This window comes from Cupressus sempervirens, chromosome 9 (genome assembly GCF_028749045.1).
Source record: "Cupressus sempervirens isolate cs-2001-9-10 chromosome 9, ASM2874904v1, whole genome shotgun sequence".
Taxonomy (NCBI): Eukaryota; Viridiplantae; Streptophyta; class Pinopsida; order Cupressales; family Cupressaceae; genus Cupressus; species Cupressus sempervirens.
This window is the reverse complement of record NC_143126.1, coordinates 41,706,461-41,778,549: the sequence shown is the minus strand read 5'-3', so window position 1 is coordinate 41,778,549 and position 72,089 is coordinate 41,706,461. Positions and strand designations below refer to the sequence as shown.

Genomic DNA, 72,089 nt, shown 5'->3' with positions numbered 1-72,089 from the left:
AAGTGGAGATACTATCTTCATCCTAAGGAGTTTGTTTTGTATACAGATCATCAAGCTTTGCAATATTTGAATAGTCAAGGAAAATTAAACCAAAGGCATTTGAAGTGGGTTGAGTTTTTGCAGAGTTATACATTTTTTTTAAATACAAAAGTGGGAAGTCTAACAAAGTTGTAGATGCTCTTAGTAGAAGACGATTTGTTGACAAAAATGTAGATAGAGGTGGTTGGGTTCAAGGAACTCAGTACTTTGTATCTCGATGATCCTGATTTTGGTGAAGTGTGGAAGGCTTGTACAGAACCTATTACACTTGACAGGACAAAGTGGTTGGATTTCATGATCCAGGATAGTATGTTGTTCAAAGGAAGCCAATTGTGCATTCCCAAAAGTTCAATGAGAGAGAATCTCATCAAGGAGAAGCATAGTGGAGGATTAGCTGGACATTTTTGCAGAGATAAAACCATTGCTTTGGTTGCTGAGAATTATTACTGGCTATAGTGGCAACAAGATGTGAAGAGGTTTATACAGACTTGCAGAGTATGTCAGATGACGAAAGGAATGAAGCATAACACAGAGTTGTATCAGCCATTACATGTACCAAAGAAGTGGGAAGATGTTAGCATGAATTTTGTTCTTGGATTACTGAGGACACAGCAAGGGCATGATTCTATTTTTGTGGTGGTTGATAAGTTTTCAAAGATGGCACGTTTTATTCCTTGCAAGAAGACTAGTGATGTTGTTCATGTAGTAGAGTTGTTTTCTAGAGAAGTGGCAAGATTACATGGTCTACCAAAGAGTATAGTTTTAGATCAAGATGCCAAATTTTTTGGGTATTTCTGGTGTACATTGTTCAAGAAATTGAAGACAAAGTTGAAGTTCAGTTCACCACATCATCCATAGACTGATGGATAGACAGAAGTTGTGAATTTAGTTTGGGAAACTTGCTGAGATGTTTGGTTGGAGACAAGCCAAAAGGATGGGATGTGATTTTACCACAGGCAGAATTTACATATAATAATTCTATCAACAAGAGTACTAGAAAATCACCACCAATATAGATTGTATATGGGAGTAGTCCCAGAAATGTTTCTGAATTATGGCAGTTGGATAAAGGAGAGATAAGTAGTGTTGAAGCAGAAGAATTTGTTGAACATTGAAGAACATCCATGAGGAGGTGAGGAAGCACATCATGAAGATGAATACACAGTACAAAGCTAAGGAAGATGTGAAAAGAAGATATAAGGAATTTCAGATTGGAGATGAAGTCATGGTTCATTTGAGAAAGAAGCGCCTTCTAATGGGTACATATAATAAGCTAAAGATGAAGAAGTTTGGACCGTGCAAGATAGCAAAAAGGCATGATTTTGAAAATGCTTATGAAGTGGAGTTGTTTGTTGAATTGAATATTTTACTAGAATTTAACATTTCAAATTTGACATGGCGAAGAAGCTCCCCGTGTTTCTCTCAACACCTGCTTCACCTACACAGAATGTGGATGGGCCTAATATGCTAATGATGCCAATGCATGGGTCTTTGAAGCCTGGGAATCATTTGCCTACTCCTAGCCCTGGCTCTGCTGCCTCTACCTTGATATCTCCTTCTGCCCCAATTTCTAGGTTGCGCGGTGGTGCCCTAACCTCTCCTTTGGTTGTTCCTGCTAGGTCGGCGGCTGAGGCTCGTAGATCCACCTTATCTTATGTGGATGTTGTAGCTTATGAGGCTACCTTAGGTGGTCAGAATGTGAGGACAGGCTTCCCAAGTGGCATTGGTGGTCTGAGTGCAAGGTTGGGGCCCCAAGTTGTTGAGCCTGTTGTTGATGGCAACTCGTTGGTATTGGATTTAGAACCGAACATTGTTGAGGATATTTTTGAATAGTTGGGTAGTTTCTCCTCTATTGCTACCATTTTTCGCTTTAAGGGTTTCTAGCCCTCCCTTATGGACTTGCACGCATGGATTGGTCGTGTATGGGAACCCTTCATTTCAAGTACAGCTCAGATATACCCTGTTTCTAGGGGGTTTTCATTATGAAGTTTGATTCTACTAAAGATAGAAAGGTTATTCTATGTTGGGGTTTCTCTTGGGAAGAGAAATATCCCTTAATGGCTAAACCCTAGTTCAAAATTTTTGACCCGTTGACAGAATCCTTTAACAAGGTCCCTCTGTGGGTCAGGTTGTCGAATCTTCCCCTTCACCTTTGGGTGGACTCTATCCTGGAGGTGGTGGGGGAGGCCCTCGAGGATTTCTTGCTAGTAGATTATGCTTCGTCCAATGTGTCTCACACCACATATGCTTGGATCCTAGTTGAGGTCGACATCTCCAAGGGTCTCCCAGCAATGATTTGTTTGGCCTCTCTGATTGGATCTTGGATCAAGTGTCTTGATTATGAAGGAATCCCTTTCCGATGTAGGAAGTGCCATAAGACCAATCACCTTGCTGCTTTTTGCTCCTCTAAAAAACCTAGACTGAAGAAGACTCCTTCTTGGTGGAAGAATGTTTCAAATGATCATTATACTATTCTCAAAGCCCCCTCTATTGGGGATGGTGACTCTTCTCAAGACACTCTGGTGGTTGCCATGACTGTTGTCCCGGATGGCTCTCCTGTTGCCCCTTCGTTGGAGACCTCCTCTGTTCTACCCTTGTCTGTGGATGTTTCCTCTACAAATGATCCTTCGGTGGAGAAGGAGTTTTCCCCTGTTTTGGATGTTCCTCCTGATTCTGTTGGGAGCCAGGACCCTGTTCCCTCTCCTGCCCCCACCCTTATACTAGACTTTCCTCTTGTTTCAGTGGGGGCCAATTGGCTTTGGGTTCTTCTAGGGAGATTGTTGTTTTCTCAGATTCTCCTGGGCTCCATTGTTTTGTTTCTTCAGGGGATTGGATTGTTGAGGCAACTAAGGTGGAGGATGGTTGGACTGCTGTAAAAGAAAGAAAACTAGGCCATGTACTCCTCCTTTAGAAATGAATCTACAATCATGCAAGGGAGGTTCTAAATCAAAGGGCAAATCATGATGTATCTGGCCCTACCTCCTTGTTGGATCTTTTCTTTTGACTAGTGACTGGCTTTTTGTCTCCTTGGTTACCCTTAGTTTGGAGGGTGACCAGTTCTATGTTGGTTTGTTGTACCTTTTGTTTATGCACTCATTGAAAATCTTTAGACTTGTACAGGGTTTTAGGCACCCTTCAAAACCTATTTTACTTAATCAAAAACATTTCAAATTTGATAGAGTATTATGAAGGAGGTGATGGAGATGAAGTTGCAGAAGCGTAATGGAGTATTCTAGCAGCTAGTTCAGCTACAAAGGAGATTGGGCAGATACTGGACAGTGGTGTTGGCAAAAGTACAAGGAACAAAACTTATGAAGAATACCTGGGCAAATGGAAAGGGAGGCCAATAGATGATTCATCATGGATAACAAGGGAGGAGGTTAACTGTCTCGATTTTCCTCTAAACACATGAGACGTAACAGAGTCACTTCTCAAATTACCCTAGGTGTCTGATGCAGGAGCATCCTAGTTGTAAGAGCAATCTTGCATCACCCAAAAATATAATTTTTTCAGTCTTTCTACTTTAATAAGGACTAGAAGACAAGGGGTTTCTATTTCTGGGAACTTGCTATTTTTAGTAAATTTTTCATACGAGCTCAGAATGTTCTCATTTTCTACATGAAGGTTCATTTTAGAATTATAAGCCTACCATAAAAATATCATTACTCCAGCTTAAGTATCAAAGAAGTTATTGTGGATTTTTGGTGGAAATTTTAAAAGAAAAATCTTTAGGCTCATCGTTGGAGGCCTTTAGAGTGCTCGGATAAGGTCTGAAAACTCGATAGAAGGGCACTTGCACAGTTCCAAGCCTATAGATCAGAAGTTGGCATTTTCGAAAAGTGGTTATAATAGCCAATCGGAGTAACAATTTGAGATTTATGGCCCTCCGAAGTTGGGCTACCCAAAATTTATAAAATAATTTGTCAAAGATGTATTTAGCTGACTCTATATGTATTGTTAGGGTCTATTGGCCCTAGGTATTAAGATTGATCAGCTAGAACCTTCCAAGGCGACATAACATTGCCTATTTAAGAAAGGCTTGAACATTGTCTAGAACAACTCTAGGTGGTAGTTCACAGCTTAGTCTTGCATATTACTGTAATAAAGGCCCCCATATGGGTTAGCATAGTGTACTTGTGAATTTTGTAATTCCACATTTGCAGCGAAAATAAGAAGCCCATATTTTGATCTGTATTTTGATCTCACATTTGTTGTTGTTTCTTTGTTTTTGTTATGTGTTTATGGTATTAAGGGGAGCACCCTTCATCACCTCTACATTGGCTCTCTTTTTTCATGTGATCATTTTTCTTTGTTTATCCTTTCTTGGGGGCATCTCATCATGGAAATGTCTCATGTGTGTGTGTTTGTTTGTGTGTGTGTGCACACGCACGCGTGCCCACATGTGTGTACGTGCTTTGTTAAATCTATTGCTCTTGTTAAGGCATTTGGAATCGTTGTAATGTGGGAGCATACACTTTTCTCCTTGTTTCAAATTTTGCACAAACAAATAATGATTGAATGTAACATATCCTACTTAGATGGATAAGGAGACAATATTTTCCCTACTTTTGTCTTCTCATATCCATGTCCATGTGCATTATTCAGTAGATATCTTGATGAAGACATTTTTTTCTTAAGGACTTATCCTCACTTTAATAGATCTCATTGGAAACAATGTTTTCCTTAAGGATTGATGCTCGTTTAAAAAGATCTATTTGGAGATATTTATTTCCTTACAATCGATCACCTTTTCAAGATACCTTAATGGGGACAATAATTTTCTTAAGGATTGATCCCTTTGTTTTGATGAGTTGACTGGTGCAACATATATTTCTATATTATCAATGCTATCTTCTAATGTAGTGATTCTTCTTTGCATGATCAATTGTAAGGCACTACCTTACTAGGCTAGTGGTCATTCCTCTCTCTTTCTTTTTTCTCTGCTTGTAATGATGTTTCTTTTATCTTGGATTTATATTTGATGAAAACTTAAGTCACTTGGACGATTGATGTTTCCTTGTGTACATGGCATTGATAAGGTCATTCTTATGCATTGATCTACTTTACCATGAGAGAATGAATTTTTTCTCATACTCTCACTAAAGTAGGGGGTAAATGTATTGCCTTAAAAAGTTATCATAAATAATTGGATTTTCTATTAGGCCCTATTTTGTTGATTTCAAGATCATATTTCTAGTATGATTTATCATCAAAACTTTATTCCTCTTTTCCCACTTCATCTCTACCATTCCAATACCCAATTCAAATTTGGGACCAAATTTATAGGTGTAGAATGGCTCAACAATTTTGTACCTTTGGATTTTGGCCCAAAGCCCTTTAACAGAGTGTTAATGGGAAAAAAAATTATGGTTGGATTGGATTAATTTTGAATCCCAAAGTCATGGGTGAGATATAAAAATATCATTTTGATATCCATAAATATATTTTCATGGTCTATAATTGTGCAATCAACCCTTAAGAGCATTCAAGTAATCAAGATTAATTGAGCAATTAAATTCAAGATTTGAAGGCAAACATCCAAGATCTAGTTTATCCAATTCATATAAGTTCATTCCAAGGAAATCTTATTTATTGAATCAAGTTTCTCTCCCATGATTGCCAAGAAGAGGAATTTTTAAGCGAGAAAGAAAACTCTTCCTTCTATTTTCATTCATCTCTCCTTCATCGCAAGAGATTGTCAAGTATATATGCATTGAAGATCTAGGGGTGATGTTCATAGATCCATCCATTTGTTAGGGATTATTGATTCTAATTCTATAAATCAAGGTCAACTCCTCAATTTCAACCACATTCAAGCATCTTCATGGTTATGAATGATTTCCGCATCCATTCATTAGGAGTTAAGTTAGGTGAATCAAACATTTACCTTTCTACATACTTACCTTTTATGATATTTCTTTCCATTTTCAAAGGTGGTCCCTAAACAGGGCTTTGACTAAGGAAACCCCATTTTACCCAACCTTTTCCTCGTTTTTCATGTGTAGGAATAGGCTACTAAGCTTTCAAAACATTTTTTGGCAAATCAAAAAAAAAATCAAAACATCCCTGTCGATTTTGGGCAAAAAACTAGGGTATAAAGTGACTCAATCATTCTATACCTAGCTAAAAATAAGATAAGGATCATTGTCCCATTCAACCTTGAGTAACCACTTGATCATATTGTCGCATCTTCGTCCTTAATGTGCAATCTTGAAAAAGAGAGGTGAACTACCTTATTTTCATTGCTTTCCTTTTCACCTTGTACAATGTGATAACTACTTTCCTTCATGCTAATTTGGAGGATGATATTTACATGACAGCAAGAGCATTGTATTGTAAAAGGAGACTATAATTGTGTTTTCAAATTGAGTACATATGTTTATGGCCTCAAGCAGAGTTCTAGGGTTTAGTGAATTCAAGCATTAAGAATCATATCATTATATTTAATGTCAGTCGTTTCCTATGCATAGCATTATGATTATAGAACTTAGGTCTCAACTTGCTACTGAATTTGTTATGAAATAGTTTGGTGCAACTAGACATGTTCTTGGGATGGAATTTAGAAATGTTGGGATGAACAGAAAGCTACAACTAAGCCAAAGTACATATATGAACTCATTTTAACAACAGTTCAACATGCAAGATTGTAGACCTTTATGTGTTCCTTTTATAGTTGGAACAAAGTTGTTTGCTTTATGTTGTCTTGCAACCCCATAAAAGATGGAATACATGAGTCAAGTATCCTATTGCATGAGACTAGATTTCTCTTGATATTCATCATTCTGTTGATTTGGATTAGGCAGATGACATTAATAGCATAAGATGCACTAGTGCTTATATGTTTATGTTATTTGATGATGCAATTAATTGGATAAGTAACAAGCTGTTATTTTTGTGTTCACTATTGAAGCTATGCATACTTGTATAGAAGCGATTTGGAATTTTGCTTAAATAATTTGTAATCAGATATTGGAATAAAATAAGGAGAAATGATATTTTATTTCGATAGCTATAGTGTGATCTACCTAGCAAAGAATTCATCTTTACATGCAAGAAATAAAAACATTGATGTTCAAAATCAAAATTTTCTTAGATATACATTCGAGAATGGAGAGATGAAATTGGTTAACATGGAAACTTCGATAAAATGTTATAGATTTATTAACAAATTATGTGAGTAAAAATAATTTTAGATGGTGTTTAGAGTTTATGAGCCTCATGCTTCCTAGCAATTGAACTATGGTGTAGTTGCTCCATTTTCTCTTGCAATGTGCTTAACAAGTAAGATATTGTTTGGGAAATGTGCACCAACCTTGCATTTATATAAGGTTACTATTTTTAGGAATTTTTCATCTAAGCATAAATTTTTTTGCTCTTTCCCAAAAGTTTCAATTTGGTTATTTAAGAATGCTAGAATTTTTTCTTGTAAGACCATGTTTGATTTTGGAGATATTAAATGTTTTGTTCTTTGAAATTGGTGGAAAAATATTACAGATACAATTGTTTGATGATTTAGCAATTCCAAAATGAGTCAAGACATAGCTAAATGGAATATAAATTTAGAAAGTGATGGATAACATATCAATCTTTCCAATTTATCAAATGGTTCGTCAATCAAACACCAAGATTGAAAGTTATGGCCACAAAAAGTTTGGTCTCCTAACATAAAAACCATATTGAACACAAAAAACGAAATGTATAAGTATTACAAATATTTTTGATTAAGGAAAACAGGTTTTGAAGGGTGCCTAAAACCCTTTACACAAAAGATTTTCAATGGATCCCAAACAAAAGATACCACAGACAAAAGGAGAAATGAGTCACCAACCAACAAAAGGTGACCAACGCAACCCTGCAGATATCACAGTACATTTCTGCCACCAATTACAACTCAAAACAGTTAAGACTTCCTACTCCCAAAAGAGTGAGATCTAAGAAGACTATTTGAGGATTGTTGGGAATGTTTGTATTTTTTACCTTTAAACTTTGTTCAACCTTTGTTCAACCTTCCTCCACCCAAGAAGCCTCCTTCTCCCAAACCAAAGCTTCGCCATCTAACCCAACCAGAGAACTAGGAAAGATCACATCCGAAACTTTGTCCAACGGGACCCAAACCACAGAGGAAGGGGTACCACTACAGCCATATCCGACAATGGATCAAGATCTAGTTCAGCCGGTGCAAAGCAACTAGCACCATCAGCAACCACAGACAAGGGAGCATCCTTAAGAACATCATCTTTAAGGATGGAGAAATGCTGAACCAAAGCCCCAGACCACCAAGAAGGCCTATTCTTTGATTTCCTAACTTCCGCAAGACAATGCGCAACAATATTACCAGTCCCAGAGCAGACCCTACAACGGAAAGGAATTCCTTCAGAGTCTAAATCCAGGAACCATTAGGGACCTCAAGTTTGATCTTCTCAGGTGGTCCCTTCGACGTATCCATCACCACAAGGATGTGAGCACAAGTAGCATGCAAGATATCAAATGATTTGGAGTCCACCATTTAGAAGTCACCAATGGCATCTCCCAGAGCTTCAAGAATTGAATCCAACCACAGGTGAAGGGGAAGATTAGGGAGTCTAACCCAAAGAGGCATATGAGAAAAAGATTTTGTTGCAGGATCGAAGCCCTCGTGCCAAGATTTGGCCAATAGAGGGTAACAATCCTCCCAGCTGAAGCGACTACATAAAATAGCCCTCCTATCATCAGCAACATCAAATTTTACTAGGAAAAAACCCCTAGCCATAGGGAAAATCTGGACAAATTCAGAAATCAAAAGGTTCCAGTGCTTAGATATCCAAGCATGAAGAGCTTATAGTGAAGGCCAAAAATCCATGAAATCTGAAGATAGCAACCCTTCGAGAGAATCCTCAGCCGTAAGAGCAATTTCATCGGTGATAACATCGTCCAAAACCAAATGGATCGGAATGCTAACTGAGACAAGATTCGTAGCCAAGGACAAGATTGGACGATCCATAGCCGGAATCCCCAAACCATGGACTACGGCCTCAAAAGGTGTCACATCTGAAAAAGATTTGCCCCCAACAGGAACAGCCCTAAACCCCAAACGAACTAGGAAAGAAGCTAGTCAAGCAAACACATCCCCAAAAAGAAGAGGGTCCACCAAGGAAATGCCGAGAGAGGCCATGACCAGAGCGCAGAGCACTGAGCGGAATAGCAGAACCAAGCAAGAGCAAAAGTTCAAAAATTGTTGAATGGGAGTGCTTTAAAGTATTAGAAATATTGTTTTGTGTGTTGAGTCATAAAATAAATATCTTTGGTTGGAGATAATATGGCCACCACTTTATAAGTTGTTTTTAGGCCATGATTTTGTAATATTGCTTGATGGTTTCAAATAATGTATCTCACATATATTAGGTGAATTATATGGGGCATCTATGTAAGAGTCGTATAGTTATTCAATTTCTTCTAGATCTCTAGTTGGTGACACTCCTCAAAAAAGCTTTCTCTAGAAGTTTATTCTAATCTATTATTGATTTTTTATTAATATATTGATTCACTTTTGGATTATGGAATTTTTCTTATGTAAAGATTTTACCCACATAAATCATTTTGTTAGCGTATTCATGTTTTTCATGTTATTTCTATAAATTTTCTATAAATGTTTTAAGGATTTGAGAAGGTTTATATATAACCCCTTTCTCAAGGTTACTGTGTGAAATGGTTTAGCTAGTTAACTTCCTTACATGGAAGGCTTCCTAGACAGGTCAGGTAGAAGAGGAAGATCATGGATGAAAATCTTGCACATCATCCTTATTGTCTAAATAGAAGTAATGATTCCATAAGAAGTTTGAACCAAATTGAAATCTTAGCATTTCATTCTACTATTTTTCTAAAATAAACTCACCATTCTCCAAGCACCAAGTGGGTTCATGGGAGTGATGTAAGCTAGACGAATGAGAGAGGACAAATGCTAGCTAGGGTGTTTGAAGATTTGTTGGCCAATCAAGACCCTAAAGAGTAGTAGGAGAAAACATTTGTATTTGTCAAAGAATGGTCTAAATCAGCTAGCTATTGCTACACAACAATGGGCTCCTAAGGCTTGTCGTGTGCACTACTAGTTGGGGTGATTTTATCCTTTCAAGTCATTTTAGTCCATTTTTGCTCTATTTTAGAAGCTTCCAAAGGATCATAGACCTACAAAGGAATATTAATTGTGTAAACTATTAAGGTGAAGAAGACATCGAGAAGGGGATCAATCAATGTCTTAATAAATTTGTCAACTTTAAAACAAACTTATGTTTTGCTCGTTTAATCATAAGCCAACTAAAGTTGAAAATCATATTATGTAAAAACAAGATAACCACATAAGAATTGATACAATGAAATGTCCTGGGTGGAAACCCTCCTAGGAAATAAAATCACTCGAAAAGATTGTCTCACTAGCATAATTAAATTATCTTGCTTTACATCACTAACGATTTCAAATGTCTCATTGGCTATTTGATGCCTCACTAACAATTTATGTGCCTCACTAGCTTTTTACGACTTTACAACATTCATTTCTCAAATACAAAGTATCCGCTTTGTTTCAATTGTAAGCATATTCTAATCTCACACTATCTATGACTTAGAATCATTTATGCAACAAGAATCTAAAATTCTTACGATACAACGTTGCATATAATTGTGCTTTGCAATTTTATATTATTATATTGACTCAAAGATCATTTCCTTTAATAATGTTCAAAGTGTATCAAACTATATGTCACTATCAACTAAAATTGTTTTCCTTTTGTACACAAAACTCACAAATTCTACTTTTCATCACATCAAAACAATGGCTCTTTTTCATGATCTCTATGTGAGAAATGAGTAAGAATTAGCCACCATAACTGCTCAAACTCTTCCAAATGTAGCCTCTTTTCTAAATGTTTTCTTCTAAAATGTCCCTTAACGAGCGACAGTACAATCTTAAAACAAAAAGATCATAAATTTACCAACATCTCAACAATTCAACGCCTTTTTTGTTCTTCCATAGCTAAAATCTTCATCAAACAAGAGAACAAACCTTAAAAACATTGAAATAATAAATTTCTATTGACAAATCCTCATTCAATTTATCTCAAGTAAAATTGTCACTCCCTTAACACAAATAGGGGTTTGTTTAAAGGCACAGTCTACGATGCAACTTATATGCACCCATTTTCAATGGAAATATAAGTCCTTTAGACTATTTAATACTTGATACGAGAACATATAAGTTGCCTAGTATCCACTAGCTCGTTTAAATAGACAAACTACAAAGAAAACTCAACAAACCCTAAACATGACATCATGGTATAATCTCGAATTTGTATGACCAAAAGACCCATATAAACATTAGAAATATAGCAATCTAAACACTATCCAAGGTTACCCTGAGCAACTTATGCTGGGGTTTGAAGAATATACTTAAGTATTAATATTAAGGATAAGTGAAACATTGTGAATTGAGAAAAAAACCTATTTCAATAAAGGTTCAGACTTCCATAAACCAAATCCATAGCAAGAAGTAATACTATGGTTTTAAAGAAAATCACAATACAAGACCAAAAAGAAAGACTCTTCTGGTAGACAAAAAGTTATGTAAAACAAGCAAACACATTCTTCACTATTGTTTAGGTTTGTAATCAAAACAAAACAGAGATTAAGAGTTTTAAAAACACTGGAACAATGTACTACTAAAGGTTTATAATGGTTGTGCAAAACACCTCAAACCCTAATTGCTCAAGGGCGGGCGTGATATTTAAAGCTTCAAAAATAATGATAATGGAATTCAATGATCAATTTTCCCCTTTTCTTTGCCAAAAATCTTAAATGACAAAAGTCATTTAATGTTTGCAATATGTCACAAACTCCAAGCCAACACAAGATGTTGATGCCATGGAACTTTTGTAAGTTCCAAACTTCATGTCTTTCTCTACATTTGCAAATATAATTGGGGTATATTTCTTGTCATTTCAAATGGGATTTATTTCCCTTATATATCCTCTTATTTTTAGAATATTAATGTTTAAGAGAGAATATGTCTTCACTTGTTACCGTAATCATTGCATTAGGCATCAAGGAAACCTTTTTCATATAGCATATGAAATAAGCATGTTATTACCTTCACAAAATACCAATGAACTGATCAAATAGTCAATGATTTCTTACATACCAAAGAATGTAATATAGTCCATCTGAATGACAATATATCTATCTGAATTATGTCGTATGTTCAGATCATGTGCTTACAACATACCTTAGATGCTCGTGTATTGATGAATATCAACCATAATGCTATAATCATGAAAAACCAATACCAACCTGAGATTGTCATGTTACTCTGTCATCTAGTTCAAACTGATTATGCAAACTACTCAAGTTATGCGGCATATTGTCATCAAGAAAGCGTGCAATGTATCATATATCATGTGAATTAGTGCATCTGTCATCGAGTAACTCGTGTGTCTGATTAGTATGCATCAATGGACCAAGTTAGTGTTATGCCATCAAGGACAATGAACTTAGGAGCAACAAACTCCTCCTTTTGTCCTCGATGGCAAAACACTAACACCTCTCCCCCTTTTTGCATCAAGGGTAAAGGAGAAAACGAAGTAGTGAAAATGCCCAAAAAGCAATAAATCATCTCAAGTAGAACGATAAACTGCCAGATATGTGCATAAGGACAATATGAAGATTTCAATATAAGGTATGGAATGTGGAACCCACTGTAAGAAGCACGACTGGTATCAAGTATGAAGATGAGCATCAAAAACATCTGAAAATATACGTGTGAAGGGCAAAGTTTTGAAAATACACAAAGACACCACTTCATATACACCATCCTTACTAATCAACTTGTGATTAAGTAAATAAAAAATTTAAAACAAGTTGATCATTGCCAAAAAAACATTGCTTATATCTAATTTTTGTGGTTTATCCCGGAGGACCCAATTTGGTGAGTACGTACTCAGAACAACTATGCCAGTAGTAATTTCTTTCATTTTCAAGCATTTTCTGGGTATTTAGGGCTTCCAAGGATGAGCAGCTGTGCTTCGTATGTTGGTGACCAAGCTCAAGACAGGGATTGCTTGGTTTGTGAGTGCTGCCATAGGAGGAAAATGGAATACTGGGCGTCTAATCCTCGTGTTTTTCTAGGCAAATAAATGATAACATCCTCAATGATTTCTTCATAAGAGGAAGTCCTCGGTGGTGGCTATCCAGCCACGAAATTGGTTTTTTCCTACATGACTTTTTCCAACTTTTAAAAAAAAAAATAAGCGTTCTCCTTTGTAAGACAAACCAATTTGGTGGCTGCATAGCCGCTTCCAAATTCCTCTCGCCGTCGGCAAGAAGAATCATATTTCCCCACCAAACGATATCAATATTTCTTTACAATTCTCGACTTGCTGCAATCCCTGCCCGATCTTCAAGTTCCTGTGGGTAGAATTGTTAAACAAGGGATTATTTCTGATAATTCCCTTTTACTAGCGGTCCAACAGTCTAGTCTATGGAAAGGTGATGGGTCTGTGGGGGGTACTATTTCCCAAGGCGTTCCTTCTAAATGATCCTGTTCATTCTGTTGTTTATGATAACATAAAGCTCTATCTTGAAACAAGTGATTTCTGGTTTGTAAGGAACGATTTACACAGGCACGGGAATTTTGGGGGTAGACTCTAGTAAAAAAATTCATGCTAAAGTCTCTGCCCTGTTCATGTTATTTCAACATGAACTTCGTCTTTTGCCGCATGCTCCAATCCCAGATTTGAACACAGCCATTGTGCAGGAAGATGTAGAGAAAATGGAGAACGTGTTAGAGGGTATCCAAATTTAAAATGAAGAATCAGGGGCCAAGTTGCAGCGGCATCAAGAGGATAGCGTGGAAGAATAGTTCATGCTCCCTGTCTACTCCACTTTTGGTTTGCCTAATTCTTCAATGAATAATACTTTTTGGGTTAAAATTTTGATTTAGGTACATAGTTTTCAATGGTCCCCAATGCAGGAGAATTGCAGCTCCGGGCAACCCGTCTTTTATAAAAATTGTCACACCATTACCAGGATCCTGATATCAACAATCTGCATATGCAAGCAGAGGCAGGGAATGTGGGTTGTTGTTTGATCAAATGCTTAAAGGGAAAACATTATCTTTTTGGTACTTAATTTTGAAGGCTTGCTTGAACAGACTATGGAATTGTGCATCAGAAAGATAGGATTACAGAATCTATAGGAATCACTGTCAACATTGGAAGGAATCAATGTGAGACCAACTGATACTATCAAATAGACTACCCATAGATGAATACTATAAAAAATTGACCAGGAGTGTTTGAAAAGACTGCAAATCAACATATACTGATGGCACAATACAACATGTGAATATATATCACTGTTGTTGCATCACAAGAGCTCAGAATAAAAGTAAACTATCATTTCCATAATCAACATTATCAGCCAATACAATACCAGGTGTTGTTCATTTAAATCAAAGAGATTGTGAAGAACATGGGACTGATACACAACTGATTTCATTGATCAAAAGAACATCTTAGAATCTGTCAATCACTATTACCTTGGAAACCAGGGGTACAAAATAAATAACATCAAGAGAGTCACACACAAGTTCTCCCCCTTAAACCAATGCTTGTCTATAAATGATGTCACATATAGTACCTTTTACTGGAAGACAACACATCCTCCTAGACAGAATTAAATCATATGATTTCGTTGTTTCAGAAAACTTGTAATCTGAAATGTCAACTGCATAACTCACTGTAAACGGGTATCACTTGTCATATCCTCACAGCAACTTGTGAACCATGAACACATTCCTGTCCTTTCAACAAAAAATTAATAGTCAAATATATAAACCACCTCCAATACATCTCAGAAATCATGTCAACCTAAAGAACAAATATATCCTACAGAATCACTATTATGTAAAGAACACCATGCTGACAGTCATGAAAAAACTGAATCACTAACATAGATTGTGCCAAACAAAACAAAAAATACAGGTTCATTGGTACAAGTCCTTCACTTCCACAAGTTCACTGTCATGAGAACTGTCAGAAAAAATTGAATCATCAACAAAGTGTCATATGTCACACAAAATCAACTGTCACAAAAGAGACAACAAAGTTGTCACAAATTCTCCATGAAGTAAACTAACTCCCATGACACATGTCAAAAATAAAAGTAAACCACAACTGATGTCAAAATGAACTAATCCATTCAAATGATGATTTATATGAGAATCAAACACAGTCAAGTGTCCAGGATGATCACGAGGAAAGCATTAAAAAATGCATAACTACTGAAGATTTCAACTGCTAAGAAAAATAACACTGAAGGTGACACAAATAAGCTAAAAATAGATATGAATACCAGTCACTATAATCTGTGAAATGAAACCATTTACTGTCTTTCCTGTTTTGTTAGTAGCAATAGGAGGCAAAAGGAGAGAAATTTCTATTGATGGTTATTTGAGAAAATAGATAGAGGGGCAACGAATGTTGATTATAACAAATAATGCCAGTGGTGCTGCCAGTAATTAAGGAGCACAAAATGTAGTCCATGATAATAGACGCTAGTATTTTAAACTTGTAGAGGCCTTCAAAACTACCAGAAACTTGCAATCTGACGAGTTGATTCGGAAAGACATTTTGGAGTATTTCCTCTTTGACGTACATACGTTGCCCAGCTAACATGTCTGCACAACTTGAACAATGTTGTGATGTTGATGAACTAATCCATAAACGTCCTTGTATCACTGCATAAGCTTATTGAACTCAACTCCATGTTTCTTTTTGTCCATGAAAGTATGTGTATGTCCAAATAAGGGGTTTATTGGGATATACCAAAGTAATGCAGGTGAATGAAAAAAAATTGACAAGGTTGATGCAGAAACCTTGATTTGATTAGTGAGTATTATTGTTAAAGAAGACAGCTTACTTGTTGTAGTGCCTGGGATTGATGAATATAACTCCGTGCTATGCTGTCTTGGCAGAATGTAGATAAAGGTTTTGTTAATGTTATAATTCTGTCGGATAAATTATTTTATGTATATGAGATATATAAATAATATATGACAAATATTATATATGGAATAATTAACTTATGTTAAGAGTGAGTGTATATATATATATATATAACCATTATAATATATTGGGGGTATATTACTTATAAGTTTATAACTATACTTAATGTAAGTTAATATATTAAAGAGACGTGTCTCTTCAAGAGACATGCCTCTTTATGTCACATATATATGCATTCATGTAGTAACTAGAAAATACACATAAAATATCCACAAGTGCTAATACAAGTTACAGCAATGAAAAATCGATCTACTTTAACAGGTTTCCATAGTTGTAATTGCTTGAGGACAACCAATCTCATGTAGGGCAGACAGTAATACTCTCACTTTACAATTGGATAAATACTAAATGGTAATTTTGGGTAGCATCGATCCTAGAATAATTAGAATATACTATGCATGCAGCACTGAAGTTTTAGGATACCTATTATTTCTTTAAGGATTAGTGATAATAAATCTGATATTAAAGGGGATTGAACAAAGTTAAATCCAAAAAGATGTTCCAAAAATAACAACTTGGGGATATTATTAGAATATTGTAATATTTCTTTAATGGTGATCATAGTTAGTCTTTAGTTAAGCAATTTCCATTTTCATCTTTAATTCACAATTGTTTCTTTTGGAAACATCATCTTTGTAAATCTATATAAGGAGCTTTCATCTCATCTATTTGATACATTATTAGAACATTGATTTATCATAACATGGTATTAGAGCAGGTCGATGGGATTTCATAGAATTCGGTACTTATTTTTTTAAAAAATAGAGCCTCTTCTGATCTGGAATTTGATTTTTAAAATAGAAATCGTTTGGGTATTTTATGAAAATTTTGTGGTTTCAAAGATTTTTGCTGAAATCATGAGCTTGGTCAAGGGTTTTGGCTGTGTAACTTCACAATTTGAGTAGAGGTTTCTGATTTTTTAGGGTTGCATGTTTGTTGCATGTGCTCTTGCATGTGTTGTTTACCATGCAAAATCTTGTGTTTTGTCACATGAAGGTTTCCTTGATGGGTTTTCATAATTTTTGCCTTCAAAAATTTTCTAATAGGATTTCATTCCCTTATAAAAATTCAAATGGGTTTTCGCAATTTTTCCTAAAAAAATTATCTATTGGTTTTTTATGACTTTTTCCTCACAAAGATGGTGCTCCTATCTACAGGTGCCCCTAGGGTTTTTGCATAGGCTAACAACTCTTTGCCTGTGCCTGCAACACAACATGTTGCAGCACATGGTGGACCTTGGCGCGATAGCGCAGACTTTCCTATGCTAGGGTGCTTGAGCAACGTGCCCCCCCCTCAACTTTTGCTAACTATTCAATTCAGGATTACGACAGTCGAGGATTTCACGAGAGTTCCCTGCATGGACAGTGTTCAAGCCAGGCTTCACCGTGCCCATATGGAGACAATGAGAAGAGTTTGGTAAATTGGTTGAACAAAAAGGATTTTAAAGGCTTTGAGCAGGGGAAGCTGCCCCGGCCCTTGGATGTATTACAAGGTCCCAAGGATTGCCAGGAGGTATGAAGGCTCCTTTTGTTCCAAAGATGGGCAAAAATGATAGATTTGAAAATGCTGGCCAAGTCCTCAGAAAGATGGGTGTTGAGGGTCCTGAATCCAGCATCAAGATGGAGTTGACAAAAATGGACCAGGTATTGGATACAAAAATATTTGAACCACTTTCAAAGATAATAACAGTGATCTTGGATAAAGAAATTGAGGCTGAGGTGGTCTAAAATGTGAAATACTTCATGGAGACAAGATTGATAGGGAGGTTTAGGGGTTTTCACACTGAAACCCAAGGACTCACACCCCCCCAAAACCTCGAAGTACCTGGCCTCGAGACGTCCCCGCACTGAGTACCCCCACCTCCACCATTCCACAACCATGTCATCGTCAAGACGAGTACTTGAATCTCTAATTGATTTTTGATTTTTGAATGTTATTATTAGATATGTACTACGTTAAATGTTCAATGGTTTTGGTTAGCGTTACGATTTTGCTATGTTCAAGTATCTCAATTTGGTATGTCATATTGAAACATCATTTCATAACTAGCATTTCAAGTTCTACATGTATAGTATAGAACATCCAAAAAATCATAATTCTTGCACTTGTTAATAAGTCCTTTATTGACTGTCTCGATTACATTGACAGGGAGTTCTCCTTTGTAACTATCGCTGGTTGGGGCCAGTTGCAAACCCGATTCTCTTTCAATAATAATATCCTACTGTTGTCAATCAAAAAATTATAATTGATTCCTTAAAAATTAAATGTTGGTTTTCAATAAAAAAACAAATCCTCAAAAATTATCTGTTGGGTTTAAATAATTTTTTCCTCAAAAATTATCTATTGGGTTTTACTTCCACAAAAAATATGTTTTGCATTCTCTTACCTATATTTCGGATTCTTTTTTCTTGTTTTGATTGATTATTCAACTCAAAAATCATCTCTAGTTTTTTCCGATTTTTCTAATCAAAAATCTTTTTTGGCTTTTATAGTTCGCAAAAATTGTGTAGGATTTTTTAGTCAAAAAATTTGTAGATTTTGGGAGGGTCACTAGCAAACACATCTCACTAGCAGAGTCAATGGCAGGGTCTTGTCTCTTGTTGCAGAGCCTTCTGAAGAAGAGGGCACCCTTCTCTATTCTTTTCTAGACGGATTTTGGCTACTCTTGGCCACTAACATTCTATAGATCCAAGGAGGGTCTCACCAATGAAAAATGTTCAGAAGAATTAATGACCACAAGACACATATTATCTTCTACAGGGTAGTGAGACAATGACCATTAAGAGAGGGTATTAGAATATTGTAATGTTTCTTTAATGGCCATCTTAGTTAGTCTTTAGTTTATTAGGTAGTTTCCATTTTCGTTTATAATTCATGATTGTTTCTGTTAGCAACATTGTCTTTGTAAAACTGTGTAAGGAGCTTTCATCTCCTCTATTCAATACAACGAGATTGTTAAAGTTTTGATAAGATTCAGGATATGCATATCTTTTAAATTGTGTATAACTTAGATAATTTCCTTATATAAGATTATCAAATCAAGGTAATCTTGATAACTTAGAATCTTATTTGAGTATAACATCCTCAATCTTGAAATATATAAATTGATCTCCTAATCGATATTATATCAAATCTCTTATTTGATGTCTATCAATATCAATATAATCTGAATATAATATACATCACTCAATATATAGTATCTCTTGAATGATCTTACTCTCATATTAAATCAATTATCTCATATATAATAATATCTCATATCTTAATCTCACAAAATAACCTTTATAATGATACTATGTTTTGTTATAATTCAAATTTTCTCTATATTGAAAAATACTGAGTTATTGATAATAGGACGTACTGTTGCAACTTGGATCACTAATTTTGATTTATATGATTCCAAGTGCAGCGGGTTTTATATATATATATATATATATTATAGGGACTGTCCCATGTAGAGACATTTCACTAAATACCGATTTATATTACGTATTGGGGGTGCCTTTTGTATTACGTGTGATCTGTATTGATCGCTAGTTTTAAATATCCATATCATAATACAATCAGTGATTACATAACCCAATTACTATGACCTTTCCCACATAGGTTATCGGGTGTTAATATGAATTCTGATCTGAGTTTAAGGAATCGGTTAATCACAGCTGTAAAACGGATTTATGTTTTGATCTCATAAACTTATTGATTATTATTTATTAAATATTATTAACAATTATGAATGTGTACACACAAAGTAACGATAATCAGAATTGACAAGGCCGAATCGAATCGTGAATCGGAACTGAATTGGCCACGACTCAGCAAATTTGAAAAACTCTTGAAATTTAGTAACTTGTTTCCTAAACCTTTTATCACTGATTTGATTCACTAACTCACAAAAAATTGTTTGGCTTGAATCGAATTGCCGAATCGCATGAATCGCCGTGATTCTCGTTACTATGACACACACGCACACACACACATATAAATGCACAATTGTGTATATGTCAATTGTCTGATAATTATCAATCAAGGGTAACAAATAATTAATCAAGCTAACTAATTAAGCATAGTTTATCTCAAATCAAATCAATCCAACTGAAGCTACTACTTTACCAGAGATTACAAAATCAAATTAACACAACAAATATAATCTCAAAAACCCATTTAAATGCCAGCTCCCAAAACTCTTGCACCCATTGTGTTGTTCTCATTAAAGAGAATTGAACATAGTTTAATTCAAATAGGTGTTTCTTTATAAGAAACTTGTAACAAGAAGCTCAATAAACTAAGTCTCTTTCCTATTTTAGCAAGTTTATTTCTCCCATATGAAGCAAAGATAGCTAAAAACATTTTTGATTAATAAGCAAAGTCCACACCTCACAATTAATTGCAAACTTTAAAACTGATCAGCAACTAACAAGATAGCAATGCACAATAACAAAAAAGCATACACCATAAAATAATGGTATTTGTTCTCAAGGAAAACCATTGATCAGAGGGAAAAACCTTGGTGGGGATGGTACCTACTAGATATTGTACTATATATAAATTCCCTAATAAAGGACGTGACCCTATAAGGAATCAATTACAGTGCATTTAGTACAATTGTCCCTATAAGAGGATTAATCTATGTTAAAGGACCTTAAACCCATGTTAAAAGGTTCATAGCCTTGTTAGGAGTTTATGAGAACCAAAGAGCACATTGCCCAAAGGATGAAAGGTTAAACCACCTTTACTTTGGATAACAAATCCAACATGCATAAACCAACTGAATAGCAACAAACTTACCAAAACAGTTCATTAAAAATTCACTAGGAATGATAGATTCCGCTCATACCTCTTCTCAAAGCATCTGACAATCTTTAAGCTCTGCTATGATAAATCTCAAAGATAATTCACTATTTGATTGGCCAAGATTGATCAATCAATTGTTCCCCATTCATATAATGATTCATTTTACTGAAGGCTCTCATCAAGTCTTTTTCATTTTTTTAGTTTGTTAGCCTATACTTGATTTTTGAGACCTTCAAAGTCCCTTTTGCGTTTTTAAGCGTTTGTTTAGATTATTTGTCTTTTGTTTCCTTCAATCTCTTGCTTTTGATCGTACCTTCGATTCGAGATATCTTGGGGTTTAAACGGAGTTGTTAGTCAAAAGATATTAAGTGCCCAGAAAGTGGGTTCTCCAATCTCAATTGCATAGTTAAACTATTGACCTCATATTTTAATGTTGAGTTGCACTGTTTTAAAAATATAACTTAATTCACTTTATGTTATGTTTTTTAAGTTACTGTGTGACTTTTAATTTATCACTTACGTCATATTATAGTGCACTTCATCTTATTATTTGATGTTGAGTTACTTTTTAATTAATCACTTAAGTGACTTTAGCACTTTATAGTCTAATTTGATGTTGAGATTTACTTCAATGTTTTAATTCAAAACATTTAAGTGAAATATCACTTTTTGAATATATTTACACATGATATATAAAATATATTAGTGTAAATATGTATTTGACCCCCTATAAGTGAGATTTACTTAAGTGAATCAATTAGACATGTGCTAAATAGAAAACTTAAGTAATTCAAGTCATGTTATTTTTGTTTGAAATACATGAAATTGTTCCTCCAAACCATGTTTTTGGCTTGTAAACGACTAGTTTCTCAACAAAACCACTTGTTCGGTGGTGTGGTTTCACTTGCATTCCAAAACATGTAAACAGAGCCTCTAACCCCAATTTTCCTCTTTATATGTAATGGCATCTTGTAACACCAATTTGCCAATGGATTTTGTTTACATGTAAATGCAAGTCAGGAAAATATGCAATGAACCTTTCTAAGCCCAATTTTGGCTTGGGCATCCAAATGGATGCAAGTGCATTGCATATTTAAAACATGCAATCACTTCCTCTGACCCCGATTTTCCAAATGAATAAAATTTACATGTGTTTGAGTTTGGAGAGCCCAACTTTACCCTTCCAAGGCAAAACCGTCCATGCAATAGGGCATCCAAACCACGTATTTCCAAGCAGCTGGAAAGGAAAAGTATTTACAACAAGTTTTTTGCATCAAATACATGCACATGTAATGCAGCTCCTAACCACGATTTGTATTGAAGAGGAACATTGCAAACATGCAAATTGCTCCAAGAAGTGTGATCTACAGTTAGCAATGCATTTGCAACAACATTGGCAACATCTTGCACATGCATTTGCATCTCTAGACCACAATTTGAAGCTAAGGCTTGAACCTTTCAAAGGCATTTGGTCATTACATATAAACACACTTGTAGAACCCGATCTTGGAGAGAACAAGTTCATTCCAACTTCTTTTTCCAAAGTTTACTCTTTGCTCTCCAAGTAAGTGCAAGAATCCGGTTTTGTTTGCATTTCTTCCTCACTTTGTTGTTTTGCTGCATTCTTTGGCTCTTTATCATCCATTTGTTCAAATGCAGCCCTAGTTTTTTGCTTGAAGTTATTTAACAAAGTTTGGAACTTTCATTCTTTTACAAATGCAAAAGGTCTCTCATTGCAAAAATGAAATTACATGCAAAGTGAAGTTTTGAAGTTTAACAAGTTTAAGTCAAAGCAAGAGGTATGTTTTTCTTTTGTTTTTAACTTTTTAAATAAACTTTGTTGCTTGTTTTGGTTTGTTTTTGGTGAAAAGTTGGAGATCTTCCCTCAAGAATACAAGTACATTTCAATGCTTTCACCTTCCCTTTTCATCCATCATCCAAATACATCCAAACTCCATATTCCTAAAGATGTAATCTCAATCGTAAAACCCAATTACACATTTTCATCAAGTAAAATGATGATTTTTAGCACATGTAATTGCATCTCCTAAACCTGATTTTGGTCAAAACTCAAATTTTTTAACATTAAAACTCTCTCATTCTACACACATCCATATGCTTCCCATTTGCATTCCAAGCCATTCAAAGCAAAAGCCCCATTTTGCCTACATGTAATCCACCATCCAAACCCCGATTTTGGTCATTTTTGCCCAAAAATACAAGCTGTTCCATTCATTTCCAGCCTTCAAAAGTGTTCAATAAGTATCCAATCCATACTTCGAACACTTATCCCTCTATGGATCCACCATTATTGTTCGAATCTTGAAGCTTTCATGGATCCAATCCCATCAGATGATGTTTTCATTATTTGAAATCTTCATGTTGCAACGAACTCTTCAAGTCAAGATATGTAAGAATTTCTTCAAAGAATTGAGAGATCCTGTCAAGAAGAAATGCTTCAAATCAAATGAAGCAATATTCATTTGGTCTCCACTTTCCCAATGGCGGCACTAGAACCTGAGTTTGTGTGGGAATGTGCCAAAGCACTTCAGAGAGCGAGCGAGAGAGAGATCAGTTGAAAATGTTGATGAGAAAGTTGTTCCAAGTTTACATTTGGACATTATTGAGGAGGTTTTCGAAGTGTCAGAAACTCCAAAATGTGCAAACCTAACAAAGAAGAATTCAAAACTATGGAATAAGGAAAAGTTTGATTACATCAAGTTTTCAAATGACAACTAGCAATTCATCAAACAGAAAGCACTGACGTGGAATACGGGAACTCCCGATTCAGAGACCATCCACGATTGCATCAAGTACAAAGCCTTTGCTAATAATCTACATGATTGATTCAGCAATTTCAACTTTTTCTTTAAAAGCATTTTCAGTTTTGTAGTTGCAAAAGATAGATTACGTGTAATTCAATTGCATGTAATCCGATTACACAAACCTTAAGCACATGTAATCCAATAAATCTTATTTCCTAGTTTGACTTAGTCAAAGTGGTTGAGTTTCTCCCACCTTTTTCTCACTCATTTTTCCTATATAAAGGAGTGTCCCTCATTGTAAAAATCATCTTTTATTTATGCAAGAGTTTTCTGCCAAACTTGTGCAAGCATAACTATGATTGTGTAATACAAAGTTAAAAGAAAAGTGAATAGAAAGAAACAATTGGAGTCAAAGCTTTGACTAGGAGCAATTGTGGTAACAAAGACTATAAGCTTTGATTGTAGCTTATGTTACTGTCTCATATTCACGGAATTTAGTAGAATTATAGCTTAGAAATTCTCTACTTTTGGAAGTTTGTATGCCCCAATGGTAAGAGGTTTTCTTATAAATTAGGAGAACTAGACATAGATCTACGTCAGTACACTCTCAACCAGCCTTTGAGTTGGTGTTTCGTATTGCTATCATTGTTACCAACTATTAGATAGAAGTGTAATTTAGAGATTAAATCTTTCCAGTTACTCGCTCCGCAAGTAAGTGGATTCTTTCTTGAAATAAAAGGAAAGAATATAGGTAACACCCCTTTACAACATCTCTTAACTTCTTGCTTACCTTGAGTTGATCCAAGGAACAGTGAGAAGTGGGAGCCTTCCCTTTAAAGTAGGAGACTCTGTCTTGTACACAATGGCTGGTTACCCTATTTTGCCACTAAATATTGCATAAACTGTCAGTTGCAAAATATCCACCCAACACTGCCAATATAATATATCACACGTCATACATCAGCGACCATTCCAATATTAACCATGTAATGTGCCCATATCCACCCAACACTGCCAGTATAATATATCACACGTTATACATCAGTGACCATTCCAACATTAACCATGTAATGTGCCCTCAAATTTGACCTGTAGAAATTATTTGCAACATAAACAACTAAATCCAATTCTAATGATTAGTGTCTAGGGACACAATTATTTCTACACATCCTTAAGAGTTCTTCAATCGGGCTTCCTGACCCTCTAGGAGGATCCTCTGTGTTCTGAGGAACGGCCCTCAATTATTCAGCCTTTCTCCTTGAAACTACCTTTCAAGTTGGGCTTCATAATCCTCTATGAAGACCCCTTGTGTTCCTCAGAATGACCCTCAATCATTTAGCCATCTCATTGAAGAGAAATCTTTAAGGTCTACAAGATTTGTCTATCAAATCCCCTACAATTTGCATCATTCCCTACATCTTTCATGCTCGCAAACATTAATTCCAGCTCGCCATCAAGTTGCAAAAAAAATTATTGCAACTGCCTTAGGCATAACTCCCTACTCACTAGACTACAACTAGTCTTTACTAAAACAACTTTAACCCATCCAAAACATCACATAAGATATTGCAACCATAGACAATGCGTACACATCCTACAACACAAAATCATGATCGCATATTCAGGATTGTCAATCATTGTTTCTAATTAACTGATCAATAACCTGCAACATACAGGTTCCGAGTTTGTCTACAACCACAGAAAATATGTTGACATCAATGACAAAACCTGTCATGAATACATGTTTTCCATCTCAACGATCTCCCCAAGTGTCAATAATCTCTTCCATTCTCAACATGGATATCAAAAAAAAAGCAATAGACTCCCATAAACAAAAACTCAACATAATACATACTTCCCCAAATCCTCACACAAGTTGTGTATCAATATATTAAAGTGGAGTGAACACAATTGCATCTAGAAAGATGTTTAAGATATAACAGCTCGCAAAAGTTATCTAAAAAATCCACTTCACGATAGTAGCAAAAGGTAAACAACACCATTTATGATGGATGTTCATAATATACAGAGATAACTTTATCCAATAAGATGAATGAATAATTCCCTTTACTTTGCATGTCTTAGACTGAATCATTATATCTTTATCCATTTAGCTTAGGACATTAATATTAAATTCAAGTTAAAATACACCTAAACCTAGTAGGGGACACTACAAATGGTATCAGAGCATGATCTTGCTATTCTATAGTCTAAAAGAAAAACAAGAAATCATTCTAATGGATAAAATTGAATCTAAACATATGTGATTAATCGATTATAGAAAAGAAATAAATTATAAACGTTATGGATAGTTTATAAATAAATTACAATGACTACATTGCTTATATTTGTATATGTGTCTTCTCTCGTTATCAGTCAGAGTAAGTGGAAGAATTAAGTGTTTAATTGCAGTTTAATGATTCTGTCAAACCAAGTAGGCCACACCAAGAGATGGAACTGTCATAGTAAGACTTTTTTGGCTCTTGTGGGCCAAGAGGTGACTTGTAATAGTAAGATGCTATGTGCTCATGGATTTAGTTGGGTTGAATAGTTTACAACCACTCTCTCAAGGCTTTCCTACCAAACAAAAATATGATTCATTATGGAATAAAAGATACTTATCATTCTTTGTAATATTCCTACTTCTATTTTAAAATGATATATTATGTATGTACTTCATGTATGCTTTGTGCCTTCATTAATTTATGTGTATACTCTATGTATGCTTCGTGTCTTCATGCATTTATGCATATGCTATGAGTCTTCAAGCATAATGTGTATACTTCATGTATGCATCATGTATTTACATATTCATACATATATTTAATATTTTTCCAATGTATGCTCCATAAGTGATTCTAATTTGGATCCGGAATAAGATAATAACTAGAGTGAGCATTAATTGATTAACACTAGTCAATTCAAATTTGTTAATGTCATTACTAAAATGGCCTTGACTCTTGTTTCTAGAATGGAAAACCTTTGAAATTTTCAATGTATTGGTCAACATCAAAATGTGTAGCACAAGCTACTCGAGTTGAAAGATCTATATAAAATTTGTCATTGCTTGAGGACAAGCAATTTCAGGGAGGGAAGGACTGTAATGTCCCCTTCTGAAATAAAATTTTATTATGAACTAATAGTACATATATATATATATATATATATATTCCTTATTTAACAATTTAAAAAATTAATATTCTAATCATTACTATTAATAATTTATTAATATTTTTATTATTATTAATATTTATTATTAAAATTGTAATATACAATTATCAATATCGTAATATATGATCATTGTAAATTGGAATGAATATAATATGTAATATTCTTGTAATAAAATAATTTTAAATATTTAATTTTTTAATATACTAAGGCAAACCATATAATCACTGATTACTACAAACAGAAGTACTCAGCCTTAGACCAAAGGGAAAAACTATTAATTAATAAACAAGAGACGTGTCTCTCCACCAAGAGGCATCACTGGGTACATATGAGAATGAATTCTTATTCCAAAGGGGAGGAGAGGAATAGATAATTGGTGGGTGACTGCTGAAAGACTTCTGAGGGAAAACAAATCAATATTTGTTATTGCCCTACTCATCTAGATTAGATGGCAATTAACGGAAGAAGAGCAATGTCAGTTTCCTATTATTTGGAGATTGCTGGTTAGTTTGTGAAGTCTGGACAAATCTAATACTGCTGTAGGAAACGAATATGAGAATTACAATGTAATCTGGAATTAACAGGGAAGAATAATATAAGAAAGAAATCAGGCATTCATAAAAGGAAATAAGACTATATGTATATCTGTTATTCAAAGTGGGGAATAAAGTATATAGACTATATCTGGTATTATTAGGAAAAATAGCAGAGAGGAGAAAAATGTGTGTGTGTGTGTGTGTGTGTGTATCAATCATAGTTCTCAAACTCGGATTCGGCAAGGCTGACTCGGCTACAACTCAGCAAAATGAAAAAAACCTTGAAATTTAGAGATTTTTTTATTTAAAAACTTGTTCCATGCACCCTTTATTGAATAAAACTTAAAGACACTAATATTAGGAAACAGAAACTAATTTGTCATCACATACATAGACAAGGAACATTAATGATACGTCCATTATATACGTAAAATATAAATTGTAGCTAAGTCTGTCAAGAATATGAAATTGAAACCAAAGTGATTTTGGATGAAATGAGTTAAAAACTTAAAACCTTTAGATAATCATTGTTCTAGCATCAATTTGATATTAGAAAGCCAGCATAGTTTATAGGGGTTAGAGTGTTGAAGGCGTGCCGAATCTAGAAATTTGGCTCATTCTAGAATTTTTTGAAAAACCCCAAAATCTAGAGTTTTGTACCTTAACTCCTATGAAGCTGAAACCTATCTCAAACATCCTAAAAAGTATTTATACAAATATATCTTTAAGTAACTTATACTTAAATGTTATATTTGTATAAATCCTCCCACCCCTAAGCCAATGTTAAATTGCAGAGTAAACTTGGAAGCGTGTGCTTCGACCCAGCCGAGTTATGCATGCTCGAACTCGGAGAGTTAGGCGAGTCATGCCCCAAAACTTGACAAGCCGAGCAACCCAGTTGTCAAAACTCAATAGAGTTGACTCTACTCACTCGACTCACAACGAGTTTGGGAACTCAAATAATAATCATAGTACAAAAGATATATCTAGTAAGATCATAATGTAATGTCCCCAGTTTAGGCAGATTCCAGCAGTTGGCTTGGTCAATTCACCATTGTGACCCTCGTGAGCTGTCAACGGGATTTGAGGGTCTCAATTGTGGGCTTATAGGCTTTCTAGTAGCCTATGGTGTGTTCTGGCTCCATTTGAGGGACTTACTATTTATAGTAAGTCAAACTGTTGGTTCCGATATACTCAGTTGAGTTAGAGGAGTTGAGTGATGCTCTCAATTTTTATTTTGGGCTTCTGATTTAGGCTCCAAAAATCTTGGATGGAGCGTCTATTTATAGTAAGTCTCCCCGTTAGGTTCATTCTTCGTCTTTCTTCATCAGGATCGCTCTGGTGTTGTCAAATTTCAATTTGGATACTTCTTCAGTTATTTTCGCAAGACGGGTGAATTATTATTATTATTCATCTAAATATGTTAAGGTTGTTATTTTTGTTGGTGTTGTATGTTGGTCACCTCGGTATCATAGCTTGTTGGAACTAGGATGAAAAGTTTTTAATCATGGACACAAAAAACAGTGGTCTTGTGTGTCAGAATATTATGTTATGGTGGAAAAAGTCATTTCTGAAGCCAAAAGCAATTAATAAATTATATTATATGGCACTTTGTTATATTTTAATGTTGTGTTGAGGAAGCTTCTTAAGTAAAGTTGTATTTGGAATACTTTGTGCCATTTGGAGATTATAAATATGAGCCCATTTGATGGGAGAAGCATCTAGTTGATTATTTTCTTTGTTTGCCTATGAAGAGTTTCTGGTGTGTTTGTGCCCTTGCTGAAGTATAACGGTTTGGAATTAAGAAGTGCCTAATAATTCACAAGAGGTATTGTAAATTAGTTCTAAGAATTATCTGAATTGAATTATAGTTTTTCCCTAAGTTGTTGGTACAAGTACGGGCACGGGTACAGATATGTGGGTATGCTAATTTTTTGGAAGGGGGTTTGGGTACGTTCGAACAAAAAAATATAAAAGTCATAAATATATATGTATAAATGCATACAGCCTGAAAAGTAGAATATTAGCCATTATGTTATCTACACCAGCCAACAAATTAAAAAAACATATTAATATTAAAGAATACAATACAATATTAAACAATAAATAAAAAATTATTAATAATATGATATTATATTATCTATGCATTAAGAAAACTTACAATTTAATTTTTAAATGTTTTAGAAACTTTAGAACCTTATAATATTATATAATCTTCTATTATAAATATATGTAGTATTTTAGTGTTTAATTCTACTATCATTCTAAATAAATTTAATACTATTTTAAAGTTTAATACTATTATCACAAATATATGTAATATTTTAAAGTTTAATACTATTTTAAATTTTAACTATTATCCTAAATCATTCTAAATATTCCCGTAACATCTTCTTTTCCTAATTTTCCTCAAGTGTTTTAGAGTTATATATTTAAAATAAATTTTTAAAAATCTTAAATTATCCTAAAAATCCCTATTACCTAAATCAATTTAAGACTTTAATAGACTAAGAACTTTTACAAAATTTCTTTCAATAGCTGCCGCACACAAGTTGCTTCTTCGTTGCAGCTACAATTTCCAGAATGCAGACAAGGGGAACGTCTGCACGACCCTTTGCAATGTATTCGAACAGCTACCGTCTGCAGTCATTATTGTTTGCAGCAGATAGAAAGGAAAGAAAAGGGGTTTTAGCTGTGAGATTTTAGAGTTTTCACTGTGAACAAGAGGTTTTATATGGCATGTCACCCTCAAATTCGTCAAAAAACAAATTCAAATAACCACATCAACACTCAAATTCAAAGTCAAATCACCACGTCAGGATAAAAACGTTCGGATACAAGTTGCAAAAGTCACATACGATTCAGGCTTTGAAAAATTGAACCCTCTTCGATTCCATGGCGATTTCCCAGCGTATCCGATTCTAATACATACCGTACCACCATTTGAAGGAAATTTTTGAAATACCAATAAGTTAGGTTTTTCCCTACTGTTATGTATTGTACCTAGGAATTTCATTGTGGCCGGACAATTTGTGATTTGGGACACCATTATTGTCTATTGTTTGGCGTGGTTATAAGAGGAATGTAATGTGGCTTCCGTCCCTGTATTTGGCAGTGATTTCAGACTCTATGGAAGGCTGTAATCAATTATTGGAGGTCACAAATCAGGTTTTAGAGCACTTGCGATTGTTATGAGAGGTAGATGGGTATCATTGGAGGATGTCGACCCTTCCCTAATGCAGCATAAGGCATCAATACAGGCCCGCAACCAACAATTAGAGACCTGAGATCATTAATTAGTTGTCTATGAACTAAATTTGGGGACTGTGTTTCATGTGAGCAGCTTATATTTACTATTGCAATCAGCGTTGAAGAATGTTTGAGTTATCATTGGTTCCGCACTATGTAATATTAATGTAGAATGTCCATTGAGTTCATATAAATAGCATTGCGATAGCATTTTGATTTCAGAACTGGTTGATTAGTGAATTGTTAAAATTTAGCATTGTCTTTTCTTTACCATTATTTATATATTCAAAAATTCAAAACAAAGAATGTCACATTAACACTATAGCTCAAAGGGAGTTGACATAGAGTGGGAATGCTTGCCAAGTGTTTGACAAATTGCCAAACCACTAATTCAGTAAAAGAAATTGGTGTTATTAAGTTATAGCCGGCAAAAGGGTTTTTACAATGGTATCAGAGTGATTTCCTGCCATCCTATGGGGTAGGAAAGTTATTTTTATTTTAGATATGTTGTTGTTTTGGGAGTGACCAGCACTCTAGCTTTTTCCTGCTATGGACAGATATAGAAGGCTTAATATTTCCAGGAGCTAGCGAAGTAGTGAGGAAGATAGTAGGAAAATAAATGCCTTGAGAGAGAGTATGGAGAAACTTAAGCTTCATCAGCAGAGGTTGGCAGAGAGCTTGTCAAATCCAGAGACGATTGAGAAGGCAGCGAGGTATATGGTTTCAGCCTTTAGAAGGTTGGTGTGAAGGAGGTTTGAGTTTTCCCCAATAGGTGTCTATGATGCAAATGGACCTATATTGAGTATGGCACCTGCTAGTCCTATCCACAGTGTTGATGATGAACTTATTTCACCGGGACAGGTGGTTGTGGCAATGGCAGTAGAGGATATCAGCATTGAGCTTCAGCAAGCTAAGGCTCCCAGAGTTGTTGCAGTTAATGCAGAGATAGCTGATACAGTTGTTACCACTGATACTTAAGGGTCTCTCAAGGAGAGGGTTATTATTGGAGATTTGTATGTGAGTTGTCATAGTGTTGCTCCAGTGTAGGAGGTAGTTGCTTCCTCAGGTGGGACCGAGCATGTATGGAATCACCCAGCTGTGATGTTGGTAATTTAGGTGTTACAACAGAGTCAATAGATGTGGGTTCATGCTCTAGTATTATTGATTTATAGCCTACGTTGAGTCATGTGTACAAAGTCAGGTGTCAACAATTAAAGCTTTATTAGGAGTTGTGGATGCAAATAGTATGGACACATTTGAGGATGTTATGAGCTGCATTGGGTATGATACCCCTTGCTAGACATTAGGTGATGACTCCGAGGAGGTTTTGGGTGGGTCCCAGGATCGATGTTTACATGATCTTACTATTGAAGTGGAAGCTGAGACATGCGAGGAGATTGATATTGCGAGGGCTTCCATTTCTTTGTATGAGGAGTTCGTTGAGGTGTCGAGTAGTTGTGCTTTGATTGCAGATGTGTGTGAGGTCAGTAGTACACATGCAGTGAGTGATCTTGTGGTCGGCAATCTAATTCAATTTCCTATCATAGTGCAATTAGTCAGATAGAGAGTATGCATAGGAGTCAAGGGTTACAAAGGCATCATGTGGTCAATCAACTGAAGGTGAGTAATAGTGACATCACTTCAGCTTCTGAGTATTATGATGTGATTGGTCAGATGTTAGCTACATCTGGTTGGGATGCTCCTATATCAAATAAGTACGATGATTGTAGTATTTCCCTAGTAGAGGTTCATGCGCTTCGAGAGGATGTTTTGAAGCATAGTTACTCTTAGTTAGTTGTTGACAAGGATTACCTACTCGAGTGAGGTAGCACCTATTATAAGATGTTGTTAGGGAAAGAGGAGGTGGCTGAGCTCACCTAGGAGCTTGAGGTGACTGTGGACTCTCTTCAGTGTACTCAGTTGGCTCTTCGGGAGCCACAATCACAATTGGATGGGGTTACCATGGAGTTAGAGCAGGTACAATTGACGCCAACCCCAAATCCTATTCAACAGTATATTGTGGTTGGTGGTGAGTTTGCTTCTATGGTTAGGGATGATGGACGTGATGATGTGGCCAACACATCCATCCTGGATATGTGTGCAGTAGGTACAAAGGAGGTGAGAGCATCAATTGAGGACTGCAGTGTGGTTCCTGTTGTGCCATGTTTTCAAAAGGATCAGTTATGGGTAGCAGGGGAGCAGGTTGATGTTTCCACATATAATTTCTACTACACAAAGTATTTTATGGAGTATCTTTTAGGAAGTTTGGATGTGTGGGAGGATTCATACAGAGTGTTTGAGGGTACTCTCATCCGAGGCTCTCATGTCATTTGGAGGTTGGTGGAAAAGATTATAGTGACTCTGTCTATTATGCTTCCCGACAGGGATCTTGAAAGTTGGCTTTGCTAAGAAGATTGCCCAAGATCCTACCCAACCGGTAGTTCAGAGTCAGAGCTTGGAGCCATCTCCTAATTCCCAGTTTGATATTGATGAGCCCTTGAAAGAGATTGGGAGTTTTTATCAGCATTACACTATGAGGAGTGCTCATCACTTCTCTTTTGACCCACGAGAAGAGCATTTGATTTCACGTCAATGTGGGTTGGCTCCAGTTTCGTACCATCCGTTATAGGATGAGTTAGCAACATCTTTTGCAAATGGGATCGGCAGCTACAAGTTAGACCATTTGCAGTATCTACACACGCAGGACAGTTATCAAAGGTTAAAGTTGGTGATAGTGATTCAGGTACATGTGGTCCTTGTCATCTCCATAGTACAGTTGAGTGTGATTTTCAATTTGATAGGGATATAAATGTTGATAGAGTTAGTATTTCAGTTGGATTGAGTTCCAATGAGTTATTACCTTCATCAACGCCTACTGTCAGTTTCCAGATGAGTATATCATTGATATGAGTTATTTGGGTGTTGATGGTAGAAGAGTTGCTTGTACACAACAGGGATAGTACGCACTTCTACCCTTGGGATCCAGGTGGACTGTGAAGTTCATTTTGCTCCGAGATTGCTTGGCGACAAGCAATCTTAGGGAGGAAGGACTGTAATGTCCCCCTTTTTAGTAGGTTCCTATAGTTGGCTTGGTTAGTTCACCATCGCAACCCTCGTGAGCTGACAGCGGGATTTGAGAGCCTCAGTTGTGGGGTTATAGGTTTTCCAGTAGCCTATGGTGTGTTTTGGCTCCGTTTGAGGGACTTACTATTTATAGTAAGTCAAATTGTGGGTTCCAATTAGCTCAGTTGAGTTAGAGGAGTTGAGTGATGCTTTCAATTTTTATTTCAAGCTTCTGGTTTGGGCTCCAAGAATCTTGGAAGAAGTGTCTTTTATAATAAGTCACCCCATCAAGTTCATTCATCGTCTTTCTTCATCAAAATCACTCCGATGTTGTTAGATTTCGATTATGATGATTCTTCAGTTATTTTCGCAAGACGGGTGAATTATTATTATTATTCATCTAAATATGTTGAGGTTGCTATTTTTGTTGATGTTGTATGTTGGTCACCTCAATATCATAACTCGTTGGAACTCGAATAAAAAGTCTTAAATCGTGGGCACAAAAAACAGTGGCCTTGTGTGTCAGAATATTATGTTATGGTGGAAAAGGTCATTTTTTGAGCCAAAAACAATTAGTAAATTATATTATATGGCACTTTGTTACAGTTTAATGTTGTGTTGAGGAAGCTTCTTAAGTGAAGTTGTATTTGGGAAACTTTGTGTCATTTGGAGATTATAAATATGAGCTCATTTAATGGGAAAAGCATCTTATTGATTATTTGCTTTGTTTTCCTATGAAGAGTTTCTGGTGTGTTTGTGCCCTTGTTGAAATATAAGGGTTTGGAATTAAGAAGTGTTTGGTAACTCACAGCTCAAGTATTGTGAATTAGTTATGAGAATTGCCTGAATTGAATTATAGTTTTTCCCTACTGTTATGTATTGTACCTAGGAATCTCATTGCGGCTGTAGAAATTGTGATTTGGGATGCCATTATTGTCTACTATTTGGCGTGGTTATAGGAGGAATGTATTGCGGCTGCCATCCCTGTATTTGGCAGCAATTTCAGACTTTGTGGAAGGCTGTAATCAATTATTGGAGGTCAGCGATCAGGTTTTAGAGCACTTGTGATTGATCTAAGAAGTGGTTTGGTATCATTGGAGGCTGCCGTCCCTTTCTTGAGGCAGCATTAGGCATCAATACAGGCCTGCAACCAACAATTAGAGACCTGTGATCATTAATTAGTTGCCTACGAACTCAATTTGGGGATTGTGTTCGTGTGAGCAGCTCACATTTACTGTTGCAATTAGTGTTGAAGAATGCTTGAGCTATACAGGTTCCGCACTATGTAATTTTAACGTAGAGTGTCCATTGAGTTCATATAAATAACATTGCAATAGCATTTTGATTTCAGAACTGGTTGATTAGTGAATTGTTAAAATTTAGCATTGTCTTTTCTTTACCATTATTTATATATTCAAAAATTCAAAACAAAGAATGTCGTTCAAAACAAAGAATGTCGCATTAGCACTATAGCTCAAAGGGAGTTGGCATAGAGTGGGAATGTTTGCCAAGTGTTTGACAAATTGCCAAACTACTAATTCAGTAAAAGAAATTGGTGTTATTAAGTTATAGCCTGCAAAGGGTTTTTACACATAGAGGTAACAATCTATATTATAAGGAACAAAGAAATATTGAATATAAATGAGTACTCAAAGATATGTATAAAACCATATTCAGTCTTATTACTACTTTTGCTTGAGAAGAAAGGGGTTATAATGTATCCAAGGAGGGGCTTGCCTAAATCCAATCAATGGTATTACTCCCAAGACAGGGTAGGGGTCAGCATTCCCAAAGCTTTGAGGACAAGGCCCAAAATAGGGTACAGGCTTGGGCCTGTAAACTTTCAAGGAGCCTATTCTAATTCGTCCCTAGGCGCCTTGGTTACATGCCTAATCCATTGTTGAGTTTTAAGAAGTAATAAGGTCGGCTGAATGTTCATAATATATGGAGATAACATAATCTAATAAGATGAATGAATAATTCTCTTTACTTTGAATGTTTTAGACAATCATTATATCATTATCCATCTAGCTTAGGAAAAAAAATTTTAAAATTGGGTTAAAATACCCCTAATTAACCTAGTAGGGGGCATTATAACCGATTCATGTATTTACTTTACCATATAGAGTAGTAAACCTTTGGAGTTGTTGCCTTAAAAGAATTAAGTTTGAGTGGTCCATGCCCTTAGGTACCAATAAAGGTAAGAAGAGGCCACAAGTGGTCAAGACCATGAGATCGGGCAATTTTTAATGATCATCGAGCAAAGGGAATGAAGAAAACAATTGCAAGAAACACTTCAGGAGCATGCAACCATGGTTACCAAGTTAGAGCTCATCACAAGAACACTTCCCAAGTTCAAGCTCATCCCACGAACGTCATCAAGCTGAAAAGTCAAGACAACCTCCCCTAGGTGAAGTTGGGAGATAAGGTCAGATGCCTTCACGAAATCATATAAGAATAGCCTTCGAAGCACTGAAAGGTTGTTAATCAAAGGGGAAGAAGTTGAGATGAGGGTGTATAAAAGAAAAATTGAAGGCAAAACGAGTGCATGGAAGTCTGAATCTAATGGAAGACTTAAGGATTCCTATGTATATAAAAGGTCGTTCCTATATTCAATTGTGCACAAGATTTTTTTATCAATGTTTCAAATCACACTCCATGTTCCTCTCGCTTTCTTCATACTAAGGATGGATCGCATTGTGATTCGAAACTGATGCAAAAATCTTGTGCACTATTGAAGAAAATCATGGTAAACCCAAGTGCTAGATTTAGATGTGAATTAAATCACAGTAAGCCATATTAAAGAAAAGCAACAAATGTCCAAGTTTGCAAGCAATGGATTGTAGGATTTTGTTAGGCATTGCAAAACTTGTAAAATGACCTAGACAAAAAAAAGGGCAAGAAGGTGAACAAATTTGGTTGTGATCTTTTATAGCCATCTCGCGAGATGTAACTAGCAATGGCATGTGGAAATTGACCAAGCCACCCACAACAAATGAGAAGTCAAAAGAAAGCCTTTGAAGAATAGTACAAATTGATTTATGATGATAATGAAATAGTAGTAGAAATTTACAATAGAAAACAACGTAAGCACAAAAATGCATGATCTTATATTCATAGACTTCAAGAATTACTTATAAAGTTAGGAGGAAAAAAGCCAATGCTCTGAAGAAAAGATGATTCGCCAAAGATCTAATTCCATTGTCAAGAAAAAAGACCAAGGTTAGTACCACCCTCTTTCTATTTGGAAGCCTACAACTCAAGCAATGGACAAAAAAGTGAAAAATAAAATGTTTGTAGATAACAAAGAAAAATAGAGGAAGATGGAGGTTTAGCAAAGTGACCATGAATTGAGAATGGAACAAATGTTCTAGAGGGACCTGCTCCAAAGGATGAAAAAATTGAAAGTGAGGAAAGAAACCAGCAAAAAATAGTAAACTATGTTGTAATAAATGCAAAACTAAGGGGGCACACAATAAGTAATTGACCTAGAAAAATCAGTGCTCTACAGGGCTGCGTCACCTACCCAATTTCCCTCTCTCGTCCCAAGGATGTAGGGATGGGAATTTCACCACCCCAATGTCCTTCCAAAAATGCCAAAAAAGATGAAATGTCCCAAAAATGGTGTTTCACGCAAAATAAAGGACTTGGGGACGGCCTAGCCGCCCCTAACCATCCCTGGTACCTAACGGCTTCCCCCTTTTTTCCAGCCAAAGAAATATCCACCTATTTATAAAAGTCATTTTTTTTGTTTTTTAATAGTTGGGTGGGCCCAACGTGGGTAGAAATAGCAATAAAAAATTATGGTTGTTTTTTAATAGTTGGGTGGGCCCAACGTGGGTAGAAATAGCAATAAAAAATTATGGAACCCCATTTGGAGGCTGAAACGGTAAATCTTCTTCATTTCTTCATGTAAACCGTTCTTGGCAAGAAGAAAAAGAATGAACAATAAAGTTTTCATTTTTTGAGTTGCAAGAGGGTTTTCAATTTTGTTAATTTGCTATGCATTCAACTTCTAAAATGTCTATGATGAATGGTTTATCAATGTTATGATATGCATATTTGAATTATCTCTCTCTCTCTCTCTCTCTCTCTCTCTCTCTCTCTCTCTCTCTCTCTCTCTATATATATATAGATATTTTCAATACTCGTCCCTTGTCATCCCCTAAAAATTAGCTCTCAATAGTACCCATACCAAAAACACATCCCTATCCCTAAAATGTCCCCATCCTGAAAACTCCGTGGAGCATAGAGAAAAATGTCTTGCGAGATTTGTCCAGTTATAGGTCAATTCAATAAAAGCGTGTGCATGTAATTTGAAGACTAGAAGTATACAAGTACTCTTTCCATAGGGAGAGCAATCCACCCCATCAAAGCCACGAAATCCATCGTTGGACACTTATCCAAATCAAAGAAAAAGATGAAATCAAATACGATGTGACCCCAAAGAAAGCCATATCATATGTTGGGTGTCAAATTTGCCTTGTTTTCTATTATCCTTTTGCTCTGTTTTACCTTAATTTTATTAGTCCTAAGTCCCTTTATGCCAATTAATTAATAGTGAAATAATATATATTTAGCACATCTTCAAAGATGAAAGAATAATTCCTAAGTGATCAATCACTTGAAGAAATGATGCATTTGGATTGTTTTTGCTACAGGAACTGCGTGTGAGGAGAAGGGTGATCAAGTGGACATGAAATAGATTGCACAGTTGGATTAGCCGATTGATTAAAGTGGTACTTGTTTTGTTTTCTCTAGATTATTTTAGGAAGGTTGTTTTAATACTTGAATAGCTCAAGGCCTGCGATCGAATTGAAGACTCTGTTTATATGTTTATATGCTAAACAGCCATAACAAACCGTCCTCTTATTTGGTTATTAGCGTTGAACTACTATGCCTAGATTTGCATGTGTAAGACTCGAAAATATATAATAGATAATATACGAAGTGTTAAACATAGTAAATCATTGTTTTGTCGTGGATGCTGATGTTTATGCGTGGATTGTAGTAGTGCGATTTATTATCTTCCGTTCAGCTCGAGAACTAGAGGAAGGGCCCCTTTTTGGAACCCAGGTGAGATCAATTTTATTTAATTTAGATTAGTTGTGTGATTTATCTTTTGCAGAGTGTACATTTATGAGTGGTTAATGATAATGTGTATATATTCCTCTCCATGAGTTAAACGCTTTCTATCCAACCAGACTAGAAGATCTATGTGATATATAGCTTTACAGTTCAGGTTTCGAAAGAACGCCTCTTTTATATTTCAATTACTGTGCACCTAATCTTAAACCTTACCTTCATTCATTGCATTCAAACCCACTGTCATATATCATTCACAATCTACCATAGCCTATTATCCCCTGTTACAAATTCATACTTCCTATCACAACTTCCCATTCTTCATCACAACACAATCAACCTCCTGTCACAGACCATCTTCCCTCGCCTTCACCCTTCTCACTAGATTCCTTGAAACCGGAGTTCTTTCCCCTTGTCAATATTCAGCAATATTTCCTGAGGAAATTAGGAGTGCCACTTAAGCATTGCAGGACTAAAGAGTGGATAAGTGTGATTTAAATGTGGATACTTTTAAGTGTGATTTCATTGAACCTGAAATAGAAGTTTAAATATATTTGGGAGTGAGGATGTTTACAATGATGTGTATCCCTACAATAGAAATGTGATTTTATCTACAAGGTTAGGTGTGTGATTTCATTTAGTCTCTAGTCATTTGTGATTTCATTTGCAAATAGATTTAAGATTTGATTTGTGATTTCATTCGTAAACTTTACAAGGCTGGATTCGTAATAGTGTAGAATCAGAATTAAAGATTTCAATTGTGATGCACTTAGACAAATTAGAAGTACAAACTAAGATTTACTCTTTTTCATAGAATGCATTTCATCCCCCACTTAACCTGCTACCTTCATCCTTTCGGCAAACTACCACAATATCTTTCATCAGTCTACAATCCTGGATTGACAACTGATAGAAGTAAACTGGGCAAATCAAACAAGGCCAAATCTCAATCAATATAGCAATTCAACCTAACCACAGTTTTAACCTACATCATACAATGTCGACAATTCAGCAAATGGGGGCAATTGTGAAGGATTGCCAAAACAAGGAAGACAAAGAGCAATTATTGTGTGAATGGAGTTGACATGGAGACCATGAAGACAATGGATGTCTGAAGCAAAAGGTTGGTATAAACCTAATTTATGTTGAAAGGAAAAATGAAGTACTAGCCATTACTAATGCCTGAGCAAAAATGGTTACATACCCAAAACTACATATAGAAAAAGGAAAGAAGGATAGTGAAAATTCTATGGCTGACAAACAATGCCACTCAAATGCAAATGCAAGTACAGTAACACATGAATTACCATTTACTTCAAATATCACAAGACAAGTACTTCAAACTACCATACCACTTAAAATAGTAGATTATTACATAGTATTTCTGAACTCTTCAATTATCCAAGGAGAAGGACATGGTGCATGTAACAGCCCAATAGGAATCTGGTGAGAATGAAGATCCAACAATTGAAGCCCAGTTGTTAGGCAATCAAGTGATTGATTCAATGCTACTACAGTTAACATAACAAATAAACTAGTAGTGGCAAAAATGATCATTGGAAGAAATCTCACCAATACAATTGTTAATTGTGAGTCGAGTGTAAATGTACTTTTGGAAGATACTTGGAAAATTTTAGACAAGCTAACCATTTGGTCCCCAACATTTTAAATGATAGGTGCAAACCAACAAGGTAGTAAGTTTTTTGGACTTCTGATAGGGCAAAAGGTAAGTATCCCAAGCATTTTTGCTAAATTTTGTGTTCATTTCACTACAGATGAAAGCATAAAATGCATTGATGTGACAAGGTTGGTTGGTAGCAGCCAAAGTTGACTGTAATGTCCCAGTTATAAAATAAATAATAATTTAATCCTTGTAATGGGTTGATTGATTTATTTTATCTCGGACCCATTTTTATTATGTTTTCATAGTTTGTGTCGCCGTCGGCTAACTTTGTACACCCTCGGAAAGCTTTTCCCAATAGGTATTTAAACACGGCTCGTAGGTAGTCTGTAGGCATGTTTTGGATTATATTTCTCTGTACTGCAGATTCCTACTGGAGTTCGGGATTGTTTGCCATTTTGGAAGTGAAAGATCTTCCCTATTTGGCTTGTGCGGTTTCAATGGGATTCAACCCTCACCTTATTTCGTCAGTGTTCAACTGGTTTGTATTAGGCAAATTGGAGTGCTCTCATTTGCAAATGTTCTCTTCTGCAAATCAATTCGCAATCAAGATTCTATTATTTGTTGGTTCGATCAATTCCTATTCTGTGCACTATCCTGTTTCTAATAATTTGTGGATCATTTAACACTCTGTGTTTGTATGCAACATTGTGTTTTCGATACCCTACTGTGTATCGTTCGTACGGCTCATTCTTTACTGCTATGCACCTCCGTACAGCTTGAATCCACCTTTTGCTTATTTGTACGATTGGCTGGAATTGCTGTGCAGCCATTATAATAACCATACGGTCATTTATCAATACCGTACGGACCTTTTTGTCTTGAGTAGCCACTGTACCGCTCTGTCATCTTCACCGTACTTACATAACATCGCCATACGACATTCATTCCGTCACTATACGACATTCATAAGACACCATACGACCATTTGCTCACCCGTACAAACTCCTGTTGTGCTCCACCGTACGGATTTCTATTGACAGCTTCTAGACACCCACCATACGGCCATCTGAACTCTATCTCCATACTCCATTTTTCTTGTCACTGTACGCCTTCTTCCTGTACACCACCGTACAGTCGTATTGTTCAGGCAATATCTGGATTTCGGAAAGACCTGGGAACATTACAATGGTATCAGAGCTCTTCGATCTTGCCAGCCTATGGACGATGAATGAGAGTTTATAGCCGAAAGAGGAGGACACACTCTGTTGATCGAATGGCTGACGAATAGGAACCAACGGGTGCCGAACTTGTGGCACTTCTGAGGGAACTTGCCCGGAATCAGGCACAGATCACGGATACGTAGCGACTTATGGAGGAAACCCTCAAGAAGTTGGCGGAGAACAAAACAGACATAGTGCGGACTTAGTATCAGGTAAGCCACACCCTCAACCAGCACGCTCTCGACCTTCCATGCCGACTTTCCCACCACGGACGAAAGCACATCACGGAGAGAGACTACCAACTTTCGAAGAGATAAGAGAGGATTGGAGGAATGCAAACCTTGAAGAGGACATTTCCTACAAAGATTACGCAGATCTGAGGATGAGATACTCGAGAGGCGGAAACAAAGGAGGATACTTTAACGATGATCTCAAGAGAAAATTGAGTAAGGTGAATCTGTCTCCATTTGACAGATTGGGTTCCATTTCAACATAGGCGTGGGTGATGAAAGCTGATACCTACTTCCAGCTGAATCCTATGCCTGAAGAAGAAGCTATCAAATTTGCTGCGTTGCACTTGGAAGGAGTTGCGCACGAATGGTGGCACTACGGCACCATCACATTAGGGCATGATCAAATAAAGAACTATGCGAAATTTACGAAGAGATTAATAGAACGATTTGATGGGAAAGACCCTGAGCTTAATTTCAAAGATTTGGTGCAGCTCGGGCAAATTGGATCTGTAGATCAGTTCATTGCGGAATTTCAGAGACTTTTTGTGTTGGTCACGGACCTCTTCAAAAGAAGGCAGGTCGTGCTCTTTATGGACGGACTGGCAAAACCACTGAAGGGTTGGGTGAAGGGATTCAATCCGTCTACCCTGTCAGAAGCAATCAATAAGGCACGAAGATGGCATCGTCAACGGCATCAACCTCATCCTCTCGAAGTCACTCACATCTGAAACCGCCAACATTTTCGAGGGACAAACCTCCGCCCAAGAAGCCATCGTTGGATGAAGCTACCCGACAGGAACTCCGAAGGAAGAAGTTGTGTTTCAATTGCAAGGGGCCTTGGGAGCCTGGCCACCGATGCCTCGGGAAGGGAAAGATCCATTACATCGAGGTAGTGTCCGATGAGGAGGATGAACACGAACAAGAAGAAATGTCGGTGGAAGATAACCAACCTAACAATGACACCAACATGGTCAATTTAAACCATACAGAGAGGATTGCCGCCTTGGTACATCGCGGAGGATCCATTGCATTGGCTGGTAGTCCGAGGTGCACAGTTTTCTGTGTACGAGGTACCCTTCAAGGACAAAGGGTTACGATGATGTTGGATAGCAGAGCTACTTTGAATTTCATAAACTCATCCTTGGTAAAGCAAAGAAGCCTCCATACGGAAGCACACGCAGGCTTTCAAGTCAAGGTAGCCAGAGGGACTTTCCTGCCCTGCACACACCTTGTTCCTCAGCTGAGCATCACAATGGCAAATCACACGGTGACAGAGGACTTTTTCATAGCGGACCTCGCTGACATGGAAGTCATTCTGGGCATACAGTGGATGGAGACACTTGATGAGTACACTCAAAGTTTCAAGCGGATGGACTTCACTTTTGTGGTTAACGGAAAGAAGGTTTTCCTCCGAGGGATGGCAAATGAAGATCCAAAGGAAGTTTCCACACATCGAATGGAGGCAATCTTGCGACACGATGACGTTGTGTGGGTTGCGCATTGTTTTATCTCGGTGGAACCTATGAAGGGGCATCGAACACCTCTACAGGATGACGAACTTAAGATATTTTAAGTAGGCATGAAAGAGTCTTCATGGATATTCCTCCTGGCATACCAACTCATCAGGGGTTTGAACACACAATCGAGCTGGAAGCAGGGGCAAAACCAGTCATAACCACACCGTACCGCCATCCCAAGAAGTTCAAGGATGAGATCGAACGGACGATCCAAGAATTGCTTGAGAAAGGATGGATCCGTCCTAGTTCTAGCCCGTTCGCATCATCCGTAGTGTTGGTCAAAAAGGACGGAACGATGCGCATGTGTGTGGACTATCGCGCGTTGAACAAAAGAACAATAAAGAACAAGTATCCCATCCCAAGGATAGATGAGCTGCTGGATGAACTACATGGCACGGTCTATTTTTCAAAAATACATCTCTGTTCCAGATACCATCAGATCCGAATGAGGGAGGAAGATGTGGAGAAAACGGCTTTCCACTGCCACTACGGACACTATGAGTTCCTAGTCATGCCATTCGGTTTGACCAGCGCACCTGCTACATTTCAGTCATGCATGAACCGCATCTTCAACAAACAGTTGTGTAAGTATCTATTGGTATTCTTTGATGATCTTCTTATTTATAGCAGGACATGGGAGGAGCACCTAAAGCACTTGAATGAAGTTCTGAGTATCATGGAGGAACAGTCCTTGCTCGCCAAGCAGTCCAAATGTGAGTTTGTTATGGCAAAGATATTGTACTTGGGTCATGTTGTCAGTAAATACGGGGTTCAAATGCATCAAGAGAAGATTCAGGCAATCCTCGACTGGCCTCCCCCAAAATCACTCACGGATCTACGAGGGTTCTTCGAATTGTGCAATTACTACAGGAGATTTGTCAAAGGTTTTTCTCAGCTCAACGCACCTTTAACAGATCTGACGAAGAAACGTGTTTTCCAGTGGAACAAAGAAACACAACTCACCTTTGTGAAGCTAAAAGAGGCCATGAGCACTTGCCCGGTTCTTGCACTGCCTGACTTCACCCAACTATTCATTATGGAATGTGACGCGTCCGAGGAGGGCATTGGAGCGGTTCTAATGCAGGACAGACACCCCATCACCTATGAGAGCAGGAAGCTTACACTAGCAAAACGCCTGCATTCCATCTACAACAAAGAAATGTTGGCCATCATCCATGCACTAACCAAGTTCCGGTAGTATCTGGTAGGTGCCAAGTTTGTCGTCCGTACAGATCACAACAGTTTGAGATATTTCCTGGAGCAACGGGACTTGAACGAACAGTAGCAAAAATGGGTAAGCAAAGTTCAATCTTTTGATTTTGACATTGAATATGTAAAAAGGAAGAACAATGTTGTTGCAGATGCCTTGTCCAAAAAACCCACCATCTGCTCGCTAGACAAGATTTTAGCTGACTGGAAGGCACAACTGTTAGTAGAATATTCCAAGAATACATTTGCCTGTGAAATTATGAATGGCCATACACACGATGATCGATACAGAGTGATGGATGATATCATCTATTATAAAGATCGAATATACCTAGTGCCAAAATCCAAATTGAAGCAGAAGATCCTAAAGGAAGTGCACGACTCCCCTCTGGCTGGACATCTCGGCTTCCTTAAAACTTACAGAAGTATTCGGGAGAGATTTTCATAGAAGGGACTGAAAGGGGACGTGTTGCAACATGTGAGAGAATGTACGGTTTGCCAACATAACAAGTCCGAACACACTCTTCCTACTAGGCTGCTACAGCCTTTGCCTATTCCTGAACATAAGTGGGAAAGTATATCCATGGACTTCATCACAGGTCTTCCCAAGGTGAATGGGAAGGACTGCATCTTCATGGTGGTTGACAGATTGACAAAGTATGCTCACTTCTTCACCATCCCCTCGGACCTTCAGGCTACACAAGTCACCGATCTGTTTTTCAAAGAAGTCTTCCGCCTGCACAGGTTACCCCGAAACATCGTCAGTGATCGGGATGGAAGGTTTGTCAGTATTTTCTGGATAGAATTGTTTCGGATGGTAAGGACAGAGTTATCACCGAGCACGAGTTACCACCCGCAGACAAACGACCAAACTGTGATTGTGAACAAATGGCTCAAAGGCTACCTTCGGAATTATGTCTCGGCACAACGACGTGCGTGGGTCAAATGGATCCATCTTGAGGAGTATTGCTACAATACGATGTATCACATGTCTATCGGGATGGTGCCATTCAAAGCTCTGTACAGGCATGAACCCCTCTCCTTCATCGACACAGTTCTAGGTGACAGTCGCGCTCCAAGGGCGAAGGATTGGCTTCAGGAGGGGCAGGACATACTAAGGAGCTTGAAAGAGAACCTGTAGCAGGCACAAAATCGACAAAAGGTGTACGCCAACAGACACTGGATAGAGAGGAGTTTTGAAATAGGGGATCTGGTCTATCTCTGGCTTTAGCCATACCGACAATCTTCATTAAAAGGAGCAGGTAAGGAGAAACTGAAGCCACGCTTTTATGGTCCCTATCGCGTGATCTATCACATCGGTGAGGTAGCTTACGAATTGGAACTTCCGAAGGGTAGCCGCATTCACAATGTCTTCCATGTTTTCTGTCTGAAGAAAGCTATAGGGCAAAATGTCACCGTCACTACCGACCTTCCGCCACTCAACGAGGAAGGGAAGCTCATTCTGAAACTTGTTGAGATTCTCGAAGTGCATGAAAAGGTCCTACAAAACCGCACTGTGAAGGAATACTTGGTACACTAGCAACACCTACCATTGGACGATGCAACGTGGGAAGGCAAGCACATCCTCCAGCACCCAGCATTACACTTGCTTGAGGACAAGAAAATTTTGGGATGGGAGGACTATAATGTCTCCATTATAAAATAAATAATAATTTAATCTTTGCAACGGACCGATTGATTTATTTTATCTCGGACCCATTTTTATTATGTTTATGTAGTTTGTGTCGCCGTCGACTAACTTTGTACACCCTCAAAAAGCTTTTCCTAATGGGTATTTAAGCATGGCTCATAGGTAGTCTGTAGGCATGTTTTGGATTATATTTCTCTGTACTGCAGATTCCTACTAGAGTTCGGGATTGTTCGCCATTTCGAAAGTGAAAGATCTTCCCTATTTGGCTTGTGCGGTTTCGGTGGGATTCAACCCTAACCCTATTCCGTCGGTTCCATTATAAAATAAATAATAATTTAATCCTTGCAACGGACCGATTGATTTATTTTATCTCGGACCCATTTTTATTATGTTTATGTAGTTTGTGTCGCCGTCGACTAACTTTGTACACCCTCAAAAAGCTTTTCCTAATGGGTATTTAAGCATGGCTCATAGGTAGTCTGTAGGCATGTTTTGGATTATATTTCTCTGTACTGCGGATTCCTACTAGAGTTCGGGATTGTTCGCCATTTCGAAAGTGAAAGATCTTCCCTATTTGGCTTGTGCGGTTTCGGTGGGATTCAACCCTAACCCTATTCCGTCGGTGTTCAACTGGTTTGTATCAAGCAAATTGGAGTACTCTCATTTGCAAATGTTCTCTTCTGCAAATCAATTCACAATCAAGATTCTATTATTTGTTGGTTTGATCAATTCCTATTCTGTGCACTATCATGTTTCCAATAATTTGTGGATCATTTAACACTCTGTGTTTGTATGGCAACATTGTGTTTCTGATACCCTACTGTGTATTGTCCGTACGGCTCATTCTTTACTGCTCTACAGCTCCGTACGGCTTGAATCCACCTTTTGCCTATCCGTACGGTCGGCTGGAATTGTCATACGGCCATTTATCAATACCGTATGGACCTTTTTGTCTTGAGTAGCCACCGTATGGCTCTGTCATCTTCACCGTACTTACATACCATCACCGTACAACATTCATAAGACACCGTATGGCCATTTACTCACCCGTACGGACTCCTATTGTGCTCCACCATACCGATTTCTGTTGACAGCTTCTAAACACCCACCGTACGGCCATCTGAACTCTATCTCCATACTCCATTTTTCCTGTCACCGTATGCCTTCTTCCTGTACACCACCGTACGGCCACATTGTTTAGGCAATCTCTGGATTTCAGAGAGACCTAGGAACATTACATTGACCATAGCTAGAAAAAAGTACACAATCTCCAAGGGGGATGAGTGTCCAAAATATTTGAAGAATAAATCAGTCAAAAGGGAAATAACTTCCTCAAGTTAATTAGACTCAGATTCTAGAGATGAATGGATGGAGAATCAAGGTCCACTGGAACCAAATGACAAAGGAACATGGACTTACAATCATGTTTGGAGGATTAAACAAATTCTCTTTGTGGCCTATTTCATTGGCAAATAGAGGATTACACAATATTACTTGTCAGACTGTAATTTTATTGAAGCTACTGACATCAATGAAGATGAATAAGGTTTTTGTGATGATAAGTGGCCACAGAGGAATGAATTTATAAAAAATGGATAGTTTGTGTGATGAATGCAGTCCATTGGTGAAATATGAGCTATCCAACAATGCAGAAATATACAAAATTACTGATGCTGTGTCTCAAAGTACTAAGAGCAAACTATTTAGCCAAAGAGCTTCCAGAAACTCGTATCAAGTTAAATCAATATCATGGGAAGTTTAAATAAAAAGGAAAAAATAAAAAATATGGAGAGACCAGATCAAGAACAGAGAAAATACAAATAAAGGCCTGATTAGATAAAAATCCCAAATATAAGGCCAAATTACACAGAAAACCTGACTACAAGGTGCAATTACATAAGAAACCAGACTACTACATTAAACATTCTAATTACAAAGACCAACTCCATTAGAAGGGGGTGTCGTATGGCCAAGCTACATAGTACAAGTTGGCACCTTCAAATTCCTTTGGAATTTGAATGATTTTGAAATTATTTGCCTATCACACTTAGGTGGTCTCAGATTGCCATGATTGCTGCAACATGCACACAAAGATTTTACAATAAGGCTTTAGAAACTTTAAACTTTTCATGTAAATGCCAATTTGCACGTGCAAAGCAAGATTCACAACCACTGCTTGCATCCTTTCTGCATGTGCCATGGGGTGGGGTGCGGATGGTCATCAATGCATTGAAATGCTTTGCAGCGTGACTGATTTGCTGAAAAGACTCTAAAAATTTCAAGCAAATGCAATTTACAGGTATAAGGACCAAATTCCACAACCTATGTTAGCACCCCTTCCCACGTGCCTGAACAATGCGCGAGATAGGGAATAAGGTATGGACATCATCAATGCAAAGCGTGGAAACGCAGACAAGCCACGTTAACTGTTTGACTGCATCCCTCAAAGAAAAAGGATCTCATAGATTGCCATGATCACGGTGTACGCCCAAAATGGTGAAACAGATTTAATACCATAGCGCACAGGCAAGTGATGTTTGCAGATCAATCATGAAGAAGGGCGTCACTTTTTGTTTCTATGGTCAACATATTTATTTCCGCATTTGGTCAAATGTATTTGTGTTATATTGCAAACTGCACAAATATGTGAAATGGAGAAAGAAGTACACCGCATGAGCCATTTGACAGGATAATTCAAACAGATGCCATCCCATGGAATGTAATGTTCAGGGAAATGCAATCTGCAGGTATAATGGCAAATTCAAAAACCTTTGCCTAGCATCATGACTGTGTCAGAAATGGAAGCCATGGAACAGGCTATGGGCATCGATCAAAGTATTTTGGAAAGGGATTCCTTGCCTGTAAAATGTGGTCATAGACAACTGATGTTTGATAGAATCCCCCAAAGAGATGTTATTCAAAGAGTGTAGCAATAAATTGCACAGCGAACATTCTTTTTATCATCGCTCTACAGTAATGGAGTATTGGCAAAATAAATTGCTGCTCAAGGTTAGTGAGTCTATTTCATAAAACAAAGCACTGTTATGAAGGTTTTTGGAATGCAAACACAGAGACGCTGCAGATTTTCCAAACACATACGCTGATCACCTATGTTACCGGATTCGCACATCCAGATCCAGATCCATACTGGGCCAGGATTTGCGAACCAGTAAGTGGCGGATTCACGCAAGGTCCAGATTTGACCCTGTGGATTCTTCCAAATTCATGATCCACGAATCCAGATCAAATCACAAGGTCAAATCCGGATCCATCAAAAATCCACAGAGACCCAAAAGAATCCAGCACGAATCCACACAGACCCAGAGAACCGGTGCAAATCCACTCAGATCCTCAGGGACCAGCACACCAAACTTGGAATAAGTATACACAAATCCATTTGTATAATACACACACACACACACAAGAATCACAATGGAAAAAAATCACGAATCCACGAATTGGATTCTCGTACCCAAATCCAAATTGGCGACTTCGATGATCAGACCTATGGTAGCCATGTAGATTTGTCTCTTGGGGACTGTAGATCATGGAAAAGATGAAATGATTGCAGCCAGTGGACCAAACGTTTGCACAAAACGATTTTGTTAAAGCATCTTTAAACACTTCATTTTTGCCAGCATGATAAATTGCAGCAGTCAAGAAAATCATTTCCATCCAAAGTAATAATGTTTTGCAAAGATTTAAAGTGGGGCAGAGCATGTCGAAAATAAGGGTAATGAATTTATCGATGCAGAGGACAGAAATTGTGACAACAAGTTCTTTATAAATGGGGAGTAATTATTGTTAATATATGCAAATGAGTATTTTCATAAACTGAGACATTGGCTCACAGAAGGACCAAAAATGTAAAAGACAAATTATTTTGTTACAGAAGTTTAAAGATCAGATATTTAGCAAAGAGCAAAACGAAGAATCGGATTTTTCAGTTGCAACAATGTGATGTAACAGAATCAAATCATCAGTTAAGATGCAGAGGGAATGAATATGCAAATCAGATATTGGGAAGAGGACAGGAGTCAGCTTCAAGTTCAATCTTGAGTATCTTCTCTTCTCTCTATTTTAAACAAAGTAACGAGAATTGGAATCGGATGGGAATTGGCAAGGCTGAATCGAATCGCAAATCGGCCATGAATCTGAATCGAATCAGCCACAAATCGGCAAATTTAAAAAACCCTTGAAATTTAGATATCTTAACAATTTAAAACTTATTTCATGCACCTTTTATTGAATATAACTTAAACACATTATAACAACATCAAATAAAAGCTAACATACATAAACATGTAACATAAATGATAAATCCATCACATACGTAACTACATTACACGTAAAATGTAAATTGTAGCTTAAGTAAATAGAAATCATAGGATCATAATGAGTCAAATCATAGAATGTATGTAAGATGAAGATCCATAAGAGATCAAATCATAAATGTATGTAAGATGAAGATCCATGAAACATATGTTCATTAGTATCTGTAAACAAAATGAAAAACAAGGCTCTAGCTCAAGCCTCATGATCATCCTCTCATCTCACTTTTCCTCTCTTCTACTCATGATAAACAATTAGAAGGCCCTTTAGGGTTAAAACAAAGAGGAAAGGCAAAAAAAACATTAAAAAAAGATGTGGTTTTATTAAATTTTCACTTGACTTTTTGCCTACCCCCACGGCCAACTTTTTGTGATTCACAAAAGTGATTATGGCGATTTTTTGCATGAATCGGCAGTGAAATCGCTGATCTGGTTCAACGGTTAAAAAAAAATTGGGAACCATGAATTGAATCGCCAAACCGGCGATTCAAGCGATTTCATGGCGATTCTCATTACTATGGTTTTAACAGCGTTCCACTCCTCTGATTTCTGCAAGTGCAGATAGAATCTTTGTAAAATATTGTAAAGTGTTTTGAGTTCGGGTGCAAGCAAAAAATTAGTGGTTTTTAATTTGTCATCTCTTCTATGTTATGAATTGAGCCTCATGATAAAGTCCTATTATAAAGCTGTCTCCATACTGAAAATGGAGAATTCCTTGGAGTTGAAATAATCAAGGATTGTTCAGCTTTGCAAACACATTTGCTGTCCTAAATTTCATTTGTTCTTGCCTTCTGCTCCAGGAGCAGTGTAATTGCTTTGATAAATGTAACAAGAATTTTAAGTCTTCATGTGGATTCTCAAGTATGGATGCATGGTATGTTATAGTGACCTTGTTATTGCTAGTTGATAACATTTTCAAGATCTACAAAGTATTTTGAAGTGTTACAAAGTGAGATGTTATCTATTTGATTCTGCAGCCCTTATTTAGGCACTGGTCAATCCCGTAAAAGTTATGTATCAGTTTCGTCCCATCATTCAAAATAATCTTTACTTTCATGTTATTAGGAGTAAGAATAGTGTAGTTTTGTTCTCAGTGATATCTGAAGTTAAATGGGATTGTGCTTTGAGCTAGGCATAAAATGAACACCCATTATACTAGATCTGAGAGCTATCCACTTTGGAAGGTATGTAGTTCCTGTTCGAAATTAGCTTATCGTATGGTCCAGACTTACTAATAGGAACACCCTCTTGAGTTTTGTGGAGCTCAAAGTGAAGAAGACTTTTACGGTTCTGTTATATTGCATTTTCCTGTCTTCAATCTGTGGATAGGGTTGAATACATTGTTTAGATTTTCAATCCTATGGTCTAGGTTCTGTTATTGCTCTTAAGACTGAAGGTAGCAAGAAAAATTGCTAACAATACAACAATTATCTAATTAAATCGTATGATGACCAACTAATTTCTCCTCTAGTATATGACAACCATTTTTATTTTTTTTCCTATATTGTATGATGGGTCTTTCACATAGTATGACAATTCTCTCATCGTATGATGGTTTTTTCAATTCACTTATGTTGTACAATAACATCAAGTGCATGGTGTATAACACAACATCCTTTGCATGCTTCCTTCACAAATGTGAAATTCCTTGTATGCATCATATGGCCCTTGACATCATTTTGCAATAAGGTCATTTCACTCCTTGAGCGTATAGCACAGAGCAAATTGTTTTCTTTGTCATAAGCCCTCTCCTGTATGGAAATTTCTCTATATTCATTTCATATGGCCAGGAATTCAAAGTCGTGGAGTTATGGAGATTGACGTCATACGACCATCAACAATCGTTCAACAACTTCTTTCCTTGGTCAACATTGTATGTCAACATCCTACTGCCTTTGTCGTATATTACCTACTTTGGGTTCATACTTTATTGATGCATGATCTCAACAACACTTATCACTGTCGAATCTTCTCTCTACAGATTCTACAATTCCCACTATACGCTCATACACACAGTTTGACGAAAGTTGGTCACATCTTAGCATATGTCGGTTAAACATTCCAAAATTTATATACTTTGGCTTTGTCAGCATTACTTTTTGTCTCAAAAATCATAAAAATGATGTGTGCCATGAAGGGTCATGTTGTTTTGAAGGTCATAATTTAAGTGTTGTGGCAAAGGCTCCACCCCTTGCCCCACTCAATTTCACTCTATATTGCAGCATGGAGCACACAAGGGGCACTAACCCCAAACCCTGCAAGGGATGTTGCTACTAAACCGCACTAGGGGCAGTGCCCCCTTGACCTCATTAGGGGCATTACTCCCAAACCCCCACTGCACTCATTTAAATTGCCAAGGATTCTCCAAGTCCAGGTTTATAAAAATACACTTCTGCATCTATTTAAAGGTCCTCATCTACAATGTTATCATCAATTTGGAGAGTCTTCATTAATGTTACTTGATATTTCCTTGTCTGATATTTCCTTGTCCTCTGAAAGACGACCTTTTCTATCAAAAAGGATCATGTAGTCATTGTACAGTGTTAATTATTTTATGTTTCGATAATATAATTGATCATCTGTAAGTTTTGAATAGTTAGTTAAAGTGTCAGTTGGTTGACGGTTGTGTTCCTCTTGGCAACCGTCAGGTCCTTTAACTAGATTTTGTATCATCAAGAAAATTAATATGATCTAGTCGGATCAACTCTAGTTCTTGATTGACCATCTGGTCTTCTTCTGTAATAAATTCATGTGTGAATAGTAATATATTTTACTCCTATTTCTAGTGTGTGCATTGCCATCTCTATTATTAATTCATGAACTCATTTTATCAGATAGAGCAGTAAACAGATTTTACAATCAAGTGTCAAGCACAATTAATATTAAAATGTTCTATTTTTCTGTTCATTGCAGGTTCGCACCAAGAGAAATAATAAACATAAAGTCCTTGAATGAGAGGTTAAAGAATCACAAACACTTCCAAACAGATAATAATGATCGACTTGTAAAAAATATTTAAGATAATTTGAGGCTCAAAGGGCTGCTAGTTTACCTATTAACAAAAGTAGATGAAACCAAGCTCCCAAACTGACTTCCAGCTCCAAACCCACAAACTTTGCATCAGGACAGAAAATTCTCCATGTTGTTGCAATTTTTTGGGAAAGCAAAGCTGCAAATTTCAATGACTTTCACATCATCTGTATTTAACTCCAAAGCATATTAAATTTCATTTGTTCCAATCAGATCATTTTGTGCATTCTTCGAATTATATTATTCCCAATTGCATTCTCAGAAGTGTGTCCTATGTAAGGACTAAACTGCCAAAAAACTGAATATTGGCAAATACTTCACCTGCCACAATTTGTTTCGGCAAGCTTCTGCATAACTTACAATGAATCTCATCCTGCTCAATCGTTCCACTTACGAATCTAGCATGCCCAACCTAAGTTTCATAATTGTGGCAGCAAATAAGGTTTTAAAATAACGTCTGCAATTTGACCATGCCAAATCCTTTCACTTATCATTCTGACATGTCAATGCTAAGCTCTATACATGTGTAAGACATTATTTAAAGCTCACTGACATTGATGGTTTTAAAACAATAAGACCCTTAAGAAGAATTATTCAATTGAAAATTGAGAAGAGTGTGCCAAACAAATCGAAGCATATCAGCATTGTACCAATAAGCATAATGTCATTTTTAACTCTCTGAAAGAACAGATACATATTCCTCTGAAGCAGGAAGGCAACTTTGTAACTCTTTCATCTTCCCTTCTAGATGTGAAAACTGGTTTTCTCTTTTTGCTTCTCTATAAAACTTTTGTAATATATCAAAAGATTGTTTGTAAGGATGAAGACCCATTCCTAGTATCTCTGTAAAACAATTGCATGCCTCGTCTAATTTCCCACTGTAACAAAGCTCAGTTATCAACAGATTGGAAACATGACCATGTGGACAGCAACCCTTTCTAACAACATAAACCCATAGCTGGAAAGCCCTTTCATGGAGACCAGAGCTACAAAAAAATTTCATCAACATGATTGCAGTTGCAGCTGTCGGCACATGATCCCTGGCCATCATTCTTCCAAACAGCTCGCAAACTCCCTCCTCTTTCCCAAGCTTCTCAAGTGCGGACAGAAGAGTATGATAAGTCACATTGTCGCAATCAATGCCTTCTTTCTCCATCTCTTTCACCAATCTCAATCCCCCCTTCACATCACCTGATTTACAAAAACAGCAAATCAGAGCATTATAAACTGCAGTGTCTGGCTCAAAGCCATTCCTTTTCAATTCAGCAAATAATTCACATGCCTGACTCTTATTCTTTACAATCCCCAGTCCATGTATCAATGTTGTGTAAGTCCAAATATTAGGCCTACAACCTTTCGTCTTGATGACTTCCACAAGCTCAAAAGCCTCATCAATCCTTCTTGTCTTACACAATGCATCCACAACAACATTATACGTAACTATGTCAGGATCGAACCCTCTTCTATGCATTTCTCTAAAAAATACCTCAACTGCAACGGCATTGCCAGACTCTTTAAAACCTAGTAGCAAAATATTAAATGTCTGTTTATTAGCACCAAACCTATGGTGCATTTTATTAAATAGAGCCCGTGCTTGTTTCATGTTTCTGTTGCTACAAAATGCTTTAAGCAAAACATTAAATGTGTCTATGTTCAATTCCGCCACAAAATTCCCCATTCTCTCAAATGCTTCTACAGTATCATCAAATGATTTCCTTCGTGCATATGCAGACAAAACAATGCTAAGGGCTTTGAGGGTAATATTATTTTTTAAAGACATTTCCTCCAGCAACTCCCAAGCTTTATCAAAAGCCCTCATTCTGACCAACATGTGGAGCATCCTTTCGTATGCCCAAGAGGTGTGTTCAAGACTACGGTTTTGTTGCGTTGTCCAGTGAAAAAACTGCAACGCTTTTAGGCCATTGGCATGGCCTGTAAATAGCCTTCCCAATACGCTTTCTATTAAGGCAGTTGAGAGGGGGATTTGCTTTTGGCGCAGAGTGGATTCCATCGTGGGATGTGGGAATGGATGGTCGTTTATAATTTTACAAATTCTGTCGATTTCTGAAGATGGGAAGCATAATTCAGAACAGGATTTTACCAAATAACTAGAAACGAAAGAATTAGAAATACTCTTACAGAAGATTTTCGCTTTCATCATCGTCTCTACCTATTTGAAAATAGTCGTACCAGACAAGAAAATACAGTATCTCACACGTTTCGGTCGAACAGTTTTAGAGGGAAACGACCAAAAAGTGCCGGGGTGTTTACGAGTAGATATTTTACTTTGGTGCGATATGTTTTGACCGGCATCAAACTTTTAGTTCTTAGATGCAATTAAAAACTATAAAACATATTAGTTTAATCAATAAGATTCAAGTATTTTTTTAGATTTTAAGTTTTTTATTAAGTTTGAACATTTTTATTATTTTTTTAAATAGACAAAAGTCATTTAACTGAAATCTTATTTGCTCTCAACTAATAATAGTTATTATTATGAGAGAAAATTAATTTTCCAAATCAAAAATCAAAAAAAAATTAAAGCTCTAACTTTTAGTATTAATTGTGCAATTAATATGATTTAAAATATTATAAAAGAAGATGTGACACTACATTTACTTTATCATTTCAAGAATTTCACAACTTAAATTCTTTATAAAGTTTGAACATTTTTATATTATTTTTTGAAAAATATGAATAGTATTTCATTGAAAATCTTATTGAGTCCTACCAAATAGTAATGGAGAAATTTAATTTTTAAAACTAAAAATCAAAGAAAATTTAAAATTCTAATTTTTTGTATTAATTGTGCAATTAATATATTTATTATAAAAGATATGTTACACCACACTTTACTTTACCATTAGTCAAATTAATAATAATAGAATGTACTAACTCATTAAATTTTGATTTATTTTGTTCTTAAAACATTATCTTTTAAAAGAATTAAAAGTAATAAAAACTAAATAATATAAAAAGAATTTTAAAAACTAGAAACTAAATAATATTACAAAAAAATTTAAAATGTTAGTTATTGTACCTATAATTATGTTTATTGTTTATGTATTTAAAATTTAAAATATCTTATATCATTTTTTAGTGTCAAGTTGTTGATTAAATTTATCTTTTAATAAATAAAAATAGTGTATAAAGATGATAATTAATTGTAATTTTTTTTAAATAAAGAATTATTTGATTGTGATATTGCTATCAGGATTTAACTGTGTGATTTTGAGTCAAACTTATTGACCCATGTTTCATGAGTAGTAATTCAACATGAATCCATCTCTCATGAGAATAAATGGAACAATTAGCACTCATTGGATCTAGGTGATGCTAACAGGGGTGAAGCAACGGGACTTCCTGGGAGGTCACCCATCCCAGTACTACTCTAGACTGAACGTGCTTAACTAGGGAGTTTCCTCCATGGTTAGACCCAAAGCTCGAAACATGGGTCAATGAGTTTGACTCAAAATCACACAGTTAAATCTTGATAGCAATATCACAATTTTGACTTGCTGTGAAAATTATCTCCTACTTACAAATTATTTGATATTAAATATTTGTAAAAAAATATTTTTGTTTAGTAATTTTCAATTTCTCTAATTTTTTAATCATATAATTTGTTCTTTTAGGATAAATAATTGGTTTCTAATTTTTTACATTGCAAACGTGCTAGAAATAAAATAAAATTTATTGCACTGCAGACTCCAAGACACAAAGAATAAGCAATTTAAATTGTGGATGTCTTTTTTATATGTAGAATTTAGTTATAACATGCTTATGCTTTTATTAGGGTTTTGGTTGGTATTGTTTAACCTTGCATAAGATCTCAATGATCCATTTGTTCATGACACATTACAACACATTTATGACAACTTTATAATTGCATTCAAACTAATATTGTAGAAATTTTATTTATTATCTCAAGACTTCTCATGAAAAAACCAATAATGCAAAAAAATGTGTTGCCTTGTAATGTATGCATGATTTTTTTAATGAAATTGAACAACATTTCTTGAGTGCTTATGAAGACACTTTCTAGTTTCAAAACTCTTAAAGTTAAAGAATTTCATTTTGTTCTAAAATTCTTATACACTTTTCTGTTTTATATGATAGGGTTTAGATTTATTCATTTTTTTAATTAAATTGTGTCATTAGACATTTATAATGCTCTAAATTTCTTCTCTCTGTATATGTATATAGTATAATAGCTTATTTTAAGAAACCACAATTGATTGTGATAAATTTCAAAGTAGACTAAAAGTATGACCCTTTTTTCTTGTTTTATAATAATAATAAAATCAAATTTTTTTGTTGTTTAGTTATTCTACAAAAGCATTCTTAACACCAAATTCATTACAATATGAAAAGTAAACCTTGTATTATGTTGAGCATGCCATACAATATCATTTATTATCTAGTACTCTTAACCAATTTTAGAGCTTCTTGTAACTTTTTTTGTAAAGGCATTGATGCTAAAATTCTAATGACACAAAGAAGTAATTCTGCACTTGGTAAGAGCTATAACTTATCTACTCGCATTCAACTACAAGCATTAATGCAAAATGTAATTGTCTATGTTCCTCCATTGTCTTTAGTTCTTAAGTTCTATGTACAATTACAATTACAATTAATTTTAATATGGTTTAAAGATAGTTCAACCTCTAAAACATCAAAGGATATAAAGAATGTTGTCCTAATACATTTTTAAAAAAAAAGTATTCCTCCATCTCAACCCTTTATTGCCACATTCTACAATACTATAATCATGACACATATGGCAGGAACTATGACGCTTTGCGTCTCTTGTTTTTAAATGAAATCTAGAGATATCCAATTTCAAGATTTCTAATTTTAGAACATAATATCATCAATATATATATATATAATCTAATATAATCTAATAAGTAATATATATATATATATATATATATATATATATATATATATATATATATATATATATATATATATATAATCTAATAAGTAATGTTTTGAGAAATATTACATCAAGTAATTAAAACTATGATGTATATTGTTATATATTGCTATAGGCAAGAACACATATCGAGAAAGGAGTCTTTTGCAATTGAAGGATCGGTTTAGGGACATAATAGCTACACATAACATTAAAACAAATAAAGATTTTAACTCATCAAAAAAAGCAATAATGATTTAGAAATCTCAAAATAGAAGAGTCAAACAAAGTTGTCACCCAATATTCAAAGTATTAATTCACATGATTAAATGAAAGAAAATCATATGAATACATTAGATTTGTCAAAAAGGTTGCATACATTTTCTTTTTGCTATACTCAGACTTATTTAGAGACAATACCAATTATATTAGTTTTGATGGAATAAGAATAATTTCCATAGCCATTGCCCAAGTTTACAAAAATAAATTAATGTTCAAATAACTATGCTATAACAACCCATATATATGTATATATACCAAAAAATTAATGAAAGCTTAAAGAAAACAATCTATTATCAATTCGAATACAAAAGCTTAGGGACTTAGGAAAGAAATTGTAGAAGTCGTACAAAAAATTAAGGATCTATAATATTAAAAAATCTCGGCCAAATTTGTCATGTGAGAATAATTGATATTTAATTAGTATCAACATTATGATGCAATATTTTTAACTAGCATATCTAAATTTTTCATTTATTTTTTTTGTAAATGAAATCGAGAGATATCCAATTTCAAAATTTATAATCTTACAAACATAATATCATCAAAATATTTATATATTAAAAAATATATAACAAGAAATGAATGGAGAAATATTACATAAGTAATTAAAACTATGTACTATATCCAGGCATTGCAAGAGTTAAGAAATGAGAATTTTACAATTGAATTAAAGATACAACCAATTTAGGGACATGACAGCTACACATATCATTAAAACCAATAAAGATTTTCAGTCTTTAAAAAAAGCAATAATGATTTAGAAATCCCAAAATAGAAGAGCCAGACAAAGTCAGTCAAAGGAGTCTTTTACAATTGAATTAAAGACAGAACAGGTTTAGGGACATGATCATGCAGGAAAGTTCTCCATGTTCATCTTGGGTACATCTCTCTTATGAGTCATGATCTTTAGCTTTAAGTACCTTCAAAATTTTCTCTATAAGCACTCAGCTCTGATATCGATTGTTAGAAATGTTTACAAAAACTAAGAGGGGTGGGGGGTGGTGAATCAGTTACTCAAGGTCCTTAAGTACCATTTGAACATTTCAACAATAAAACACGTACTGTTCTGCTTATCTCGTTGTTGCTCGGTCTCTACTATAAATAAAAAAATTTGTTCTAAATATAACACACTTTGCTGAATATAAAATGTAAAACATATAAAGCATTCAACACATATTTGACACTAGTATTTTTATGTGGAAACCTAATTTGGGAAAACCACCAGCAACATCGCCACTTTTTGACTCTTTCAAAGTGAGCTTTGTTAGGAGCCAACCCAATTAAAAGTTACAATACACATTGTTAACTGTGACTTGGTTAGAAGATTTAATCACCCCGCTAGTAGTGACCTTGTCAGATGACTTTGATCATTCCATTTAGAATGTCACCTTGTGAAAGGATTTACACAGACTATTAAGTCATTCAAATGATTGTTAGGTCAACCTCTATTAAATGGATTTCAATACAATATGTTTATAGTGATTAGAAAAAAATTAGTAGGTTTTGATCTATATGATTATCACTCACTTTGCAAGTTAAGATCTTTGTTCGTTCCAAGTGTTAATTCACTAATAAGCTCTCCACTATCATCTTTGTTCTTGACTCACTCAGCAACCCTTCAAGCAATTAGTCTTACCCCCTCAATAACACTTAAGCCTTCTTGCTCAAATTTCACTTATCACTATCAGTAACAACTGTGTAAGCAATCTCTTTTAGCTTTACATTGACTCTCACACTTGTGTGTCTCTGATCCAAATTTCTCTATATGTCTATCTTCACATATGCACTTGCACATACACATATTATTTGGCTCTACACCTCTTTAAATAGGTAATTCTCGCTTTACCATTTTCCACAATTATAGTAGATCTTAGGGTTTATGATCAGGGTCAACATGATTCATTGCATTTGTCCATTTTCTTGATCTTCTTCTAAAAACTTCTCTAGAATATATCTGTTAGGTCTTTACTTAATCCTTGCCTTGAATTTAATGATCCAACTCATTAATCTTATCTTCAACACAATTTACATCTCTAAAGAAATCAACTGAGTCGGTTGGGAATCATGATTTCTTTGAATTCATCTTCAATAGTGTTACTCGACAATCACTAAGTTCTAACACTTAGTCATCACTTACATTCAGGTGCTATAAAACTTTTTGGCTTGGCATTGATGAGCTCACTCAGTCAATACTAATGCTTGGTCAACACTAGATTTGCTTGGCACTAACTGTGGCTTGTTTAAAACTAGCATCACTCGACATTCCTTTGTTATTTACTCCATTGCTCAGCTTGGCTTAACTTTCTTGACATAAACAATCACTTTGCTCTATCAAAGTCTATCTAATCAATTGTCCATTGTAGCTTCCTTTTCATAACTCAATCTTTCCTCTAAGTGCTATTGTTATGAGCAATTTCTTAAATCCTCTTCATTAATCGAATAGATATGACATTTAGATTAGGTAGCAATATGTCTCATCAATAGATTTGACATCAATGACAAAACAATAATTGTTCCAATTGTAAGTATCCAACACTTCTACTTTTCTGATTGGTTACTCTGCCTTCCCAGGGATTGACGTTCTCTGACAAAATGCATAATTATTTCCTTGTTTATTTATATAATCCATAAATCTCACATAAAAGTTGGCCAAAATGATTTAAATAAGTGTTTGTGCCATCACAAAATCATACGTGAAAATTGATTTACTTGGAAATTGAATATCCTGATGCATATGGCAAACCTTGATGAGGTTGCACATATCCAATATCAGTGATGTTGCTATCAACTTTATGGACAATGAATATGTAAAGGTGACCACTACTCCTCTGACAACTGATCAATTGAAGCAGAAGTGAGAACACAATCAAAAAATGTTGGAGATTTCCTTAGCCCTAAGCTATGTCGAGTTAGATGACTTAAAAGACTATGATAGTGCAAAAAAATGTAGGAGACATTAAAAACCATATATGGAGGAGATGACAATGTCTTTAGAGCCAAATCAGAAAGCCTAATAGGTAAATTTGATGACATGAGAATGATGGAAGGTGAGAATATAGTACAATATTGCACAAGAGTTAAAGAAGTTGTTAATGTTATTCATGGTGCAAATGAAGAAATCAAAGATGAAACAAAAATAAGTAAGGTATTAAGAATTCTACCCCCTATTTATGCCATTAGAGTGCCTGTATTCCAAGAACTAAGATGCACACCAAGTAACCCTTTGACCTTAGAAGGCGTAATTGGCAGACTTACTACTTTTGAAATGTCTAACTTTGATAAGTACACACCTGCTACTATTGAATTTGCATTTAAGTCACAATTGGTCCTTAGTAAAAATAAAGGAAAACATGTAAAGATTGACAATGATAGTTTTGATGATGAGATTGATGAACTTGAAGCCATTATTACAAAATGGTTGGGAAGAAGAAAGGGTAAATACAAAGATAAACTACCTATTATTTGTTTTTTATGCAACAAAGTAAGTCATATTGCTACTAGGTGTCTTGACAGACAGGATAAGGATGAAAGCAAGGAAAGTCAGTACAAAGGAAGAAGAGATGACCGAGACTTTAAGAGAAACAAGGATGAAAAAGGTAAGAAATCATGTTGTATTGTTGAAGAAGAAACTAATAATGAATTTGAAAGTAATGATGATGAAGTAGTCGATGTTGTTATAAAAGAAGATTTTTATGAAGATGAGAAAACTGCATTGACTTCATATGTAAACAAAAGTGACAAATGGATGATTGATAGTGGATGTTCAAATCATATGACTAGTGATGAAGATAAATTTGAGGACATTGGTCCATACAAAGGTGGATGTGTAAAAATTCGTAATGATATTCCATGTATTGCAAAATGTAAAGGGACTATTCAGTTGATTGATAAGATAAAATGTGACAGTCTTTATTAGTTTGAAGGACTTAACTATAATTTGTTGAGTGTTTCATATTTGAACAAATCAAGTTACAGAGTTGAATTTCACAACAGGAAGGCCAAGATACATGATGTTGATGGTAAGCTAGTTGGAAGTGGCAAACAAACAAGAGGTAACTTGTTCTATCTGAATTTATCTAATGAGACATGTTTGTTTGCACAACAAGAAGATGTTTGGTTATGGCACAAGAGGTTATCTCATGTAAATTTTGACAATTTGGTGAATATCAATCAAATGAAGAAAGTAAGAGGATTTCCTAAACTAAAGAAGCCTAACAATGCCATGTGTAAACAATGTCAACTAGGAAAAATTACCAAGTCTAGTTTTAAGAGAAAAACATACACTGCTAGTGACATTTTGGAACTGGTTCATACTGACCTATGTTGATGCAGGAGCATCTGAGGTCTTTTCTATCTACCCCAATAGTCTGATACAAGAGCATCATATTCATCGTGTTATCGTGTTGATTCTGTTGGTTGCTACAGAGTTGCATACATTGTCAGGTTCCAATAATTATTCAGTACTGACCAAGTTGAAGTTTTCTAACGTGGTGTTAACATAATGGTTAGCATATCCCATATCCCATTTATTCTACCAGTATCGATCAAGTGATATTTTAAGTGTTGAGTTGATCAATTGCAATGTTTGCCAAGTTGCAGTGTTGGCCGAGTTATTCAATATTGGTCAAGTGTTCTTGCATGTATCAAGTGCCAGTATTTGTCTTGGTCCTTCTTTAACCGAGTCGTCTATTTCTAGTTCCAATTTGGGCCAACCTTGCGCATATTAAATTTCATGATGGGTATTTAATATTTGTGGAGAGTTGACTTGTGGCTTGGTTATGCATTTAATGTAAGGGTTTATTTAGTTGGTAATTTGTAACAAGTCACCTTGTGGCCATGCAAATATTTAAAGGGGTCTTGGATAGAGTTTTGGGCATTATTATTCAAGCATGGAGAAGTCATTTTTTAGGGAGTCTTAGTGTGGAGTAGCTTGGAGATAGAAGTTTGCATTTGAGTTTGAAGATATGTTCTTCTTTAGAAAGATGTATACTTCTTTGTAATGGTTGTAACCCATAATGTCATACAACCAGGCATGTTGGATGTAAACTCCTTAATTCGAATATATGGAATATTGTCTCTCTGGATCTGAATCTTGTTCCTCTTGTTCATTTTCCACGGTGTGTTTGTTTGTTGGTTTTTGGATCACCTCATTTTGAGGTACATCTAGATTCATGCTACATCTGGTGGTACCAAAGGTCAGTTGTTCTCGAGTGTGCAAGAAGATCACTGAAGTGTGAGGTAGTTTGTACCAGGACCTTGGTTGGGTAAAGTTTATTTGAGAAGATTTTGATTTCAGAATTCTTATCTCATTGGTGAATTTGGTGTAGGGTGGTAGGTCTATGGATTTGGCCTGCACTTGCAGAGAACTTGTCATTCGATCATTGTTTATGAAAAATGGTTCATGGAAGGAGAGATGTTGATCCATAATTGTTAACATGTTGAGGAAACTTGCAGTCGGAGTAGAAGCTATTGAGTTAGCGCAAGACCATGGAAGACATCTTGATTTTGTTGAGAGTAATGAGTATGATTCTTTTTGGGATAAATTACATGAAAGGATTGATGATCTAGAAGATTCTAATTTTAGTTGGCATCTAAGGATTAGAAAGAAGGTTTGTTGGCCGCTTAAAGAGATTATGAATAGAAGAAGATAGATCATGGAAGTACATGATAATTTTGCTAAAATTGATGAAGTATTTTTTGGTTTTCATGAGCAGATGGATAGGTCTAACATGGAAATTACAAGGCATCTTGTTGTGCACAATGAGATTACTGGAGAGGAGAGTTTCACTTATGTTGGTAAGGAATTAGAAGTTTCTATTATTCAGGATGATGTTAATGTTGAAATGGATGTGATTGAGGACTTATATGTTGTTGTTGTTGTTGATCTGAAGTTATATGTTCATTTTGTTATGGATGTTGTTGGTCTGGATGTTGCCTATGGTAAGAAGATGCATTTACTTGCTGGCAACATGGTTGAGGGTTTCAGAGACATTATTGATGTGGATTTACGTGATGTTGTTGTTGTTGATATGGATCTGAACTTATACGTTGTTGTTTGAGATGTTGAAGGATATGGATGTTACTACTAATGTGGATTTTGATGAAGTTGTTTGATCTATATGTTGCTGGAGAATTGAATATATATACTGTTGTCATTATGGATTTGTATGCTAATACTATTATGGATCTAAGTTCATATGTTGTTGTTGATCGGGTTTGTGATTTGGATATTGTTGTTGATCTGGTTTTCATGTATGAGGATGATGTTACAGATGATGATGATGATAAGTTGTAGATGGAGTATTGTGATTTTCAGTTGAGTCTATATGTTGATTGGTTGGATGAGATTCTGATTTTTTAATGGATGAAGCATAGATAATTGATTTTCAGATTTGATCTCTTTTCTTTGATGAAGCAAAAACGTTTGGTGAAGATCAAGATGAATGCAAAAATTTATTTTGGAACCAAAATGTGTGACACATTTTTCTATTTACTTGGGGAGTCTGATGCAGGAGCACATGAGGTCTTTTATATTTAACCCGATAGTTTGATGCAAGAGCATCTTGTTCGTCATGTTATCCCACTAATTTTGTTGGTTACTGCTAAGTTATAAACATTGTCGAGTGCCAATAATTATTTAGTACTGACCAAGTTGAAGTTTTCCGATGTCATTTTAACATAACAGTTAGCGTGTTATCCCATTTATTCTACTAGTATCGACTAAATGATATTTCAACTGTCAAATTGGTTAGTTGTAGTGCTTGTCAAGTTGCAGTGTTGGCTGAGTTATCCAATACTGGCATAATGTTCCTGTTACTATTGAGTGTTCCTATATGTGCCGAGTATCATATTTGTCTTGGTCCTTCTTTGACCGAGTTGTCTGTCTGGTTCTAGTTTGGGCCGACCTTGCACGTATTTAATTTTGTGATGGGTATTTAATATTTGTTGAGAGCTAACTTATGGCTTGGTTATGCATTTAATGTAAGGGTTTATTTAGTTTGTAATTTGTAACAGACCAACTTTTGGCCTTGTAAGTATTTAAAGGGGTCTTGGGTAGAGTCTTAGGCATTGTTATTCAAGCATGGAGAAGTCATTTTTGTTTAGGGAGTCTTAGCATGGAGTAGCTTAGAGATAGGAGTCTGCATTTGAGTTTGAAGATATGTTCTTCTTTAGAAAGATGTATTCTTCTTTGTAATGGTCATAAGCTGGAAGTTCATACAATCAGGCACGCTGGATGTAAACTCCTTGGTTCGAATATATGGAATATTGTCTCTCTAGATCCAAATCTTGTTCCTCTTATTCATTTTCCATTGTGTGTTTGTTTGTTGGTTTCTAGATCACCTCATTTTGGGGTACATTTGGATTTGCATTGCATTATATGCGGACCCATTGATGTTCAAAGTTACTCTAGAGATAAGTATTTCATTCTATTTGTCGATGATTACTCTAAGATGATGATTGTGATGTTTCTTAAAGCTAAATCTGATACTTTTGATTTATTCAAGTGGTATTTAGCCAAAGTTGAAAAATAAATAGGGAAGAGGCTGAAGTGCTTGAGATCTAACATAGGTGGTGAATTCATTTCCAATGAGTTTAATACATTCTGTAATGACAGAGTAATTAAAAGACAGATGTTAGCACTAAGGACCCTTCCTCAGAATGGGATAACTAAAAGAAGGAACATATCAGTAATGGACTACGCAAGGACATTCCATTAGGATAAAAGCTTATAAGTGTTTGAACTCTAACACTAACAAAGTTATGGAAAGTTTAAATCTAAAAATTAATGAGTTTGTCAAAAGAAGTGACACTGCATGCAAAGAAGAACCTGAAGAATATAGTACATTCATCTATGTAGATGATGATGCTCCAAGAACTCTTAATGAACAAGAAAACCAAATTGCAGTCTCTCAATAGACAAGAAATGTTGCTGAGCAATAGAGAGTGGGTATCGAGCAATAGACTAAAGATGTCGAGACATAGACAATGAATGTTGACCATCAAATTGCAAATGCCAAGCATGTAGAAGCCAAACTAGAACCTGAACAAGAAAGAGAAAATGAGCTTAAGATTAGTTTTCAAGATGAACCTATAGAAGAATGAAGAAGGAAACTACTTGTACTAGAAAAATATGTGAGAAGACATCAAAAACCTAAACAAGTCATTGGTGATGTTGAATCAAGTGTTATGACAAGAAATAAATTCAAAGATGACACATGCTTACTTTGTGAATTTGAGCCCAAAAAAGTGAAAGATGCTCTGGAGAATGAAGATTGGATTTGGGCAATTAATGAGGAAATTGAATAGATTGACTAGAATAATACTTGGACTTTAGTGCCAAGAACTAAAGACAAAAATGTCATTAGGACAAAGTGGGTTTTCAGAAACAAATTCAACGAGAATAGATTAGTAATAAGAAATAAAACAAGACTGCTATGCAAGGGTTATGCTCAAGAAGAAGGAGTTGATTATGGAGAAACTTTTGCTCTTATGGCAAGACTTGAAGGAGTCAAAACTTTGCTTGCATATTCAGCCTACAAGAATTTCAAGGTATATCAAATGAATGTCAAATTTGTAATTTATATACTTGAGGAAGAAGTATATATTGATCAACCTAAAGGATTTGTAGATCTAGATATGAAGGATATGGTATGCAAACTGAACAAAGCCCTTTATGTATTGAAACAAGCCCTAAGAGCATGGTATGAAAGATTACATAACTATTTGGTAAAGATTGGTTTTGAAAGGACAAATGACAACAAGAATCTATATTTGAAAAATGGTAAGAGCAATGAAGTGCAATTATTGAAATATTTGTTGATGACATTATATTTGGAGGAGGAGAAGCATTATGCAAATCATTTTCTAATGAAATGAAGAAAGAATTTGAAATGTCCATGTTTGGTGAAATTTGTTGGATTACAAGTATGTCAAATGAACTATTCAAACATTATGTGGATCGAGCAATTACTGAAAGGTATGAAAGACGAGATTACATATCTAGTGGTTATCTATTGTGATAACATAGGTACTATTAACATTTCAAAGAATCTAGTGATGCACACTAAGACAAAACACATTGCTATCAAGTATCATTACTTGAGGGAACTCGTACAAGATAAAGAAGTGAAGCTAGAATATGTGAACACCAAAGAATAGATTACTGACATATTGACAAAACCCTTACCTAAAGATGATCATGAATATCTTAGAGGTAAAATAAGGGTGATTCCCTAACCAAAGCTACTTAAGGAGGCAAGGTGCATTGCATCTAATGTGTTAATCAGAATATCTTACACATTGATGTAATACAACTCTACTTTGGGAAATTCCTAAGGTAGAAAAATCAATACAACATAATAGATCAGTCATAGATATGTGACAAAAACTAGCTAGACATGCAAAATCTACATAATTCATATGTATGAAGAGATTGAAGCTATGAAAGTTAAGTGTTTGCTGCATTGTTGCCAAAGAGGGAGAGATACACAAAGAGGGAGACATAAGTAAAAAGTGGAGAGATAAACAAAGAAGGAGAGATGAGTAAAAGAGAGAGAGAGATAGAGAGATAGACAAAAAAGAGAGTTATATCAAAGAGGGATAAATCTTTTGGATTATATGGTAACCAAGTGAGGTACATTTGATACATTGAGATATTGATGATATTGAGATGTAGAGATGTTTCCATCAATGTCAAAGAGGGAGATTGTTGAAAACTTAAAATTGGAACAATTGTTGTTTTGTCATTGATGTCAAATCTATTGATGAGGCATACTGATACATAATCTAAATTTCATATCTATTTGATTCATGAAGAGGATTTAAGAAATTTCTCATAACAATAACACCTAGAGGAAAGGTTGAGTTATGAAAAGGAAGCTACAATAGGCATTTGATTATATAGACTTTGATAAAGAAAAGTGATTGTTTACATCAATAAAATTAAGCCAAGCCAAGCATTAGAGTAAATGACAAAGGAATGTCGAGTGATGCTAGTGTTAATGAAGCCATAGTTAGTGTCGAGAAAATCTAGTGTTGACCGAGCATTAGTATCAACTAAGTAAGCTATTCGGTGATGAGCCAGAAGTTTTACAACACTCGAGTGTTAAGTGATGACCAAGTGTCAGAACTTAGTGATTGTTGAGTAACACTATTGAAGATGAATTCGAGAAAATCATGATTCCCAATCAACTTAGTTGATTTCTTGGGAGATGTAAACCATGTTAAAGATAAGATTGATGAGTTGGATCATTAAATTCAAGGAAAGGATTAGGTAAAGACCTAATAGACAGATTCTAGAGAAGTCTATCGAAGAAGATCAAGAAAATGAACAGATTGAATGAATCATGTTGAGCTTGATTGTAAACCCTAAGATCTACTGTGATCATGGAAATTGGTGAAGCAAGAATTTCCTATTTAAAGAGATGTAGAATCGAATAAAATGTGTGTGTGCAAGTGTGCATGTGAAGAGAGGCATACAAAGAAAGGTAGATTAGAGACACACAAGTGTGAGAGTGAATGTGAAGTTAAAAGAGATTTCTTATGCAGATGTTGTTGATAGTGATAAGTGAAACATGAGCAAGAAGTCTTAAGTGTTATTGAAGGGGGAAGACTAATTGCTTGAAGGGTTGTCGAGAAAGTCAATAAAAAAGATGACAATGGAGAGCTTATCAGTAAATCAACACCTAGACCGAACAAATATCTAAACTTGTAAAGTGAGTTGTACTCATACAGATCAAAACCTACTTCTTTTTTTTCTAATCATTGTAAACATATTGCATTGAAATCCTTTTAACAGAGGTTGACCTAATAATCATTTGAAAGACTTAACAGTCTATGTAAATCCTTTCACAAGGTGACATTCTAAATGGAATGATCAAAGTTGTGAGGCCTCACCCTGGCCCATCATAGCATGTCATAGCAGTTTATTTGTATTTTAGATACTTTATATTTTGCATTGTAGACACTTTACATTTTGAGACCTTGTTATATGTTGGAGTATTTTGGACTGTTACTTAGATTATTTGATACTATAGGACACTTTATTTTATGGTAATCATTTATGATATTAGAACTTATTTATGATGCTTGATGATTACTTACATTCATGTATTTGGTTGGTTATTTTATTAATGAATGGGAAATTATGTTAGAATATAAATGTTAGATGGATTATATATATATATGAAATTCATGAAATGTTGCAAAAGAGTCATATAATATTTAGTTCAATAATGATAGTATTATATATACACAATGGTTAGAAATGGAAAAATATTATTCAATTGAGAAATGCCTTATGTTTTGATTCAATTATGAACATAGAATTGATTGAGGATTTATATATGCATATGTTTTATTTATCTTGGACTACTGATATGTGTTTTGAGTGTGCAAGAAATAACCATGGTAAAATGGAGAATCAAGATCATACCTTTGTATTAATTGAGACTGCCAAGGTTAGATCCAATGAAGAGATCTTAACCTCATTGTTAAGTATTTTACTTTGTGAACGTAATGTGAAATGGATGTCTTAGATTAGATTCCTTTTTGTGAAAATTGATTTGCCACTCGTAATGTTAAATGTATATTTATAGTGTCACTTGACACTTGTATTGTTATATGTTTAAATGGCAAGTCAGGTTGAGTCATTGGCAAAAGACATCCAACCTTATTCCTAACCAGTTAGAAATGTTTAAGTTTTCATCCCCTTGCATAAAATATCTTATGAAGGTTTTAATTAAATTAAATTTCAGATTTCAAGTTTAGGGTAACTTTAGAGGGCTTTGTTTGAGTCTTAGAGTGTTCTTTTAGTGAAATTAAGCTACCCACATGTTAGTACTATATGTTAGGGCTTTAATTTTGGCTTTACTAGAGTTAAAATCTCTTTCCTAACACTTGTAAGATCCCATTTCTTAAGCATTGCGAAAATGGAAGAAGTCTTACCCAAAATTCCTACTTTATCTCTAGTGAGTTAATAATTCTAACCAAATAAGGAAACTTACATTGAGTTAAAGGGTTGTTCTCTTTCATGATGGAGAAAAATTAGGAATGTTCTTCTTTTAGAGGGAAATTGGAAAATAGAGTTGGCATTCACCCACTCTCTAGTTTTTAGAGATTTTTGATTTTGGAGATTGGATCAAGGAAGGATAGAGGGCTCTTCTCAAATCGAGTCATTTACCATAGCTTAGAGAAAGGTTGGAGCTTTTGCCATGTTTTGGAAATTATGTGTTGTGTTGTTTTTCTGAATAAAAGATGTGTAAATTTTACTACAAATGTATATGTGTGTTTGCTGTGGTCCCACAATGCATGCCCCATTCCCTACTAGGAATGGGGACCCCTTACTTTTTTTTTCTTTTTTTTTTAAGATCCCCGAACTCACAATTCAGGATTTATATATATATATATATATATATATATATATATATATATATATATATATATATATATATATATATATATATATATATATATATATATATATATATATATATATATATATATATATAGAATTTTAAAGAAAATTAATATACACCCACACACCGCACATCGCGCAAGTGCGCACTGCACACCTCGTGGGTGGGTACGGCTATAAAGCCCCCCCTTATTTTCAAAAAACCTCATTCTTTTTATTTTCAACTTTGCAAATATAGCGCACGCTCCGCACAAAGGTATGAGACCAAACGACATCCCCACGCATTTGTGCCACACGTTGTGTGCGTGTTTCACGCTATACACACCTGCACAGTGTATGCGTGTTGCATGCTCTGCATGCCCAAACCCTACTTCGCATGCGCTCCACATGCTAAACCCTGCTCCGTGTATGTGTGCCCTTGCCCAGCGCATTTCACGTCGTGCAAAAAACAAAACATCACTGCACACGTGCCCATTCGTGCCACGCCAAACACATGTCATGCGCATGCCCATTTGCATCACGTCAAACATAAAGCGTCACGCGATGTGCGCCCATTAGCGTCATGTGTCGTGTGCCATCTACGCATCGTGCCCATAAGCGTGCGCTGCACCACTATGCCACATGCCGCCAACACCGCATTTCACTTCCAAAACCTTTTAAAAATACACCAAAAAAAAAAAACTTAAATTTTTAAAAAAAAGAGTGCACTTATTTTGTATTTATTTTTGCATTAAAATAAAGGAGGAATTCAATATATTTTTCCAGCATTTTAATTTTTTTTTTTAAACTAATAAACATTTTTTTTGTGTCGTGTAGGTTAAATGGCATCCACATCCAGAGAGAAAATGACACCAAAGCCCATTGTG

The 72,089-nt window shown here is 35.6% G+C and overlaps 1 protein-coding gene across 2 annotated transcripts; it reads right to left on the bottom strand.

The window, feature by feature from the left end:
• Window positions 1-14,443: 14,443 nt before the first annotated feature.
• Window positions 14,444-55,870, bottom strand: LOC149537521 (Tetratricopeptide repeat (TPR)-like superfamily protein). Of its 2 annotated transcripts, none has more exons than XM_089798933.1 (2): window positions 53,628-55,870; window positions 14,444-14,858 (listed from the first exon to the last, which is right to left on the bottom strand). In XM_089798933.1, the coding sequence occupies exon 1, from the start codon at window positions 55,764-55,766 to the stop codon at window positions 54,276-54,278; it is 1,491 nt and encodes a 496-aa protein (XP_089655059.1). In that variant the 5' UTR covers window positions 55,767-55,870; the 3' UTR covers window positions 14,444-14,858; window positions 53,628-54,275. The 2 variants fall into 2 exon arrangements, with proteins under 2 accessions (XP_089655059.1, XP_089655060.1); XM_089798934.1 differs by having other exon boundaries at window positions 14,444-14,863; window positions 53,628-55,864.
• Window positions 55,871-72,089: the final 16,219 nt, after the last annotated feature.

Coding starts and splice junctions, on each gene's coding strand:
- LOC149537521 (XM_089798933.1), bottom strand. CDS start 55,766: ATGATGAAAGCGAAAATCTTCTGTAAGAGTATTTCTAATTCTTTCGTT.